The sequence below is a fragment of the Zosterops lateralis genome (assembly GCF_965231275.1).
Source record: "Zosterops lateralis genome assembly, chromosome: 16".
In the NCBI taxonomy this organism is placed as follows: Eukaryota; Metazoa; Chordata; class Aves; order Passeriformes; family Zosteropidae; genus Zosterops; species Zosterops lateralis.
Genome location: NC_139776.1, coordinates 14,797,829 through 14,860,059, shown reverse-complemented (window position 1 = coordinate 14,860,059; position 62,231 = coordinate 14,797,829). Strand labels below are relative to the sequence as shown.

The following is a 62,231-nucleotide window of genomic DNA, read 5'->3' as shown; positions in this document are numbered from 1 at the left end:
CAGCTTTTTGGTATTCTCTGCAGGGATGCTAACAACCTTTTAAATTTGACTCTCTAGAAAGCTGAGCTGCAGTAAACACAGAAGCTCTGAATCCACTTCAAGGAGCATTAAGGAAGTGATAATCTCATTTGAAGAATTTGTGAAATCCCTCACTTCCCAGCAGACAGGATGGTTTGCAAGTCTGGAATACAAGAGTCTAATTTCTGAGTTCAGGCTGCCCACAATGCTGTCCCCTTGCTGGCAGGCTTACCTGCAGAAGGAAGTTTACAAAGATAAAAACCTAAAGCCAACCACGTTTTCACAGCTACAACCCTCATCATCCCCTTGCTTGGTAGCTAATCCTTGGGTAAGATTAAGGGAGAAACAAACAAGCAAAGCTGGTGACTACCATGGGCCACCCAGCCAGGACCATGACACTAAATAACATCTGTTAATCAATCACCCTTGCCTTTGTCTGACTTCAACTTGCCAGATGTTAACAGGGAACACCACACAGCTGGTACAAACTAGTCCAAAAAATCACTAGAATACTTGGATAACAACTTAATGGTACAGGTACTAAGGGAGCCGACCAGGAAACGTGCCCTCCGTGATTTGTTGCTACCAGAGAGGGAATCTCTGGTAGGTGAGGGAAGTGGCAACTGGTGACCATCTTGGCCACAGTGATCGCAAAGCAATCAAGTTTAAAATTTCTGATGACAGGAGGAAAAGTGTAAGCAAAACTTCCACCCTGGCCATGAGGAGAGCAGACTTCAGGCCACTTAAGGCATTAAATAAGTAAAGTTCCCAAGGGAAATGCTTTTGAAGGTGCTGTGGCTCCTCTGTGCTGGTAACTTTTTAAGCACCATGCCCTAAGAGCACAGGAACAGGCAATTCCCATATACCAGAAGTCAAGAGGTGAGGCAGAAAGCCAGCTTGACCAAGCAGGGATCTTCCTCTGGAGCTAGGGAGAAAAAAAAAAGTCTGGTCAATGTGAGCAAGCTTGGTGACATGGGAGTGCTCTGTCAATTGGCAGGGGCGATTTGAAGAACACAGACACCAATGGAAAGAATGGTCTTATTTTACTATGAATATGTTGGGGGTTAAGTTTGCTCCTTTTACTTTAAATATTTTTTTCCCCATAAGTTACCAAGGAGATCAAGTGTTGGATACTTAAAGAGTACTTGACCAAAACCAAAGAAATGGCCAAAAGCTTGGTTAGGGGGATTTTTCCTTATCTGTTGTAACTCCAGAAGGGAGGTTGTAACTGCCTTCCCTGATAACAAGCCAGCTGTTAAAAACCGAGTGAGGTATTGTGCCTTATCTCTGCTCAGTCTCACTACCCCCATGGGAATATCTTCTGTTAACTCACCATCAAAGCTCACCAATGGCATGACACATTTCATCATCCTATTGTGAGATGCTCTACCAGAGAGCAGAAGGCAAACCATTTCTACCGAGATAAAGAAGAGCCATGGGTCATCAGGCACTCCGGTGTTCCCACGGGACTCCCAAAAGGAGACTGGACCCACTTTGGGACCCCTGACTCCACAGGACCATCTCTTCCAATAGGACCACATCTGCCACTCCACGAGGACTGACTTTGAACTGTTTCCAATACCCTGACTGTCCTGGGTTGCAGTGTAGGATGTACACAAAGTATTTATTCTATCACCATCTTCATGAACTGTTGAAACCAGGTGGGCTAGTGTTTTCCCAAGCCCCCTGCCTCTTCTGCTAATGGCCTTTGGGGTATCTTCTGCTAATGACCTTTGGGGTGTCTTCTGCTAATGGCCCATTAACGCCTGGCTGATGAGTCACAGGTAACTCCCTCCAGGGGTTATCTCTGTTTAATGGGCCATCAAAGACCCAATTCACACTTCTCATACTATTGTGAGTTGCTCTGCCCAGGGGGAGGAGCCATGCATTCTCACCTAGATATAAGCTGGTATGTGGGACAGTGCATGAGCACTCATCCACTGGATTCCCAGAGAAGCAGGGCTACCAGACCTTTCTACAGGATCACTGCTTCAGGAAGAGCACTTCACCTGGACTGCTTCCACCATCCTGCTCAGGTTGTATTCTGACTCTGTCAGTGATCTTTTGTGTTATTGCATTTATTTTATTTTACTTTTACCTTTTTACCTTTCTTCTTATTAAATTATATCTCTGACTTGGAGCCTCTCATTCATTTTGCTTTCAAACCACAACACCCAGCCATGAACACCAGGAAAGTGCTACAAGAAACTTGTAAATTGAAAAAATAAAAAGCCCTTACACAGGAATAATTCTTCTTCAGGCCGAATTTGTCTATGTACCTTTAGTTTTGTTTACCATTGCAGGGGGATTCATTGGCATAATTTTGGGTTTATGTGCCATGTTGCTGGAGCAGAGGTAACTGGGTTTCCTTTGTGTGCAGCAGCAAGCGGGGATGGGGAACCACTCAGTTCACCTCTATTGCGCACAAACAAGTCCAAAAATAACTTTTTCCTCCTTTCCTTTATTTCACGTGTTTTGTTTATGAAGGAATTTGTGCTACTCAGAACAACACCCAAGTGCAGTATTCTTTTTCTTTCCTGCTACCCAAGAGTGAAACTAGTAATCCCTATCCTCTTGCTGTCCCCTGTGTTCATATCATCTTACAAAATCAGGAGTTTTTTGATTGCGTCCAAAACTGATGTCCTGTTCTTTGAGGATAATCCTCCTTGCTGTTTTTTAGGCCACAAATGCAATGAGCTCCTTTAAAAAAAAAAAAAAGAAATTTATAAGCTCTCCAGATGTATTGGGCCTGTGGATAGGATGTGTGTCCTTAGACTTCTTCCTCTTCCCAAAAATCTTCTTTAGGTAGAGCTATATATAGATCAGTTTTTGACTCTGCTTAGAAGTTAAGAATGGACCGGTGTTCAATTATTCCTTAAAAGGCCAAGCACCAGTGACATTTGTGTGTCACTTGTGTAGGACAGAGGAAATGGAGCAGGTAGGACATTATTTTTTTATAGTTGCATTCCTTAATGGATCTTGTCTGGTTTTGCCTCCTCATGTTGCTTCCAAGAATAATGTTTCCTCTAAAAGGGTGGGACTCAGCCAGTTTCGTTTCAGTGCTGATGGATCAGCACTGAGATAGCCAGAGGGGGTGGAGAGAGACTCTCAGCCAAATGAAAATCAGACAGCAAACATTACATGTTCTTTACTAACAAAAGCCAAGAAGTGAGAAAACAGGATGTTTGCTTACAAGAGGAAATTACTGTAGCATGACAGTAGAGCATGTGAGCTTTGCCCCTCAGAAACAGAGACCTCAAGAAAATAAATAAAGAACTATTTATTATTATGATGATGGAAGGTTTTGCAGTATTCTTTTTCTCCCCTCTACACATCTGAAAGGGAGAAGGAAGTGGGGAGGAGGATGCAGCAACTCCAGACATGCATTGTGTTGGCTTGTGGCTGGCTGCCAGGTCACTCAGACATGCTCTCACCTTCTCTCCTCAGCAGAGTGGGGAGAAAATACCACAAAAGAGCTTTGAGATAGAGACAGGGACCTCACTCACCAGCCACCATCATGGGAAAAAGACAGGAACTAAGGAAAATAATTTGATTTCCAATTAAAAATAGAGTAAGATAATGAGACCCCATGATCAAAACCACCTTCTCCCCACTCAGACCTTTTTTACCTAGGCTCAACTTCATGCTTGACTATCCTACCTCCTCTCTCTGCAAGTGTTGCAGGGGGATGGGGAAGAAGGATGAGGTCAGTTTGTAATGCTCTGTCCCTGCTGCCCCTTCCACCTCACACTCTGCCCCTGCTCCAGCATGGGATCTCCCCACAGCTAAGTCCCTGCTGGGAGCCTGCTCCTGTGTGGGCTCTCCATGGGCCACAGCTTCCTCAAGGGACATGTTCAATTGCTCCCGTGTGGGGTCCTCCATGGGCTGCAGGGTGGATCTGTCTCATCATGGCCTGTACCATGGGCTGCAGGGGATTCTGGTGCCTGGAGCACCTCCTGCCCCTCATTCTTTCCTGGCCTTGGTGCCTGCAAGGCTGTGGCTCTCGCATCTTCTGGCTCCTCCCTCCCAGCGACAGCTGCGTCACAGTGGATTTGTCTTGAAGGCCCCTTGAGGCAGCTCTGCCCAGCATAGGAACAAATTCTGCTGTCGGTGCACAGAGGCCACCACTGCCCTCGTTTCCCAAACCTAGCCATGTAAACTGGGCACATGTATGGATACTGCTGAGGGATAAAGTGCAACCTTCCCCATGGGAGCCCATGCAGCATCGCAGTGAGCACAGCATGTGCTGGGCATCATACAACTGCTGGGTCACGCAGGGAGCTAGGTGGTGTACAGAAGTCTGGATCTCTGGGATCTCTGTTGGGGCTGGTGATGGCCATGGAGTGATAGGCTTTTCCCAAGGAGGAGTGCCTGGCACACCCTCAGTCCACGGGGTTGCTGAAAGCAGTGAGTGGGCTCTCCTAGAACCTGTGCTGGTGAGAGTATCTCGTCCACTGGGCACCATGTGCAGCCATCACATGTGGCAGACACAGCTCTGAGAAGGCTGTCGGGGTGGACCAAGGCAGCAGGGATTTTGCCAGCCTTGCTCTGTGGGGTCAAAGCCAAAGTTTTAGGCCCCTTCCGGGGCCTTTGAGGCACTCAGAGGCCTTGGGGCAACTGACCCGTTTTCATGGATATTGGGACATTACATGAGAACAAGATACGTAAAAATCAGCCCATGTGTCTCTGCCTGGGATGGCTATGGTGTCCATTACCATGGCTGGAAGCAACGGGGCACCGGGCAGCTGTGGTGAGGCTGCTTCCATGGCCCTTGATGTCTTGGGAATGAGATCTTGAACGAGTTCAAGATTTGGGTGCCTTCAGCAGTATTGTTTGACGGCAGCAATGCTGTGGCATTTTGGGAGCAGCACGCGGCAGCTGGTGTTTGTGATGATGGCTGGGATCTGGGATGACCAGGCAGTGCCGGTGCAGGGTTCCAGGTAGTCCACGTGAATCCCCTAGAGCAGGGCGCCGCCAACACACCGGGTCGCCGCGGCGAACATGCACCGTTGAGCCCCAGAGAGGACCCTGCCGCCCTGCGAGGTGAGGCGGGCTCCGCGGGCGGGCAGAGGCTCCTCCCGGGGCCGGGGCTCCCCGCTGACCCCTCAGCGCGGCCGGCCGCCATGCCGAAGGGCGGCCGAGGGCCCGCGAGGGGCGATGACGTCACTGTGCGCCGGACCCTCGAGCCGGTGGCGCCTGCGCGGTGGCGGTGCGGGATGGGGAGCCCGGCGGGCGCTCCCGCCAAGCGCGCGCGGTGCGACGGGCCCCGCGGACCCGGCAGCGACCACAGCGACCCGCGGCTGTGGGACACGGAGCGGCTCTGCCAGCACCTCTCCCGCTGCGGCGTGGGCGATCCCAGCCTGCTGCGCCGCTTCCGAGGTACGGCGGGCCGGGGCCGGGACCGGGGCCGTGCGGTCCCGCCTCTGGCACTGACGCTTCTCTTGCTCCCACAGAGAGCGGAGTCACCGGAAGGATGCTGCTGGACCTGCCGGCCTGCGCCCCCGAGCTCATCCGCGTCTGGTGAGGGCCGCCCGCGGGGAAACGGGAGCCGAGGCCCAGGAGCTGCGGCGGGTGGGCCATGCCCGCAGGGAGCGGCTGCACAGGCGCATGGCCGGGCTCAGCGCGGCTCTGGGCCGCGGCTGCCCCAAACACCTCGGGCAGAGCTGTGCAGGGGGGAACGGGCACCCTGGGGCTGATCCCCGACCCTCCGAGCACTTCCCGTTCCCTGCTGATCCCAGCACAACCACGGCGCGGGCGCTCGCTGCCCAAATAACCATGAGAAGCAAAAAAGTCGATCTTTTAGAAAAGGTTTAATGAAAATTAAACCTGCCATCCCTGGGTAGCACAATGAGCTTTGGAGTGTTGCTGGGAACACAAGAGTGAGCTCCAGGGGTTCTGACGGGAACTTATTTTTCTGCTTGAATTTGCTGCTGCTCCAACTCCAGGGATGACAGCGGTCCCGATGTTTGACAGAGTGGGAGGTATCGCTCAGGAGAGGCCAAGTGTCACCTGTCTCCCTGGGAGAAATCCAGGGTATTGACAGGTCAGCCTTGCAGCAGCTGCTGGGACTTGGCTCTCTGTTGTGTGTCCTAGCAGAATAGGGGCCTGTGGCTGAGTCCCCACCACCCTGAGCAGTCCAGAGCAGGCAGTCCGGCTGGTAGTGGTCACCTGCTGCGAACACAGGGACACTGGATGCTGTTCTAAAGTGTGTAAAGGATGTTTCCAGCAGTGAGGGAATGACTGGTCCCAAAACCCTTGTAATCTTTCTGATGGTGAACATGTTTTCTTGCTTTTTTGAAACAGCAGAGAGTATGAATCTGTCCTACTATTCTGTGTGTTGGCCCTTTCTTTGCCCCTTCTCTGCCCCACTGGGGATCCTCTCTTGCTCCCCTCTAGTGAGATGTGAGCCTGCTTACTCACCACATACTTCCTGGTGGTTTTTAATCTTGTAATGTCTTTTCTTTTCTTCTTTGTTAACCTTGTTTATACTATTTCCTTCAAATTTGTCTCAAAACCCACCTGCTGGCTCCAGCTGTTTGCTGATGTTGTGGTTGGTGGCCTTGAGGTAGGCTGGGGTGTGTAATCTGGCAGGTCCACACAAGTGCAGAGCTGTGCTTTCTGCTGGGGGTTAGAGCACTTTGGTGTTGGGTCCTTGCCTGAAAACTCATCAGAGCTCATATTGTGCTGGGGGTGAGGTCTCTTTCTTTTATTGAGACATCAGCATACAGAGGGAAAGTGGGAAAGGGCGGGTGTCTGGGCGTGTGTATTGGAAGAGAATAAAGAGCTGGTGTCACACAGTGGGACAAGGCAGAAGCACTGTGCTTTGGACAAGGTAAGACGTGCTGGAGTCATTAAGGTATTTTTGATTTCTCTTTTTGTGGAAGAGGGGTTTAACTGCAACTGTTTGAAGTATGCAGATGGAAATGCTGTGATGTCATGGAAGGCAGCTGAGGATTTTGTTTATTGCTGAAGTACCAGGTAATTGCCTGACTGAAATGACAAGCTGGTGTCTAGTTTTATTTAGGACTTGCCAGGAGGCTGGTTGCTTCTAGTAGGGAAGGAGTATCAGGTGTCCACGACACATTGGACATGTGCAGCCAGTCTGGGGAGTCAGAAACTGTCAGTGCTGAACATGGACAGCAGGATGGGATAGCCAGGAGTCCCTCAGTGTGGGTACATACAGGTGATGGTACAGGGCTGTGGAGAGCTGTCAGTTGATGTAGAGAGCAGATGGTGGTGGGTTTACAGGCTTGTGGGTTTTCTTTGTATAAGATATTGTTGACTTTGTATAAGTTCCTTCTGTGAGATCTGACATCTTGTTTCTATTAAGCTAAAAGTGTTGAAAGTTGGATGAGAAATTACTCAGGTGTTCTGCTTTTTGTAAACATCTCTGCTTTGCACTAAGAACAATTCTTTTGCTATCCATGACACACTGTCCTGCAGTAACTTTGATAATTTCTCTGTGACAGGCCACTAATTAATGCATGTCTTTAGTTCCTCCGCTTCCTGGATGTTCAGAGGTGAGAGCTTGGGCCAAAGGTGCCTGGAGGCACCACAGTGGGTTTCCCAGGTGTTCTCATGTTGCTGGCAGTAGATATTTCATGTGGTGTGCAGTGTGCTGCATGCTGAACACAGATGGTGAGGGAGGCTGTCTGGCTGACCTCTTCAGGCACAGGAAAGGGATTTTCTTGTATTTGTGGCGTGTGCCATGAAGGAGGATGTGGAGAAAGCAGGGAGGGGAGTGGATGAGGGAGTGCCAGTTGTCACCATTTCCAAGCAGCCAGCAGTAATGCTGCTTTAGCTGTTGGAGGAATTCTGCCTGCAGAGCTCTGGAAAACTATAGTTTCCTGTGTTAACAGGATTTCTCTTGCTTAGGGGGCTCTGACCTTGTAGACTTCAGGTGAAAAATGCGTTGCAGCTGTTTCCTATCTGAAGGAGCACCAAAAGCAGGGAAGGTGGGGCATCTAGACAATTGGTCATACCAGGATCCAGCATACAGGGTCTAACCTTTCCCCAGTTCTCCTCCCCATCCCACCAGAGCAGCGAGGCAGCTGTGTGGGACTGAGTTCCCCTTTGGGGTTAATCCACCACAATCCTTCTTGGTGCCCAGTTTGGGACACAAAGGTTGTGATTATGACAGATCTGAACAGAGATCTCAGGTTTGAGAAGAGTAATTCATATTAAAATACAATTAGTATGGCCAGCAGAACTAGGGAAGTGATTCTTCCCCTGTACTGGTTAGGCCACTGGTTGTGCCACACCCTGAGTGTTGTGTCCAGTTCTGGGTTCCCCAATTTAGGAAGGATGTTGAGATGCTGGATGTCCAGAGAAGGGCAGCAAAGCTGCTGAAGGGTCTGGAACTCAAGCCTTATGAGGAGTGGCTGAGGGAGCTGGGGTTATTTAGCCTGGAGAAGAGGAGGCTCAGGAGAGACCTTACCACTCTCTACAGCTCCCTGAAAGGAGGGTGCAGCCAGGTAGGGGGTTGGTCTCTTCTCTCAGGCAACAAGTGACAGGATAAGAGGACGCAATCTTAAGCTGTGCCAGGGTGAGTTTAGTCTAGACATTAGGAAAAAATCATTAACAAGGAGTGATTGGGCATTGGGATGGGCTGCCCAGGAGGGACGGGATGGAGTCATCATCCATGAAGGTGTATAAAAAAAGACTGAATATGTCAGTGCCATGGTTTAGTTGATTAGGTGATGTTAGGTCATAGGCTGGACTTGATGATCTCAAAGGTCTTTTCCAACCTGGCTAGTTCTGTGTGAAAAAATAAGTTGTTAGAAGCATTCATCATATTAGTTTAATAATTGCTGGTCATAATGTTGATTTCTTTGCTCTCAGAGTTGTATCACGGAACACATGCTGGTCTGGGTATCACCAAGGGTGCTTTTTATCTTAGAATTGTGGAATGGTTTGGGTTGGAAGAGACCTTAAATATCATCTCATTCAGACCCCAGCCATGCAAGGCAGGGACACCTTCCGCTATCCCAGGCTGCTACAAGCCATGTCCAACCTGGCCTTGAACGCTTCCAGGGATGGGGTGGCCACAGCTTCTCTGGGCAACCTATGCCAGGACCTCAGCACCTTCAACAGGGAATGTTTTTTTTCCTAATACCCTGTGACTGTGCCCTCTGCCAGTTTAAAACCATTGCCCCTTGTCCTGACAGTATCTGCTCTTATAAGAAGTCCCTTTCCCTCCTTTTTATAGGTCCCCTTAAGGTATTGGGAGGCTTCAGTGAGGTCTCCCTGCAGACTTCCCTTCTCCAGGCTAAACAGCCTCAGCTCTCTCCCAGCCTGTCTGCATAGGAGAGGGGCTCCCCAGCTCTGCCTTCTGACAGTCCAAGCAGCAGCTACAGCCCCGGAGCTCCCTGTTAGGGAAAGCAGTACCAAGTGGTTGAGAGAAACACTGCTGATCAACAGCTCAAACATCACATGCCTGTAATATTTTAGTGATTGTGAATTTTTAAATAATTTGGATGAGAATAAGTAGTGCATCAAGCAGTGCTTTTTCCTAATAGTTGACACTTTATAGTCTTGTTGTCTGTTAAATTTTATGTTGAAAGACTGATCTCAAACCAATCTTGGTGGTTAACTGCTGGAGAAGAAGTATTTTCTCGTGATAGTATTTGCTGTCGTAGTGAGACTGAAAACATTTAGCTCAAGGGCAAGGCTTGCAGACAGAGTTGGTAAAAGTAGGTGTGATAGAACATATTCTCTCTCTCTCTCTCTCTCGAGTTGTCTTGCGTGTGCTCTTAGACTGCTGTGGCTACAGCAGAGTACCTGCACTGGAAGTTTAGCTGTGTGTTGGGAAGGAGACCTTTAATCATTTATTAAAAATGACACCAAAAGTTCTTTGCAAAATAGAAGAATCAGTCTCAACAAAATCAGAACATGTTTTGTTCAACTCCACCAGCAAAACTGCAGTGGTTTGGCTGGTGGAATTGAAATTAATTTATGTAAAATTCAAGTTAATTTGACAAAATTAAACTAATACACAGTTGACTAACTGGAAGAAATTTGTATAAAAATCATTTGTTGTGACTGACATTTTAGTTTAAGGAAGTATTGCATCCTTAATAAATGTCAGTTATTCAGATACTGCATGTTGTCTTTCCCATAAGTTTCAAGGACTCCAGGTGCAGCTTACACAATTTTTTTTGTCAGTTTCATAGTGGTTTTATTTCTCAGTTCTGTGTAAGTGGGAGAAGTGCCGCAGCCCAGTGGGCCTTCAGGTGCTGTGGCAGTTCCTGACAGTAGCACCTTGTCTTGGTTTGGGAAGACAGGTATCTGCCAGCGAAAGCTGGAGTTTCCCTTGGAGTGGAGAGTGTAAACCACCCCCTTTTTTCCTATTATAAATTTGCAGTCAGAGGCTTTTAGGCAAAGATTTGGGGGGTAGGAATAGCAGTTCTTTACTAATATGTATAACAAAGCAAAAGCAACAACTACAGCATTGATAACAAAACAGTACCAAGAACCTTGAGGGCTTTGCTTCACAAAAACCCAGGGCAGTTTAGTCTCTGTGCCTCTGCAGGACTCTCAGAGCACCAGGGTGGAACAGTGGAGAGTCCTGGGCTGGTGGCTGGAATGGCAGGATGTCCCAGCAGGGCAGGGGGTGCAGGGTCACACTGTAGCAAAAAGAGCAGCGCTGAAGCCGCGATGGTGGGGCAGGGCTGGCCCAGCTCCAGCAGGGTGGCCGAGGAGCTCAGAATTCCAGGGCGAGCAGATGATGGTAGATTTCCCAGGACTGGACCCCCTGGGCGACAGTGAACTCCTCTCGCAGCAAGCAGCAACCCAGCCGTTCTTTCTCCCCAAACACCAAAGAAAAAAAAAGAGCATGAACCTGCCTCCAGCTCTGTCCTTTACCTGCCCCAGAACTCGCATTATCTCTCCCTCCGAGCTTTGGCCACCTCTTTGTTTTGGTCAAGTACTCTTAAGTGTCCAACATTTAATTTTCTTCGTAACTTACAGGGAAAAAATTCTTTAGAGTGAAAAAGGAACAAACCTAAACCCCAACACACCTTTATCAAGGCACTCTGTGTGCCAGGTGCACTGGCACTCTCAGGTTTGGGGAGAGTGATTCAGCTCTTGTGAAAGGCTGTCAAGGCAGCCTTGGTCCAGGGGGAGGTCAGGCAACACCAGGAAGCACCACGTGAGACAAGTTCGTCTTTTCCTAGGGTCTTCTTTATTCAGGAGCTCCTGGGGTCCAAAGAACCCAGATGCTCAGGGAAGCAGACTTTTATACATTTATCTGAGGACGGGGATAAGAATTTGGACCAATCAGGACATGGATTAGGAAAAGAACCAATCAATGAACAGATCCAAAATACACCGAAAGGAGAACAGAGAAACTAGGAACTGTCTGAATGACAAATCAGGGAGGAACAATGTGCATACTGCATACAGCAAAGATTCATGGAAGTGTTTCAGTTACCTCACCATGACTCACAGGGAAGTCAGTTAGAAAGATCACCCAGAGGGCAAGGCCTGCCGCCTCAGAAACATCTTATGTGCTGGACACGCTCCAAGGGAGAAGTAATCCCCTTTGTGACGGCCTGGGGGGCTGCCACAGAGAAGCATTTATGCTGCTCTACAGACGTGTTGTGTAGCTATTTGTTTCCTTCCTTCCATGTTTTGTTTTAGAAGGATAAATGCTTTCAATATTTTTCTGAAAAAGTTGCAGTTGTAGTCTTCTTCTGTCAGGGAATATTAAAGTAATGTGAACTCACATAACTAATTCCAAATGTACTGCAAGTTGTAAAGAGAAGTGCATTGCAGACTTTGCTCTCAGTGTCTCTTTTTCCTTTCTAGCTGTCCAGCTGAGCGACTGGAAGTGCTGGCGTGCCTGACACAGCTGCAACAGCAGCACATGGAGTTGATGAAGGTAACCCATGCTATGGGGACACCATGGCCAGGTCCTGCCCCAAGCCCTCCATAGGGCTCTGCTCCTCCTTTCTGCCTCCCCTCTCTTGGCTAGATGCTACCAGCTGGTGCCTTTCTTTTGCACAGCAGCAAACTCTGGGCCCTTGGTAGTGGTGGTCTGTGAAAAACCACTTTAATAGAAGAAATACTAGAATCATTATGTGTAAGCTTTCAGTGGGCACCTGCAGGTTGTGAGGGATTAAATGTGCAGAAGAGCTGTTTGACATGCGTTGGAGAAATTCCCCTTTCACATCCATCTGTGTAGAGCCTCCCTTTGGTTTATTTTATTAGTTTTTCTCCAGGTTTATTTTATTAGCTTTTCCTCAGGCTTGGGTTAACAGACTCCTCCTCACTTTCACTGTTTCCTGTGTCCACCTGTTTTTCCCAGTGGTCTGTGTTGGTTTACTGGGGCCAGGACTGCACATTCTGTAGTAGTCTGCATATCTGCTACAGCTTTCCCAGCTCAGTGACCAAAGGTAGAGAGCACAGAAAAACCTTATTTGCCTCAGTGTTTTACAAAGATGTGTGTGTGTGGTGGAATGGTTTTGCCTGCAGTTTGACAGCAAAGATTAAAGATTAAATGTGTTTATCTTCTCTACTGAGTCCCTGTAGTTACTGAGATGTCTCTAAAAGTATGAGCTTATCAGGAAATACTTCTTTCATATTTTAGTCATCTTGGGGATTTGCACTTTGTTTTAAGAAAAAAGTAAGTCATAATTTCCACTCAGCAAAATTGCATTTGATTTTAAAAACTTGAATAATATCAGATCAAACACTTGATATCTCAGACATGCATTGGAGTATCCTGCTTTAATTGGAATAGCAGATTAATAAAGACAGCAGTTTTTGCATGTTAAGTTTTGGAATTGCACAGATGGAGATAACATTTTTTAGGCATTTTGACCTTCCCTTGCTATGTGAAATAGGCAGTTTTATTATTTTGGTGTAAAGGTTTAGTAATTCTCCAAGATAAGTTTGGTTGCGCAGAGAGGTTGAGGATTCCCCGTGCCTGGAAGTGTTCATGGTCAGATTGGACAGAGCTTGGAGCAACCTGGTCTAGTGGAATGTGTCCCTGCCTGTGGTAGTATGCTGGAACAGGATCTTTAAGGTCCCTTCCAACCTCAACCATCCTATGATTCTGTGATAGATCTTGATATAGGGTTGGCAGGATATGTCTGTTTTACAGAAGATGAACAGTCTCTCCCACCAAATACTTGACCATTCTTGATACCTTTTACCTTGGTGCCTGTTTATTTTCTGAGTCAAATTTTAAATTTGTTGTTGTTGTTTGTTTTTTCTCCCATAGGTTTTTAATGATCCTATTCATGGGCACATTGAATTGCATCCCCTGCTTGTTCGGATCATCGACACCCCTCAATTCCAGCGCCTCCGGTACATCAAGCAGTTGGGTGGCACCTACTTTGTTTTTCCGGGAGCCTCTCACAACCGCTTTGAACACTCCCTAGGGTAAGGTGGTGGTTCTGGTACACACATCTCTGACATATCCCTGAAATTGTTTCTGCTGCTGTGGAGTGCCAGCCAGGGGGCATTGCTGTCTGAGCGTTGGTGAAAACTGCTGGGGGAGCATTCTGATCTCAAATGTTCCTGGATGTCCTGTGTGATTGTGAGCTATTCCCTTGAACATCTTTTAATAAAGACAGATAAACAAACTTACAAAATTAATCAATATTAGATTTCTTTCCCCACCCTTTATTATTCTAAGAATAATGTTAGCTAAAAACTGTAAGTGCTTTATGTTCCCCCAGTCAAAATACAAGTTTTAAAGCATAAACTTACATTAGTAAGTGTACCACTTAAGTGTACATAAGCTACTCTTATGATCTGCCAGACAGTTGTAATCCCCACTCATCATCTAGCACAGGAAAATCCATTTGATCTGTAATGTTTGCCTTTGTAGGCAGATGTGCTTCTTGCAATCATTGGCAGGTTATCAGGCTGATAGCTGTAATTCCGTTAAGCAGAAACATGATGGATGCAAGGATTCATAGAGCGTTGCTCAGTCATTCATACTCCTCAGGAAAGCTGGTGAATGACAAATTTGAGCTTGTTTAAAGGGTATATCTCAAGGGACAGTGAAATTAAACCAGCAAGTGGTTTTTATTCAGGTGATCTGGCCAGCCTAAAGTTGCTTTTGTTGGTGCTGAAATTTTTTGGATTAGTTCTGGGTTACTTAAAACGAGATTCAAATGGCTGCTTGCAAAAGGGTCAGATGAATGAGGCAGCCTCAACTGATTGTATTTGGTAGGCCAAAAAGACAGAAACGTGGTTGAATATAAACGTTTTCGCAACAGAAGTCTGAAAACTCAAGTTGTATCAGCAACTTTTCTTTTGAACAGTTCCACTGATCTATCAAGTTAAATTTAGGACAGTTGTTCTCAGAAAAAGTGAGTTTTGTGTGCTTATTGGTCTAGTAAAAAGCCATCTAACAGTGAAATTTAGACTAATGAAACATATTACCTTGTCATAGAAAGCCTTGTCTTGCTTTAAGCTGTTCTGAAAGGGGAACTGTTGAGTCAAGTGCTGCAGAGGTTATAAACAGTTTACAGGAGTATGTGCCATATATTTGCTCCTGCTGGTTTTATGTCATGAGAAGAGAGGGTCCTGTTTAAAAAATGGGACTAAATCAAATCTCATATCTAAAATAAATGAGAAGAAGAGAAATAATTGTCATGAGCTATTATTAAAGCAGCAGAAAGTAATTTTTGAAAAAAAGTACCAAATGCTTTGGTGACTGTTGTGGAACTTTGTAGTTTTCCCTGTCTGGAATTCAAGGATTCAGTGTGAGCTGAGGTGCTTCAAGATTCTCTCTGTCAGTGGTGCAGTGCTGTTCTCATACACAGCTACTGTGGAGTTATTTGTTATGAAATACTGCAGGATGCTGTAGAGTCCCTGTGTTTTGGGCATGGTATCCCATTTGGGCATGGTATCCCATGCTTTTTTGCTTTCAGAGGACTAAAACTCTACTACAGGAAGAAGTTTGTGATTCTCTCGCAGGTCAGGATTTGGGTATTCCTTGTATGCTGCCTTTCAGACAAGAGCTGTGACTTGATGAAGCAGAATAGAATAGGAAAACTTCTCTTTTTCTGTTCATCCTAAACCACTGCTATATTTGTTTCTTTTCCCTCTGCAACAGGGTTGGCTACCTTGCAGGATGTCTGGTTCGTACACTGAAGGAGAGACAACCAGAACTGGATATAACCCAGCGAGACATCCTCTGTGTAGAAATTGCTGGGCTTTGTCATGATTTGGGTAAGGAACACCTAAGATGGGTTGTTGCTTTTGGAAAGCTAACCAGGATGAAAATCTGTGAGGTCAAAACACGTGAGCTGTTTTGGGCTGCTCAGTGCATGGTCATATTCCAAGACAGGTTTTATCTGTTTGGTTTGGTCTAGAGTACATGTGTGGAGACAGTTCCACTTGAATCTGTAGCCACTCTTACACAGTGTTTTGTCCTGTTTCCAAATGGCGCTTAGAGTTCTGCCCTCAGTGGCTGAAGTGTCCTCTTTATTCTGTAATTTCTGCAGGTCTCTTAAAACACTTCAGAATGAAGATTAGTGTTCCTTTCAAAAATTGTAACATTTATTTAATAATTATTTATTTTCTTCAGAGCTCACACAGAGTAATTAATATTCTCAGTGTTGCTGCAGTACTTGCCTGTGGTGTAGGTCCTGGAACTGGCTGTTAAGTGCAGTAGTACTTAAAGTATCTTAGGAAAGTGTAGTTATTATACCTGAGTCTTCATCATAAATGATGAATAAGGAATTATCCGATGGTTGCACTCAGGGGCTTGTGGTTACAGGCTCGATGTCCAGGTGGAACCCAGTGATGAGTTGCCCCTACTCATGTAGGGCCTGTGCTGTTGGATTTCTCTGTCAGTTATGGGGACAGTGGAATCGATGCACCTTGGGCAATTTGCCAACAACACCAAGCTGTGTGGTGTTGATCACATGCTGGAGAGAAGAGATGGGGCATCCAGAAAGACCTGGACAGGCTGAAGGGGCAGAGGGTAGATGGAGAAGGATAGCCCTCAGAAGAACTTGGGGGTGTCGGTGAGTAAGAGGCTGGGCAGGACCAGAGGCAGCCCAGAACCCGCCATGTGCTGGGCTGATCCCCAGCATGGGCAGAGGTAAAGGAGGCATTCTGCCCTCTGCCTTGCTCAGGTGAGACTTCACCTGCAGAGCTGCCACCAGCCCTGGGCCCCAGCGTAAGGATGGGGTGCTGCTGGAGTGAGGCCTTGGAGATGCACCAAGAGCTGAAGCCCCTCTGCTCTGGAGCCAGGCTGGGAGGGCTGGGAGTGTTCAGCCTGGAGGAGGGAAGGCTCCAGAGAGGCTTTAGACCACATAAAAGGAGTTCCAGGAAAGCTCAGAGGGACTTTGGACAAGGGCTTGGAGTGAAAGGGCAAAGAGGAATGGCTTCCCACTGGCAGAGAGCAGGGTTAGGTGGGATATTGGGAAGAAATTCTTCCCTGTGGGAATGGGGAGGCCCTGGCATAGGTTGCCCAGAGAAGCTGTGGCTGACCCACCCTAGAAGTGTCCAAGGCCAAGTTGGACAGGGCTTGGAGCAGCCTGGGATAGTGGAAAGTGTCCCTGCCTTGCATGGCAGGAGTCTGAATGAAATGATCTTTTATGTCTGTTCCAACCCAAATCAGACTAAGACTCTGTGATATGTCAAGAAAAGCCAAATAAATACAGGAGAATTCAGATCCTAAGCTTGCTCAAGAAATTTTTTGCTGTCTATGTCTCAGACTAAACCTGTGTAATCTTTATATTTAAGGTCATGGGCCATTTTCACACATGTTTGATGGAAGATTTATTCCACTCACTCGTCCAGATTTGAAGTGGAAGGTAGGCTTTTCATTATTAAAATAAAAATACAAACCTGAAATTTTTAGAGGCTCAATAATTAATTTTTAAAGAGTTCCAGTGCTTGTAAGGCTGTAATGGTCATCTGGCCTTACCTTATTGCATCATTTTGATGGCTTAATTGAAAACCAGAATGTTGTTTCCTCATCTTGTGATGATATCCTTGTTACTGCTGCACTGATCATTTCTGGCCAGCATTTCTGGCCAGCATTAAAATGCATATTGAGAGCTTTCTGCAGAGTATATTTTATGTTTGCAAAATACCAACTGACAGCTTCCTTTCCATTATAATGTTTTAGTCCAAGGCCAGGATATTCAATAGTCTTTAGAATTCAAACCTTCCATTTTTGGAAAAATTTTAACAGAGTTTCAACAGTTGTTTACTGTGCAATACAATCCTTTTCGGCCTCTCTCTGTTTGTAATTTCTTAGCAAAATCAGATGAACAAACTGGTTAATCTTTTACACAGAAAAATTGATTATTTTGTCTTTTAGCATTGTAACTGCCTTGCTGCTGTTTTTCAACTCACAGAATTAATAGCTTTCTGCTGAAGAGTGTGTTTCTTGACTCTGTAGACCAGATGATTTCTTGTTCTGTTTAATGGAAAATAACTAGGAAAGCACCCAGGTGCTGCACTTCACACTGTCCATGTGCCCTGCTAGGCAGTGCTGATGACTTGGAGTAAAGCTGTGACTCTGCAGGAAAGATGCTTAAACTATGTAATACAATATTTGGATGGGGTTTTTTTGCAGCATGAAACTGCTTCTGTTCAAATGTTTGAGCATTTGATCACTTCCAATAAACTTGAAGAAGTCATGAAGTTCTATGGTCTTGTTCTGGAGGAAGATATGTTCTTCATCAAGGAACAAATAGGAGGGCCTATAGATGAAACTGCCTGTGTGAAATCGGTGAGTCAGTGTGCTGCTCCTGTGGTTATCCCAAGAAATGTCTTTATTTCACTGAAAGAACAGATAATTTTGATTTCTGCTATATGTTACTTCTAGCTCCATGAAGTTCTCAGAATTTTGTCACAATGCTGGAGGAGTGTCGTGTTTATTTCTTGCAGTGATGGCAGATGTGTTAATGCACTTACAGCTCCCTGAGCTTACCCAAAAGCCTCCAGGTCAGAGGAAGGCTGTAGAAAGTTACTTGTATTTAGGGAACCTAACTAGTGACTGGGATCCACTCAAGGATACTGAAAGAGTTGGAAGAAGTGTTCACCAAGGTATTTCCCATCATTTACCTGCAGTCCTGGGTGGTCCCAGTTGACTGGAATTCAGCAAATGTGACTCCATGTACAAGGGTCAGAAAGATGATCCAGGCAACTACAGAGCTGTAAGCCTGACCTTGGTGCTAGGGAAGGTCATGGAGCAGATCATCCAGAGTGCCATCATGCGGCATGTACAGGACAACCAGGGAATCAGGCCCAGCCAGCCTGGGTTAGGAAATGCAGGTCATGCTCAACTGAAGGGCAGGAAAGCTTTACAGAGGGATCTGGACAGGTTGGATCAATGTGTCCAGGCCAATTGTGTGAGGTTCCACAATGCCAGAAGTTGGGTCCTGGTACAGGTTGGGGAGAGGGCAACTGGAAAGTGGCTAGGCAAAAAAGAGGTGGTTTGGTTGACAGTGGCTGAAAATGAGCCTGACATGCCCAGGTGGGCAAGAGGCCAGTGACACATGGCCTGTACCAGCCATAGCATGGCCAGCAGGACCAGGACAGTGACAGTGCCCATGTGCTAGGCACTGCTGAGGCCACAACACAAATTCTGGGATCAGTTTTGGGCCCCTCACTTGAAGAAAGACACTGAGGTGCAATGGAGAAGGGCAGCAGCGCTGGGGAAGTGTCTAGAGCACAAGTATGATGAGGATCAGCTGAGGGAGCTAGCAGGGCCTGGAGTAAGGGAGGCCTCCCCCAGTCTGGATAACAAAACTGGGCACTGGCAGCAATGAGGCAGTGAGCAATCCAAGCCTGGCCCAAGTGCCAGAGCCACAACAGCTTTGATGACAGCAGCAAAATGCTTGGATTTATTGCAGTAGCAAACATAGAGGCAGCGATAAGACTTGAAGAAATTGAGTTCCCTCAAGAGGCAAGTGAGAAGAGATGGTGGTTGTTAATCACTGCAACTCTGTGAAAGACTTAAGTCCTTTTCCCTTGTTTTACACTTCACGGCTTTTGTCATCTCTTCAAGTATACTCATTCAGTTGCCACCAGAGTAAAGAACTGGTAGCAGCTGAAGTCAGTGGGAGATCTGCCGGGACAATCTGGTCTGAATCAGAATTTACATGTAGTCCCAAACAAGTAACCCACAAGTGTTCACTCTTGCCTATTATTTTCTGCTGTGGGAGTGGATAGCAATCTCACGGCAAATACAAGGAACTTGGCATAGTGAAATTGAGTCTGAGATCCTATAGGAAAAGGATGTTCATTTACAAAATCTGCAAGCTGATTTTTATCCCACTGGGCTTATTTGCACACAAATCTTGGTGCCTGCCACTAGCATTGATCTTGTGCCAGGTTCTTTCTCCATGTCTGGTTTGCCTTGTTCAGATTCTATGCCTATTTTCCAGCAGGATACCAGGAAGAGGAGTGCCACACACGATACATGGGAGCACCCTTCTGGTGTTAGGCAGCAGATTGCAGTGGCAGGCTGTGCACTGTGGTGCAGGCCTCTGTCATGACACGGACAATGGGTTTTCAGGCACCAGACATAAAGTGTCCTGAACATGTTGCAGTACCAGAGGTCGATCATGATATTTTTATCCATGATGTGCTTTTTTCCTGCTGCTTGCACGTGTTTCCATTGCTATTCACGTCAGTTTTAGTATTTCTGTATTGCAGATAGCATGGAACCCATGTTTGCATACAACGTTTTCCACTTTCAGAATTTTAAGGCCACTTTATGGCATTTTTTTAGGTGAAAGATCTTTAAATTTTCAAGAAATTGTATACCTTTTATTATTTTGGTGTTCATTTCCTGTTTGCCTTATCGCTGAATTGTCCCTTGTGAGGTAGGAGTTTAAGTAGCTGACTGTCAAACAATTTTTGCTTAAAACATCTAAGTATGTGTTTTTAAACTGTTCTATAAAGTTGTAGATTGCAAAGATTGCAGGACAGTGACATGTTTGCGTATCTAATTCCCTGAGAAATAAATAATTCTAAAATTTCTCCTCTTTGTTGATATGCTCTTTTTTTTTTTTTTTTTTTTTTTTTTTCATTTCAAAGCTGCAGGCTTTCTTTTAGTAGAATGATGGGCAATTAATATTTGTGTACATGAGTTTTATTCTTCCTGAGATTTAGAGAAGACAGCTGCTTAGGCCCTGTTTTGGATTACTAATGCCTGATAGCTTCTGGAAGTTCTTTTCTTGTTCTTCACTACCTCAGTGTTGGATGTTTATCACAAACAAAGTCAAAGTGTATTCCCACTGTCTTTAAAAAGCTGTTTGACATTGTTGGTGCACGTTAATTTCTTGTTATTTCTGATGTTTTTCTTCCTGGCTTCCTCCCCTGTCAGTGGCCCTACCGTGGTCGACCAAAGGAGAAAAGTTTCCTCTATGAGATTGTAGCTAATAAAAAAAATGGCATTGATGTTGACAAGTGGGATTATTTTGCAAGGTACAAATCTTACATTTTATTATGAATTCCTATTGACAAAATGCTGCTGTATGTACAGAAATGATCATATCACTAAACACTCTGTGGAATATTTCTAGGGATTGCCATCATCTTGGAATCCCAAATAATTTTGACTATAAGCGATTGCTTATCTTCACTCGGGTCTGTGAAGTGGAAAACCAGAAGCACATCTGTACCCGTGACAAGGTGAGCAGCATGTGGAGCATGGGGGGGTTAGAGCACCTGGGGGCACACAGGGGAGCTGCACCCCATGGCTGGGGGTCCTAGGGGTCCTGCTCCATGCTCCCTTAACCCAAGAGGAAGAGAAGTAGTTGCTGCTCTGAAAGTTTTTCTCGGAAGCTGCTGTTTAGGGGAGAGGCAGAGCAAACTAATGTTTGAAAGGATTTGTGACAGATCCTGTCAGGAGAGACTCTACACACCCGTCAGATCTGCATGATCCTGCGCCAGGTCTGCTGTCAGCAAGTCTGCTGGGCAGGAAGTGAATGTGGCTGTGGTGAGGGGTTGCTAAAGGGATGAGGAGTCCCCTTCACTGCCAGGCTGCCCGGGCTCACTGTCAGCACTTTGCTCTCTTATGGTGGCCTGAGCCAGTTTTAAAATTTGGAAATTGTGAATAATAATCATTCTGCTTTATGCTCTGAATGGGAGGAGGCAACTAATTTGGTTAATTGATTGATTGTTTTAATCTTCGCAGTAAGACAGTGACAAAAGTAAATGCTGATAGGGTTTTTTTGATTCAGGAAGTTGGAAATTTGTACGAGATGTTCCACACCCGGAATTGTCTGCACCGGAGAGCATACCAGCATAAGACTGGCAACATCATTGAAATAATGCAAGTATATTTTCCTTTCCTTCCTGTTCAATTTATTTTTAAATTCTTGAAACAATCCATGTCCATTTGGAATATTCAGAAAATCAATAAGATGTGACAGAGTAAAAGCCACTTCTGATTCTTGTGAAAAGACTTAATACTTAGACTGTGGTTAACAAAGCAAACAAAAACAGAGAGGAGGACAAAAACGTCCTTCTATGTAAAATTAAATTAGAGGAAAATTACTAAATGGCTGAAGAAGCACAAAACCAGAGTGTGCTTAAACCATTTAAACTGCTGACTGCTGAAGTCTGACCTTTATCTGCAAGTTAGAGACCATTTAGCTTGAACTGCCTGGTTACTAGAGCAAGGTTACTAACAGAGTGAAGTCATGAATGGGCTCACGTAGCTCAGCTGAGGCTTGGCTTTGTGTTTGTAAAGCAAGATTTGTTCAAGACCGACTTAGCTGCCTACCTGCTGTTTTACCTCTCTTGTTGATGTCTGTAGAATTTTCCCCATAACATTATTCTTTTTACTTTTCTTAAGAATCAGAAATGCTTGTATCCCCAAATATTTTTTCCTTAGGGTCACGTCTGCTGGTTAACTGTCTGTTGAGTTTGGTAAAAAGGGATGCTAAGGATTACACAGTACAAGAGTGATTTGGATTGCTTTCATTTCATAAACTTCAGCTCCTGATTTAGGGATCCTCTAAAACTCAGACTAAAAATGCTCAGGTTTGACAAGTACATATGACAAGTAAAACACATTTTTTAGTTTAGAAAAACTCTGTTCTTGTCTTCCTATAATTATAGCAGCCTTTCCAACAGAGTGTCCAAGCTGGAAATGACAGCAAGGTATATGGAGATCTGGAAGAACTTCATCTTTAGAACATCATGTTTTCCCATCTGAAAATACTACATATTTGTGATGTTTTGATGTTTTCCCTTTACAATGCTTTGTACCCTCTCAGCTAACTCAGGAAGCAAGGAGTCTGTAAAAGGGTGTGGTCGTCTATGAGGAAGCCTTGCTGCAGCTGAGGGACCATGTCACTGTTTTGCAGGGTTCTGCAATTGTCTCAGCGGTGCTAAACACAGTCTGAAGCAGAACAAAGTGAATTTGCTCAATCATCTAAAGGTTACATTCTGTTCTGAACCTGTCTTCCGTAAATCTCTGTTGGAATGTGCAGTGACTGCATGGAGACAAGATGTTGCAGTGATCAGTGTCTGCTGTGTGCCAGGGATACAGTTTCATCTATTGTCTTCTGTTTATAACATACTAATTTGTTTCATTTTGCCTGTTGACCAGTGAGGTGTTTCAAAACTATATTATCCTAAAGTTGTAATTTTGTCTCAAATTAGGATAACAGAAGCCTTTCAAAAAGCAGACAAATTTTTTGAAATAAGAGGCTCTGGAGAAAACGTGTATCGGATTTCTACAGCAATGGAGGACATGGAAGCCTACACTAAACTAACTGGTATGAGGTCTCAGAATTATTTAAGTAAAAGACCATGAGTACCTGTTAAAATGCTGTTTTTACTGCTTTTATGCACAGAAGCTGGGGCAGGCCTGGCCTGTCTAATGCATGTGCTCTCAAATCTTGCTGGGAGAGAAAGACCTTCTAATTTAAAACACTTCTCTGTTGAACGAGAGAGAGCAAGAAGCACCAACTTTATGTTCCATCTGTGTTCAGATTCAGCAGTGTTAGAAGGTCCCACCTGTGCCCTGAGTTTGTTGCACTTGTCATAAGTGGGATGTAAGAGAACTCTAAGTGATACTACAGGTGGCTCTGTCAGGTGAAGTACTGAATGTGTGTTGTGCTGTGAAGCTATTCCCAAAGCAGGTTCCAAACAGCCTTCATGGGGTCTCAGCGTTGCTGCCCTGCTTGCCTGCCTCTCCTGGTCCCAGTGGGGTCCCAGTGTTTCCCTGGTTGTGTTCAGAGCTGCAGTGTGGGCCAGGCAACCCCACTGCTCCAGGGCTCTGTGATTGGCTCTGTGCATGCAGGGCAGGGGTGCTGCAGGCCCTGCTCAGGGCTGCTCCTGATTACTGGCAGCTCTTGCAGCACCTGTCAGCTACAGCTCACCAGGACTTCCAAGCCAACTCTCCTGAGTTTCCATCATCAAGCCTTAGCTGGCCAACAGAGAGACTAAAGAATTTCTATTTTTGGTCCATGTATGAAGTGACAGGGCCTGAGGGCACTGTTGCAGAGAATCCTGTGTGCCTTAGCTTTTATTATGCTAAAGGTCTTCTGCTGGCAGTCCTTCTTATGCCACGGCCATCTGCAGTCTGACCACACACCTGCTGCTGTGGTGAGGAGCTGTGTGTCCCCTCTGTCATTGTATGCCTCTGCTCAGGGCAGGACAAGGGAGGCTGGCTTTGAGGGCCAGTAATTGTCGGGGAACATGAATTGCTTTGCTGAGCAATGGAAGGCTGGGCGGAAAGGAAAGAACTGAGGTGAAGTTGTTCCTGGCCCGGGCCTATTCCTGGGGGTTGTCTGGCCTGGCAGGTCCTGCTGTAGCTACCTACTTACCTTTGGTACATGGTGAGGAGCACAGCTCAGGGCAAGGACAGCAGGGCTGTGCCCAGCCTCTCACAGTCTGCCAGAGCAAGGAGCTGCTTGCTGGGACCATCTGTTCAGCAAAGAGGGCTGAACAGCAGGGAGAGTGATGTGAGGAATGTACCAGCATCAGATGTACAGTGGAGCATAAAGGACGAGTATATTCTCTTAAATCTACTTCCTGCCTCTAGTGCTATAGAAGATAGGATTTTTCTTTTTTTTTTCTTTTCGCTCAGGGAATTTTCTCCCATTTGTTGCCTAAGAGATGGGAACATAGTTAAGAGAGACAAAAGATGTAGCCAAGGAGGAGGGGGAAGGGTGCAATTTGCTACCATCTATGAGCTGAGAGGCTTTCTCTTGGGAAGTGCAGAGGTACTGGGAGATTATGGCTGGGGGGGAGGGGCTGGGCTCAGCTCCTTGCTCATTCTTGCCCTCCAGATCAGAGGTGAGATGGGCAGGCTGCTGCTGTGGGAGAATTTGCTGGCGCCACAGAGTTCTGTCCTGCACTGCTTTCTGCTTACCATGGGTGAGCTTCTGCTCGCAAGAGCAGCTGTTGAAGTGGGACCTTTCAACACCTGACCTCACTGGGAAGGGCACCCCAGCCCCCTCCCCCTGCCCGGGGGGAGTGTCTCTGGCGGCTTGTGGGAGCTGCTGGTGGGAGCCCACCTGCCTCTGCCCAGCCCCACTGCTCCCTGCCACTGCTGTGGGCTTTTTGGTACACTTTACCTGACACCCCGTGCCTGCTGGGAGCCCCTACTGCTTCTGCCACTGCTTGGGGCTTAGTGCTACACTTTGATTCAATGCCTCCAGTGGTCTGCTTGCCTCTGCCATTCCAGCCTGCGGCTTCTGCTCCAGCTACTTTCATTATCCAGAGGGGCACCAGGAGCGGCTGCTTCCTGTGAGTTTCCAAAGGAAGCCCCTTCTCCATCCCTCCCGCCAGCCTGCCCGCCATTCCCGTGTGGAGAGAGGCCGCTGAGCTCGCGCCACAGCGCCCCCTGCAGCCGCGGGGGAATCATCGCACCCGCCCTGCCCGGCCAGGAGCCACCAGCGCCCCTGCCGGCTGTGCCCGGAACTGCACCAAAGGGGAAGGTGCCTGCGGCCAGGAGAAGGCTGGGACTGGGTCTCTGCTCTGTTGTTACTGCCGGGGTTGTTGTTTGTTTGCCTTGTTACACACATACACACACACACACACACACACACACACACACACGTGAAGAACTGCTATTCCTTTTCTCATATCTTTGCCTGAAAATCCCTTAATTTCAAAGATATAATAATTTGGAGGGAAGGGGGTCATATTTTCCATTCCAAAGGAGGTTCATATTTTCTTTGGCAGCCACCTGTCCTTTAGACTAGGACAAGTGCTTGCAACCTGGACACTCCTGAGGCTTGTTTCAGCAGTCCCTCGTGAGTGATGCTTCTGTGAAATTGTCCAGTTATGGACCTCTACAAATGATGAACCTCTGAGAGGTTCTGCAGGAGAAGGTTCCCTGGCTTTCTTCCATGGTGGGTGAAAAACCACAGTTGTTTTTTAATGTGTTGCCTCCTGATTTAGCAGCAAATCCTAGTTCTAGTAGAGGCTGAGACAGCAAAGCATTCCTTGTCACTGCTGCTTTTGCACAGGGAAGATGTTAATGGGCTTCTTATTTCCCCTGAATTATCTGTTCTTTGTCTGAAGAGACTTGGTCTGTGATTCCTCATGGAGCAGTTCCTGGCTTTGGTTGACCTTGTCCATTAAACCACTTGAAATGGTTTTGGTATATGGCTCAGAAGTTGTTCTGAAACATGTTGGGAGCTCCTCAGGTCACTTACAGCTCTAGGTAGACTCTTGCAGGGCTGTGTTTGCAGTATGTGTCAAAGCTGCCCAGGTGTTCCTGGCCAGGGAATGCAGTCGTGGGGTGTAGATCAGGCCAGCAGCATCCTGGCAACAGCAGTCTGTAGCACAGCCAAAAAATAACCTTTCTGCTCTGAAGCCACATCAAAAGAAACCTCTGTCTCGCTCCGACTGATTTTGTAAATCTCACTGCATGTGTCACTGTCATGTGGAGATGGGAGGGAGGATTTTGATGCTGGCATCCAAAGTCTGAGAAAACCTGAAGGCTTAATGGCCATTCTTTTTTTTTTTTTACAAGACAGAGACAGAGTACTCACGTCCTGAGCTAGTTAGTGATGGAGTTCAAGATAATCTGCTAAACTAGACTGGCTGAATAAGAGGAGAAAGTAACTTCTAGTGAAATAACAAAGTATGTTGCCAGGGTGAGAATTGAGATAGTTTTTCTGCCAACGACCATTGTGAATCTAATGATAATTAAGATAATATTGTGACTTCTCATTGTCAGACTTAGTTCCATCATTCCCTGAAAGTGTCTTTTCTGAACCAGCAGTTTTTCTGGTTGCTTTAACCTTTTGCCCTCTTGGTGCATTTTACTGTGACACTGGGTTGTGACATACATAACAAAAATCAATGCAACTTTGGCAGACTGTATCTACCTGGAAATTCTGCACTCAAGTCATCCAGAACTGGAGGAGGCACGAGAAATTTTGCGTAAAGTAGAACGACGTGAATTATACAAGTTTTTAGGGGAGACTCGACCTGAATCAAAGAAGGAAATTGTAAAGGTAATGTCCTTTAGTGGAAGGTTCTGAATTCTGTCCCCATAAAAATGTTCTTGAGGTTGCTGACCATCCATTTCTCTATCTCCATGTGGGCTTTGTTTAGTTTGATGAGGAGTTTTTTTTGTTATTTGCTATTGGAAAAATAGGGTGAAAAGTTTTCCTCCAATCTTTAAGTAGCTGAGCCATGAAACATATGAAATTGGGAAAAGTTTTATCCGCAAACAGTCAAAAGAATGGCAACAGGTAGAAATTCAGAAGCTGATTATTGCAGAAGTATTTTCAGGAAAAAACTTTTCTGAAAAATACAAAATTTTATGAAAGACTCTTACAGTCCAGTGATTGAGAAGGTTGTTACATCATTTGATGTTCATGAAAATTTCAAAATAATAAGGAACATATTTGCTTTCAATCGTAATTTGCGTGCTTTGCTTTGAGAATAAATATCAAACTGAATAATAGCTGCTGAATTTCTTGGTGTTAATCTATACGAAGCATGAGCATGTATGTACTTTTTCCAGTCTTTTTCATGAGTGCTTTTCAAAGCAGATAGCAGTGTAATTCCTGTTGTCTTATTTCAAAATAACAGTATATGAGAGCTCACTTCAGCTGGCTCAGCTCTTTTAATGTGCTACACTGTGTTTCCATATTATTAGTTACTTACCCCAAACTTCAGCCATAATGGTGAAAATTTTCTATTCCTGATTTCCAGAAGTGGATGTCTGTATTTAGAAAGACTTCATAAAAATAATTCAGCTCTTCTAAAAAATAAGGTTAGAAAAGGAATACTGGATGTTGCTGTTCATCTTTTTGTTTGAAGAGAAGGTTTGTTTGTGTTCTTTGTCTAAGAAAAAGTAGTGTTAAAAGATTCTGTATTACAAAAGCAGGAGGAAATAGAGGAAAGCAAACATGAAATGGTTGTACATGGATTATCAAGTTTCTGCCCTTCTGAGGAGAAGGTTGGGATAGGTGGCCCAACAAATAAGGAGACAGGTGTGCGAACAAATGTTATGAGTTCCACCATTAAACGGTTCTTTTTAGAAGCTTGATTAGTGAAAGGAAAAACTAATTTTGAAAGTCCAGCCAGAGTCATTGAATCTTGCAGTATCCAGAGTGTTGTTTTGAAGGGAGACTGGATCACTGTTGGTACCATAATTATATCCAGCCAGTGCTTTGCAGCTCAGGGTACACAGCTGAGGGGTTGAGGGAGGATGTTTCCTTCTGTGGTGCCTGTGACAGGAATGTCAGAGGCTCAGCCTCCTCCCTGTGCTGGTGGGGAGCAGTGGCTGCACAAGACAGAGCTGTGTCTCCTTTGCTCCTTCATGCACCACAGGGTTATGTTTAGAATCACAGAATGGTTTGGGTTGGAAAGGACCTTTAAAGGCCATCCAGTCCAACCTCCTGCCATGGACAGGGACAACTTCAACTAGACCAGGTTGCTCCAGCCCCGTTCAGTTTCGTGATCCTCAAACTGGCCAGAGCCAGGGGAAAATCCCAAACAGCTTCAGAGTTTTTAAATTCAGGCTGAGTTTCCTGTTAATGCAAACCAGAGATAGTTTCAAAAGGATGCAAGCAAAGGTAGGAAGTAAGTTAACACATTCTGTTAATACATTCTGTTACAGAGTAGAAATAGTTAAAACAGGCTGCCTCAAGCCAGTTCCCTCCTGGCAAGGTTTTCCTCCAAGCGTGCTCTCAGTCTAAATAAACCTTTCCTTGGTTTCTTGAGTCACTACAAACCACACACATGCCTCAGCTTGGCAATGTGTACGATTTTCTGCTTCTCAGTCTCCCCATCTCTGCAATGAACAAATCAGCAGAAAAAAAACCCCAAAACAACCCAACTGCTCCTAGCTGAATTCCTTCCCTCCTGGACAGTCTCCTGACTGCTCTGGGCTGCACTCCCATGAGCCTCAGTTGCTCCCAGGAAATCTTGCTACTTCAAATGTTGCATCTTCCCCAGAGCACAGCAGTCTTGAATAAAGGCCACAGCCTTTGAATGAGGACTCACACATTTCAGTGGACAGCTGTTCTCCATCTAAGCATGCCCCTCTGCTTTGCATTAGTCTTAAGTGTCAGCAGGGAATATTCCCTTGGGCCCAAGACCAAACAAAACCTCTTTGTGGGTTTCAGCTTTTGTGGAGTGCTTTAGTGGAGTACTTTTTGTGGGAGGCTTTTTTTGTGGTTGTCTGTCTCTTGTGGTTTTTTAATGTTTTATTGCATATATATATATGAAAGCTTTATTAGAGGGTAAGAATCTGCAGCCCTTCATTTAAAAAGTTCAATGAAAATGTCTAGTATTCAGCTTTGGGGAACTTAATTGCAACACATTTATATTGGTAAAACGGTTGAAGGTACTTATTTTCTGCTTTCATGCTTCAGCCTTCTGGATGGCACATTCCTGCTCTCCCCGTGCCCCATCCTCAGGTATAAAACTCCTCCTCCACAGACTGGCAGATTTTGGGTCTTCTTAATTGCACAAACTTGGTTTGTTTCTAAAAACTGGGTTTTGTACTAATAGCTATGATGTACAGTAATTCAAACAACCAGACTGCTGCAAGAATCTTGTTAAGCTGCGAAGAATTGAAAGCTTTGGTTTAAAAACATACTGTGTCACATGTTGTGTTGCCTTGACCTAGACATGAGAGTGCATGAAAGTAATCTGAGTTACTGAGTTAATCTTTTGGTTTGGTTTCTTTCAGAGTAATAGCCTGGCAGAAAGCATTGCCAATTCCAAGCCAGAGAAGGACCCTCCAGATGTGGAGCTAAAGGCTGAGAATTTCATAGTTGATGTAAACACCTCTCAGAGCGGGTTCAAGTAAAAACTTCTCAATCGCAGAGGGCCTTGTGTGAAAGAACAAACCCACAGGATGTCTGTAGCTGCAGACCTGGTTCAGTTTGGGAGTCTGAGGGCAATAAGCTTCCCATGGGAGGTTTTCTGTGGTGGGAGGGTCTGGGGCAGGCAGTGGGCAGCCTCACTGGGCTGTCTCTCTACACTGCTCCTGGTGACAGATGGGCTCTCCTGTCACTGTCCTCACTCCAACAAAGACCAGGGGGGAGACTCCTGGAGTTTGGTACGTGGGTGCCAATGGCAGCAGCCCGGGGACCACTGGATGGGTCAGGAAGGCAGGAAACCTGTGGGGCCAGTGGAAGGAAAAGAGGCACCGTGACCTCCAGGCCCCTGGTGTTGCACCTGATGCCTAGCAGGCACTTCTGGGGTTTGTCTGCTGTACAAAATAGCTGCTGCCACGGCTTGTCTGCAGCCAGCAGTGGTGGGAGGGAGGGAGCTGGGGCAGTCTGCAGTATCTCAAAGCTTAATCCCTGTTCTCAGTTCATTATGGGAAGAGCAAGTGGCTTTCCATAGAGAGCATCACCAGCTGCTCCTAAAGCACCCTTGCAGTGAAGGTTCATTTCACTCGGCAAGACTGTAGCAGTTCACTGAGCTTTAAAGAATTTGCCTGGGCTTTTCCCATCCCACAAACCGAAATCATAGGGAAGTGAGTGCCTGCTGACCACAGAAATGTTGGTGTACCAGGTCAATGTGAATAATGTTGTCTAAACTTCATGTTTATAATTTTAAGGTCTGCTGCAGCCTCTGTGGGGTGTGTGTTTTGGGGAGGTCCAGGCTGGCAAGGGACCAGTCCACTTCCAGTGCTGGAAACTGTAATGTTTCAGAGCACAACTGGGAGCTGGTGACTGTAAATGTGAATATCCACCTGGCAGCATCAGAACAAGAGAGGGTGGGAGAAAAGATGCAAAATACAAATACCAGATTTTAAAAAAGTAATATTTTGTTAATTACTGTTTCATTTGATTACTGTAATTTTCAGGAGTGGAGTGTGTGTATTTATTGTGAGATCACGAAAGACAAAGATTAACAAATGCTATTTTCTTTATTTTATATATGCAAGGTTATCAGCATGGATTATGGAATGAAGGAACAAAATCCAATTGATAAAGTTCACTTCTATTGCAAGGCTGATCCTTCCAAGGCGGTCAAAATCAGTAAAGAACAGGTAGTTTTTACTTTCCTTCTGAAAAGCATTTTCATCATCTGTGATGGAAGTGATCACAGTCCTGTGTGGTTGTTCGTGCTGGATTTGTGGAGAGGTGGTGGGATCCGTGGCCTTGCAGGTCTTCAGAGTGTGTTGTACTATGACAATCTAGAACCCTGACAGCCTTTGCATATGAACTGTATTTAATTGGAATACACTGGGAGATCAAATATCACAATTGCTTTGGATAAAACTCATGGATTATAGTGAGGCTTACTGCTTTCCTTTGGTATTCTAAGAAATACTGAAGTTTTTTTCTGTTTTATTTCAAAGGTTTCAAAGCTTTTACCCATAATATTTATGGAGCAGGTTGTCCGAGTTTATTACAAAAGTCAGAATCCACATATCATTTCAGCTGCAAAACAGTATTTTGTTCAATGGTGTATGGAGAACGATTTCACCAAACCACAGGTAACAAATTCACTTACTGCGTTTCTTGTTTAGAGCTCATCATCTTCATCCATAAGCTTGCCTTTTCATTAAAAGGTTTGGCATTCAGGCCTTGCCTTCATGGCTGAGGCACTCACTCACTCACCTAACCCCTGGTTTTATCACAGCTCCCATCTGTGCCTGCTTTGGTTTCACTGAAGTAGTGCTGGAGACACCTGAAAGTACCATAGGATCACAGAATCATGGAATGGTTTGGGTTGGAAGGGGATGTTGAAGATCACCTTCTTCCAAACCCCTGCCATGGGCAGAGACACCTTCCACTAGACCCGGTTGGGGAAAGAGCTACATCCTCAAATACGAGAGGCCACCCAGGAGATAAGTGTTCCTAGGTGAGGATGCAGGAATGGAAAACTGTGTAAAGTCCATTCTTAGGTCATCTTCTGGCATCTGTCTTTTATAGCAGTTAGTTTTAGAAGGGCTTTTTACAAATGGATCAAGCTACAGCTCTCCCTGGTTGTAGAGTGTGGTTGTGTCCTGTAAGTACATGGTTCAGGTTCAGGCACATCCACCCTGCAGGCCCTGGTGTGCTGCAGAGCACAGCAATGTGCACCTCACCAGCTGATTTCTGAGCTTAGGCAGCTGATCATCTTTTTTGGCAATGCCTGAGCACAGATTAACATCTGTATCTGATTGGGATGAGCCCCACTGCCTCAGCTGCTGTACCAATCTTGCTTGTTTCAAACAGTGCAAGGCACATCCCAGCACCAAGGGTAGGTCGATTGCAGCAGGGTTAAAGAGGTACTGTGGTGAAGTCAGAGGAAACACTAATGATTCTGTTTGTAGATCAGGATACAGCCAGTTGACCTTCCAGATTTTCTGGTAATAATTTAGGAAAAACTGGACTGCTGTCGCTCTGATTCTTTAGCCTTCTGATTGTTTACATTGTTGAACTGGAGTTTCTCAAAACAATGTAGGTTGTTTTCATATTTCTCTGTGATGGACTTCTGAATTGACCACTGGGGTCAGAAAGGTGTTCCTCCTGTCCTCCAAGCCTTGATCAAATTCCAAATCCTATTTAAACCCCAAATCATAATAAACTGCCCTTTCCTCACTTCAACCTGACCGGTGAGTGTGTGGTTCTTTTGTGCCTCTAACAGTGACACACTGCCAATGGTGATGCCTTCTCAGGCAGGGCACTTTGTCTCCCCACCACTCACTGCAGCAGTTTCCACCCCTGGGATGCACAGTCACCACTGTTTATTGATTTACAAAGATTCTGGGACCTTGGATTGATTTTTTTCTATTAGACTTGAGACTGAGCTGGTTTTCCTCTGCTTTAGAATGGAAAGGAAAGGTGAATTAATGTTTCCTGAATTTTAATACTAGGATGGTGATGTTGTTGCTCCTCATCTAACTCCAATGAAGAAAACTTGGAATAACATGATAGATGATGAACACAGGAGAGCCTCAGAACCTAGCTGCAAACAAAGGCTTCCTTTTGATGAGTAACAGGTTTCTTTTTGGCACTATTCTGTCTGCTTCCTCAGAAGATGAGTAAATTTGAGCATCAACACTTCCTAAAAGATGGTTGGATGGACTGGAAGAATCCACAGAACAATGCAGAATGCATTTTAGAGTACAGAATGTTTTAATGTAGATACTTAAAGTGCATATTCCAGATGGACTTCTAAAAATCAACTTATTACAACAGAGTAAACTCAGTTTTCATTTATTTTTGAATGTATTGGCACTGTGTAGCAAGAGTAACTTTAAAATTTGCAATTCATTGTTATTACAAGATTTTACTACTCTGTCTAGTCCTGATTCCTTCCTTAGCTGTGCTATTGCATGACTTAGCAGAAAAAATCCCAACCCAGGTTTAATGGGGCTTTTTGGGGGTTGGGGTTTTTTTGGTGTCTGAGGAAGAGAGGGATGAGGATGCTTCTGAAAATACAGTGGGGTTAAAGAGGAAATTAGCAAGGGTGGTATCTTCAAAATCAGCAAAATTATTTCATGAAAAAAAAGGGAGAAGGGAATGTTTTGATAATTAAAGACTATTTTTCTGTATTCAAAAAGCTGGTGCAGGCCTCTTGCTACAAGTGACCACAATTTTTATTGAAGTAACAATGCATTGCAGTGCCATGCAGCCTTTTATTGTTTTATTGTCTACTTTTGATACATGGAATGTTACATTTTTACTGTCTGTCCTGCAAAGACTGCTCACAGGTCCAGTGGTGTGAGTGGTTGCAGGAAGGCCGAGCTGCCCAGGTGTTTGCCAGGGCTCAGGTGTGTAGAGAGGGCAGTGGCAGCAGGGTTCTTCCCTGCTCTGCCCGTCCTGCACCAAGTGCACCTCGGCTTTGCTTTATGCTGTACTGGGCAGACAGGCTCATCAGGAGTCCCTCCATTCTTGTATCCCTGCCCTGTTCTCCTGGATCACAGGGCCATCCCTGTGTGATTTTTCTGTGTCTTGTAGATCTGTGAGGGTTCTTGAAGTTTTCCTGTACTGGCAGTACTGGTGTGACTGTTCTGAATGTCTGTGCTGTAAGTGACTGAGGAAGATCATTTTCCTCTCATCTTTTACTCAGGTCTAAGAGGAAGGCTGCTTTCATTAAATAAAACCTCAAAGATTAAAAAAGTCTGACCACAGAACTAAAAACACAAAGTAAAATGTTCAGTAATGCTCAGGAATTGGAGCGATCTGTGGCCTTTATTATCTGGAATGGGGACAAAGGTCTTGAGCATCTGGCTCAGGCAGTCAGGTGTGGGTGGCCAGAGTAGGTCCTGAAAAACAATCCAGTGGGAAGGTGCTGTGAGAGAACTCCTGTCATGGCTCTTTTGCCCTTTTTATCCTGGGAACTGATGCTGTTAGAGGGAGGGAAAATGAGTATCCATATACTTCTGCTGCTTTTATATCTGTGCTTATGTGTCTGAAGGTGTAAACTCTGGTGTTCCTGCCTAACAGGATTTCAGACCTGCAGGTGAACGAGGTAACTGGTTAGAAGGGCTTGTGACCTCTTTAAAAGCTTTTAAAAGACTTACTATTCCTCAAGAAACAATATCTTAGAGTGAAGGCATTTATCACCGTTGTTTGCATAAGATCAAGTATCGTTTTGATATAATTTTGTTCTTGTTGATTGGATTTGTTTTTAATTTGTTACTAACTGTGCACTTTATACTTGGGAAAGATCTTTTGCAAAAGTTTATACTTAATGTTAAGTTCTGAGAGCATTTCTTTTCTCAACGTTCATCTGAGCCTCTCTGAAGAATAAATTCATAAATTATGATTTTACTATTCTTTTAAAGAATTGCAGTGTGTGGACTTTATTAAAATGGTCTTACTGCACCATTCCAAATAGCCAAGATATTCCTACCTGCTGTCTGTGGAAGAACTTCCCTCTGGAAGAGGTTCTTGGTTCACATCTCCTCACAGGCAATGGGGCCAGCACTCGGGGAGGATCCCACTGCTCCTCTTGCACAGTGCAGCCACCTGGCCCTGCCACACCCTGGACAGTGGCCACTTCCAGGGGCCAGCACAGCTTTAGATGCTGCTCCAGCTGTTGGAGAAGGGAAGGTGAAGTCACGCCTGACCAGCTTGGTCACCGTCTGTGCTGAGATGAATTTGCCAGGGGCTGAGGGGAGAGCAGTGGTGGTGTCAGCTTTAGTGAGCTGCCAAATGACATTTGGGTGAGCAGGCAGGGCTGAACCAAAGCCTGGCTGGAGGACTGGGTTCAGAGTGTGGGTTATCAGTGGTACAAGTTTTGTGCCAGGGGTGGTGCTGGGTCCAGTTCCAGAGACCCATTACTGGTGGACAGGGTCACTGCTCAGCACATTTGCAGATGGGGAGATCCAGAGATGTGCTGCAACCAGAGGGATCTTACCAGGCTGCAGAAAGGGTCTGACAAGAACCTCCTGAAGATCACCAAGAGGAAGTGCAATGTCCTGCATCTGGGAAGGGTCTATTCCTTCACCAGGATGTATTGAGGCCACCCACCCATGAGGCAGTGTAGAGGAAAGGATCCAGGAGTTCACCATGAACCAACAAATGTGCAACATCTCTCAGCCAAGTGTCCTGGTGTCCTGGGCTGCCTTAGGCTGAGTGTCAGCAGGTACAGAACTCTTCCCCTCTGCTCCACACCAGAGAGGCCAGCCCTGCTATGAGGAGAGGCTGAGAGAGCTGGGACTGCCCAGCCTGGAGCAGAGTAGGCTCAGAGCATCTCATCCCTGGGGATAAATACCCGGGGGGAGGCTGCAGAGGGACAGGGCCAGGGACAGCCCCAGGCACAAAGTGACACACAGGAGGGGCCCTTCAAGCTCAGGAGACACTTCTGCACTGGGAGGGGGCTGAGCACTGATGCAGGTGCCCAGGGAGGTGGTGGAGTCTTCATCCCTGGAGGGACTCAAAAGCCACCTGGACACATCCTGGGCAGCTGGCTCTGGGTGGCTCTGATGGAGCAGGGGCTGGGCAAGGTGACCTCCAGAGGTGCCACCCAGATGGAGATCCTACCCCAGTGCTACTGGCAGAAGCGTGAAATGGGCCTGAAGTCAGGGGCTCCGTGTCGGCGAGGGGTGAGGCAGTGCTGGGAATAGGAAAGGGTCCTGATGGACATGAGGGTGAGGTCCGAAGGGGGATGGTGCTGTGCAGCCACTTTCAGCAGGGAGCACTGGGTGGCACCAGGGCACAGAGGCCAAGTGCCCTGAGTTGGGTGCCCTGATGGGCTGCTGGCAGCTCTAGGCATGTGTCACTGGGGGTCTGGGACAGTGGAGGGGGTCAGTGGCACTCTGCAGGTGGAGGAGGAGAGAGAATAAAAGGGTAGAGAGAAAAGGGGTATGAGAGGGTAGTGTTGAAAATAAGGCTGGTCTGCCTGAGCCCTGCACCATTCTGTCTGTCCTCTTAAATCCATTCCCACCTATTTCTCTGTGAATCTCCCGGCCTGTGTGGATGTGTGCTGCAAGGATTAAGTGCCAGCTGTGGGAGAGATGGCACAGGTTGGCCATGGGAGATGGAATCATCAGGGAAATAACTGGTGATGTTCAGCACAGGTACTCAAGGGCTGGGAGGGTGGATAGGTCTAAAGCACTGAGGGCTGGGGCTCCATGGGATCCAGGCCTCACAAAATTGCGGATCTAGGGAGAGGAGCTGATGTAAGGTGAGGTCATGGGGCAATACTTCAGCTGGATGTCCAGCTGTGCTCCCACAATAAATACATTGGACGTGGTCAAACCAGACAGGCCCTTGCCCTCCCATGGGACCCCATGAACCAGTCCTGCCTGGAATCCCTCTGTGGGGCTGGTTCTGCTGCTTGGACAGGGGTGGTGGATGAGGAGGAGGAGATCTGGCTAAGCGTCTATGAATAAGAGGCTAAACCCTGTCAGCCAGGCAAGAGGCAACAGGTTGTGGAGCTCTGGGTGGGAAGGGCTCTTGTCATCCTCTCCTGATGAGGAAGCCCTGGTCCTCACACGGTGACAGATAGAGGGTGTGGATGTGCCAGAGGGGGATGGGTCCCTGAAGTAGTGCTCCGGGCTGACCCCCACTCTTGCTGTGGCCACACAGCCTGGGCTGGGACAGGACATGGCTGTCACAGCTCTCAACCTGCTCCTCACCAGGGGTCCTGTACATCTTCACAGAGCCATTCAACACTTCCGGGGCAAGGATGAGGCTGGGAGGAGTTTATTGAGGGATGGTGACTGCTGTCTCCAGCACTGCCAGATCCAGCCCTGGGGGCAGAGGCTGCCTGGGCTTGCTCAGTCCTACAGGCATCACTGCTCTTGAAGCTTCCTTCTCCGTGTGGGGCCCTGCTGTGTCCAGTTCTGCCATGTTCCCTCTTCTTGGGGCAGTTCTGCCTCATCCCAGCCATGTGGATTGGGCTTGGGGTCGAGACTAGGGTTAGAGTTAAGTTTAGGTTTACTTGGCCTGTGCCACTGTGGGCCCATGCACACACTTTGGGCTCTCCAGACACATGGCAGCAACACTGCAGGCCTGAGATCCGATTGCTGTTTTTTTCCAATCACGCTGCCCCCACCAGCTGTTCTTTCCCCATAAAATCGGGATATTATAGGGAGCAGGTGAAAGGAGGAGGGGGTGGGGCTGGCAGCATCCCGCAGGCTCTGAGGGTACTGTCAGGGAGCAGCTGTGCTCACGACATCAGTCCAAATCATCCCCTCTCTAGCACCTTTTTCCTTGGATGTCTTTAGTGGGGTCAGGCCAGACCCCACATTTCCAGATCCTGGATGCAGAACTCCTCCCGGTGTGAGAGGGTCTCGTTGTCGAAAGTCTCGCAGGGCTGGCTGCCCCCGTGGTGTAGATCCCCGTCCAGCCACAGCCCAAACCTACCGCTACGAATGTGCCGAGAACACGATCAGCTGCGACCTGCCTCCTTCATGGATGGAGACCTCCCATGCCACCTCCTCGGCGACCAGCCACCCCCTGTTCTCACTCTCTGTTCCCCAAGATGGCCATGAGACGGGACAAGCAGCTGGACCAGGTCTGCTACCAGGTGCCCACAGGCGCGGAGCGGGCTGGGAGCGGCAGGAAGCGGGCTGGGAGCGAGTAGGGAGCGAATAGGGAGCGGGCTGGGAGCAACAGGGAACGGGCATGGAGCGGGCTGGGAGCGTCAGGGAGCGGGCTAGGAGCGGGCTGGGAGCGGGCTGGGAGCGGGCAGCCCTTCCCGCCCGCGGTAGGGTTAGGGAGTGAAAGGCCCAGTGCTGCTGGACAACCGGTGCCAGTGTTTTGGGGTCCAAACCAGGTGTCTGGACCCACCTCCCCAGAGCAGCCTGGGTTCCCGTGATGGCTCTGATGGCCATCGGAGACGGTGGCACTCTGAACGGCTGAAGTTGCCGGCGCAGTTCCTACCTGCCCCCACCGACCATCAGCAGATTCACATCCCCTTTCACGAAGAAGTCGTTCTTGCCCGTCCACCTGAACACCTGCATGGGGACAGGACGCAGTGGGGACCGTGGACTGGAGCAGTGTCCCCATTCCCATTCCTGTCCTGTCCTGTCCTCAGCTGGGCGCTGCTGAGCCAAACTGGTTCTGCTCGGGCACCTCCTTGTTCCACGTCTCCAGAAGACCTGGCGGAGCCTGTGGTTCTGATCCATCCCTGCCAACAGCCCCGTGGGCCCTGCCAGGGGACAGCTGCCACCACTAACGCCCCGTCACACACACAGCTCCCCAGCGGTGCCAGGGCATGTGGCTGCCTCCTCATTCTGCCAGCCCAGAGCTGGGCTGCGACCGCCCGGCCATGTGGAGGAAACCTGGTGACACCCAGCTGGGCAGGGCCCCTTATCTGAGACTCCCTCCCTGCACACTGCCTGGAATTCACCTTCTACCACCAGCCCTGGACAAACCTGGGGCGCTGCTGCCCACACGTCTGGCCAAGGGCACCCCCTTCACCCCAGATCCCCCCCAGCACCGCGGGGACCCCCAGGCGTGGCCCCGTACTCGGGACACGACCAGCACCTGCAACCGCACCTTCAGCTCGGGGCAGAAGGAGAAGAGGAAGGTCTCCCCCGTGCCGTAGAAGCCGCTGCTGCTGCGAATGGCGCTGGCGGAGAAGGCACCGAAGGCCTGGGGAGGCAGAAGGGGGAGAATCACGGCGCGGTGTCCAGAGGGACTTCCAGCGCCGGGACGTGTCCCTGATCGGCAAACGGAGCGAGGAGGTGCCCAGGCCCCGTGTGACACCGGCAGCCCGGCTGGGGAGGGCACGGCCGTACTTGCGCTTCCGTGTCCCTGATGAGCAGCAGGGCCGGGGAATCCGGCCGGGCCCCGCTCCGGTACAGCGTCTGCAGGCTGAAGCCGTCCCGCCCGGTGGAGTAGAGCAGGTGCCAGGGCTGCTGCGTCAGGCGCGGGGGCAGCTGGGGGCCCAGCTGGGGCACAGGGGCCTTAGACGGTGCTGACTGGCTAAACATCCTCCCCTGCCCCAGCACAAACCTGAGAGATCTCGAGAAGTGGCCCCACACATTATCCCTCCAAGCAGCCTCGCAAGACACGTGAGCATCCATCCGAGAGATGGTCCCAGGCGCCCTCCCCTTCAACACGTTCCCAAAGGAGTCTCCTCAAGGCCCCGGCCGTCCCAGCAGCGTCCTGGGATACTTCCCTCAAGCTTCCTCCCCCTGCAAACCCTTCTGAGATGGCTCCCCAAACATCCTTCCCGCCAGGAGGTGACTGAGGTGACTGTCCCCAGGCACAGGGGAATGTCACCCATCTGGCCTCACACTGGACCATTCCACTGTCAAGGCTGTGGGTAGGGGGCAGGTGAGCCGGAGGGTGGGAGTCCCTGTGCAGGCTGGAGGGTGCCTCACCTCCTCGATCTCCCTGTCCTGTAGGATGCTGCTGGGCGTGCTCAGCATCAGCCTGCAGGGCTCCTCCTCAGCTCTTGCTGGGGCTTCTTCCCAGCCCCGCTGTCCCTCTCCAGCTGGGTCCTCGCATCCCATGGGCAGGTCCTCATCCTGGTCGGGCTGGGAGTGGCGGATGGTGAGCATCCCTGTGGGCCTGAGGAGGAGCAGGTCCCGAAACCGCCCGGCTTGTGGTGTCTCTCATCCTCTGTCCAGAGGCTGGGAGAAGGGGCCCGAAGTCCACGGGAATCGGCACCAGGCTGAGCCTACAGCCCAGCTCCCGGCTGCCTGCTGCTCCCGACAGCCCAGGTTTCATGCCATGCCGTGCCAAGCGGTGCCATGCCGTGCCATGCCTGGCACCCCGCCAGGCCGTGCCACCGCTGCACACGGAATTTCAAGGGCGTATGGCCACCCGACAGGGAAGAAGGGGTGGAGAAGAAGGAGGAAAAGAAGACAGGGAAGGCTTCTACAGCTGCAGCCCCCGCAGAAGCGGTGAAAGCCTTGTCTTTCCCCTGTTTGCCCATGACCAGGCTGACCCCGCAGTGTGGAAGGGGGTCGGGGATATGCCGCGGTCCTGGTGGCCGCTAATGAAAAGTGTCTCAGCCAGCCACGTGCTCAGGATGGCTGTGGGTGCAAGCCAAGGGCAGGTGGACAGCAATTCCTTGCCCGCTACCCTGAGGAGCCAAGAGGAGTGAGTGAGTGCAGCCCCGGGCCGCAGGAGATCTGCCCCCGGAGTGTCTCGACCGTCGGGAGGCAGTGGGCTGCAGGGGCACGTTCCACGTGTGCCCAGCACCCCCTGCACCCCTCCAGCCCCCAACTCTCCACAGGGGAGCCCCCCCTCTGTCTGTCCAGCCTGGCTGGTGCCTCCCGGCATGGCCCCAGAGCTCATTCCTCGCTGCCATGTGGGACCCTGTCACGATGGACTTACCAGGAGCTGGTAGCGGACTCGGAGCCCCCTCATTGCAGGTGTTTCTGGGGTGCTGGGAGTGCGCCTCCAGGGAGCCCTGGACGCCGCCCCGGGGTTAATGTTCAGCCGCGCCGGCCCCTCCCTGGCCATCGGTGCGTGACAGGGCGGGTGTGGATGCCAGCAGCCTGTCCCGGCTCGTGGGGGTCCGGAATGTGCATGGAACTGGGATGCGTGGGCAGACATCCCCCTCCAGCCAGGTGCTTGGTGGCCGGTGGTTGTCACCTCTTCTGCACCCTGGCTGTCGTCTGGAACCAAGCAGGGAGCCCCAGGGCCAGAGGCTGCCCTTGTTTTGGCATCACCGGGGCAGGTTGTGCCGAGTTGCTCTTTGCAACATAACTGTTGCAATGGTTGTAGCAACTGCCAACACCTGAGTGGTGGGATGACCCTGGCTGGACACCAGGCACCTGCCAAAGCTTCTCTCACTGCCTCTCTCACCGCCCTCCTGCTGGGCAGGGCAGAGAAAATACAGCAAAAGGTTCATTAGTTAAGGACCGAGTGAGATCCCTCATCATATATTTTCAGGGCAAAACAAACTTGAATTAGAGATATATTAACTGAATTTATTACTAACAAAATCCCAGCAGGATAATGAGATGTAAAATAAGACCTTAAAAACGCCTTCCCCACACCTCCCTCCTTCCCAGCTCTGACTCCTCCCCTCCAGCAGTGCAGGGAGATGTGGAATAGGGGTTATGATGAGGTCATCAATACCCGTTTATTCTGCTGCTACTCTGGGAGATTTGGAGTCCTTCCCCTGCTCTGGCGTGGGCTCCTCCAGGGGCTGCAGGTGGATCTCTGCACCCCCAGGCTCTCCATGGACTGAAGGGTACAGCTACCTCCCCATGGGCTTCTCCACAGAATCCTAGGGGAATCTCAGGTCCAGCTCCTGAAGCAGCTCCAGCCCCTCCTCCTGCCCTGCCCTGGGTATGTGCAGGACTGTTCCTCTCACATATTCTCACTCTGCTCTTCTCTGGGTGCAATTACATCTGCACAATAACTTCTCTCTTTTCTTCTACCTAAATCCCTGATCCCCGAGGCATCACCACCACCTGTTCTGGGCTGTGCCTTGGCCAGCAGTGGGTCCATCCTGGAGCCATCTGGAGTTGGCTCTGCCAAACACAGGGGAAGTTTCTGGCAGCTTCTCACAGAAGCCACTTCTCTAGCCACTCCACTACCAAAACCCAGACACATAAGCACAGTACAGGAGGCCCAGGTGGCACATGACCCTCACTCTGAGGGAGCCAGCTTGGGACTGGCAGCTGAGGGAGGGAATCGCTGGCAGAAGGACCTGCCAGCCTCAGGTGCCTCTGGAGAAGTCCCTGCAGACCAGGGAAGAGGTGCAGTGCTCTGATGTGGCCCCTTCTCACTCATGTCACCCCCAAACCACTCAGCCTGGCTGTGAGCCTGTGGGTCCAAGTGCAAGAACACTCCATTTATGGCAATCCAAGACTTCCTGTGTGCCTTGCATGGTGGCACAATGGCCTTGGTGCCTAGCCCAGGCCCTGGGCCCACTGCAGGCATTTTTGGGTTGTTCCTCATCTGCACAGCAGGTCCTCTGCAGCCCTGCTGGGTGTCTGCTCTGTTGTGCCCACCAGCCTCCAACATCAGTGGGAGTTTGGAGGTTCCTGGTGCCTGTCATTTGGTGACTGGCAATACTTGGTGGTGACCAGGCAGTTCTGGAGCACCCAAAAACTTCCTCTGGGATGCTGGGCAGGAGCCAGGACAGGGCTCCCAGTCCCTGCCTGAGCTGCCTTAGCATGGCAATCCCTATCCCTTCTCCTGGCCCCACCCATCCATACCCCTGACCCTGATTCCGTCCCTGTCCTTGACACCATGCCTGCCCCCGCCCTATCCCTTTACCCCTTCATTCTCCCTGGCCTTGCCCCTCTGCATACCTCTGCCTTTTCCCTGCCCTCGACCATGCTCCTGTCCCCTCGCCCCCAGCAGTGCTCATGTCTCTGCCCTTGCTCCTCCCCTGCCCCAGTGCTCACCTCATGACCTTCCTCAGGACTGCTTGAGTTCAAATTTGGGACTTGCTCCTTCAGGATACCCAGACCGATCCAGCCCAGGGGGCTGGGTGTGGGCACAGATCCAGGAACAAATCCAGGACAGGGACAGCACCTGCAGCTCTCAGCTCAGTCCTGCTGCCTCTCAGTCCCGTCACCATCTCCTTCCTCATGGCTAATTATTGTTGGCTTTGCAGAAAGAGGGGCTGTAACGTGAACACCCTCCCATAGCTCCCTCCAGTTAGTCATTCTCTCCATTTCTCTTACACCACTGGTTACTGCCTGGTTACCCGTACATACCCGGCCTTCCATAAAGTCAGGGGGTGTTTCAGCCTGCCCCAAAGACCTGTTTCCTTTTTTGTCACTTGTTTGCCACTCCCAACCCATGTTTGATTTCAAATCGCCTCCCAGCCTCCTCCATGTGACTCTCGGTCCCTCCCACACCTCCCTCACCATGCAGCCCCCACAGCCATAGAGCACATGAGGTGTTCAAAACTTGCACAGTTTATTTTGCTCCTTGCCATGGCCCCGCCGAGGGCGGCCGGAGGCTCCCCCCGGGCCCGCCCCAGGCCGGGGCTGGCTGGGAGTGGCTCCAGCCCCCAAAGCGCTGACAGCAGTGCAGTAAGGCAAAAGTTTGAATTGTCCGGAAAGAAAGATCTGTTTACACACCTGCCTGGGCACATCTGTCTCTCAGTTGCTCGGTACCAGGTGCAGTTTGGTTTCCATGTCACATTCCCAACCCTCTGGATGCCCCTGGGAGCAGTGGTGATGCTGGAGGCAGCTGTCACGCTCTGGTCACCACATCTCAGTTGCCACCACACAGCCAGCAGAGCTGGCGGCTTCACCTCAGAGTGCCACATTCACGGGGCAGCAGCAGCAGCTGCGAGGTGAGGTGGTCTGAGCACAGAGAGGAGTGGGGGGACCAGGGGAGCTGATTTAAAGAAGCCCCTGTGCACAGCCATGAGCCCAGCACTGACTGGCACAGGGGTGACACAGGCAAATGCACATCCAGTAGTGATAAGCAGCTGCAGAACAACTCCATAACAGCAGTGGCTGAGTCCTGCATTCGCTCTGGGGCCTTACAGGGAGATTGTGACAGTCTCTCTTGGTTCTGGCTGCTGCCCCAGGTGATCGCAGCAGCACAGTGTGAGCCCAGCACTGCCAGGCTTTGTCACCCAATAGAAACTGGGAGCAGTCAAGAGTCCGTCTCAGTAGTATTCCTTCTGAGACCTCCAATGCCTCTGTGCAGCTCCTGGCACGGCTGTGTTGCTCCAATAGGACAGAGCAGTTAGTTACCTGGCACCCACCCTGCTCCTGGATCCCATCTCAGTTCTGGTTCCTACTTGTGTTTGAGTGCTGAGGTTACCAGGTGTGGCAGCATCTCCAGCCTTCCTGCAAGGTCACTCAACCCTTGGTCACCTGACCCTTTCACAGCACCCACTGTGACTGAGCACATAGGATTCTTCCAGATCCCTCAACAGCAGAACCACCAAAAAATGGAATCTGCAGCCAGGGCTGGGGCACCAGCTACAGAGAGTGCCTTGTGCCAAGCATGAGTGTTACTGGTCAAAGCAGTGGAGGGGAAGATCCCTGGAGAAGCAAACATCTCCAAGAAGCAGTGGTGGAAAACAGTTCATGGTCTGAGCTCCAGCCCTGGGTTTAGCTCAGACACTCATTCCTGCTGGATTTCCCAGAGCTGATGGCTGAGGTCGGAGTGAAAAGCACAGCTGAGGGGGGAGACACTGCAGCTCTGACAGTCTGTGCTGAGCCTGCAGCTCAGGAGGGTATTCCCAGAACCATGACCCTTTCTTTCATTTGTACATATCATTCCCAAAGTCAGACCTCATTCAGGGAACCCTCCCCACCCACCCCATGTACCGCAAGCTTTGCACATTCCTCAGAGTGGTCCATGTCCCAGGAAATGGTGGTATAATCCTTATTTCAAAACCAGCATGGCCTCTGTCCCATCCTGCCTTGTCAAGTGGAGTCCATGAGTGAGGTAGTATTCCCGCCGGAGGAAGGCATAGAAATAATCCGAGATGAGCAAGATCTGTGGAGTAAGATGTTCAGACACATCAGTGGTGCTTCAGAGCAAGGAATACAGAGGGACGTGTGTTGGTGACACTCTGTCAGGGGTTAAGCAGCTCCTGGGATGTTCAGCACATGGTGCTGGAGGAGCCGCTGTGATCTTGGGAACACCTTGTCCATCCCCTTGCCATGTTAAGCCAAGGGAGACTTGGCTTAACAGTAGCTCCATAATCTGGCCAAAATGTATGACAATGGCAGGTCCAGCTGTGCCACAGCTGCACAGACATCTCAGCTGAACCCACAGGACTCCTTCTAACCAAGGGCTGCCCCAGAATCACAGGGTCATTTTAGCTGGAAAAGACCTCTAAGATCAACAAGTCCCACTTTTGACTGATCCCCCACTATGTCACCCAGCCCAGAGCACAGTGCCACATCCAGGCATTCTTTGGACAACTCCAGAGTCTGACTGAGTCCCAGGGACTTCACCAGCTACCTGAGTAGCCCCTTCCAATGCCTAACCATGTTTTCTGTGAAGAAATCCCTCCTAAGGTTCAACCCGAACCTTCCCTGACACAGCTTGAGGCTGTTTCCTCTCATCCTGTCCCTGTTCCCCAGGAGCAGAGTCTGATCCCCCCAGCTGCACCCTCCTGTCAGGGAGTTGCAGAAGGTCCCCACTGAGCCTCCTTTTCTCTAGGCTGAGCCCCTCCAGCTCCCTCAGCTGCTCCTGGGGCTCAGTTCCCTTCTCTGGACATGTTCCAGCCCTGGTATGTCTTTCCTGAATGGAGGCGCCCAAAAATGGACACAACACTTGAGGTGCCTCACCAGTGCTCAGCACAAGGGACAATCACTGCCCTGGTCCTGCTGCCACACCGTGGCTGGTACAGGTCAGGTGCCCTTGGCCTCTTGCCCACCTGGGTACACCAGGCTCTTGGTCAGTTGCTGTTGATCAGCACCCCCAGGGCCTTTCCTACTGGGCACTTTCCAGCCACTCTGCCCTAAGACAGGACACCTTTGGCTGTACTGAGGCACACGGTGGGACTGTTCACATGCCTGGGGGCCTTGAGATTGCAGGAATAGGTGACAGTGGATTCTCTAAAGTTGCCACCTTGGGAAACTGCGACTACTGGGGCAGACTGGGCTGTGGTAGTGACCTGCTGACTCAGTAGTGCCATTTGTCACTTAACCTCTTGCAGAGTGACCTTCCCGCAGGACTGCTGCCCTCCATTTGGAAACAGAAGCAGGTAACTACAGTGGAAAAACCTTCTCAGTGCCAGCCTGAGCTGGTCATGTCCTAGTGTGCAGATGCCACTTAAAGCATCCCTTTGGCACTATGTCACCTGAAGTACGTGGCACTGCTAAGGGCACAGAGTGAGGGACAGTCAGAGCCTGCCTGGGTTACTGTGCAATACAGCACAGAAAAACAGAGCAGCTGCTGCAGAGGCTCAATGGCAGGACAGGAGGGGATGGAGGACCAGGTGGAGAGCAAGGGAAAGAGAAAGAGGGCTGCAGACTGCTGAGGTCAGGGGAGAAAGTGTGAAGAAGAGATGCAGGGACGGGGAAACAGCCATGATGTGCCTGCTTTGCTGAATTGTTGACAGGCTCTGTCAGGGCAGGTGATTTTAACTTTAACTAAGGTTCTCTCCAGATATCTAAATGGGAAAAGAGCTGAGGTGAGTGGGGATGTGGGCTAGGTCTTTCTCACAAGGAAATCAGACAAGAAACTTTTGCTGTCTGCATTTACACAGAGCACAAGACCTTGCAGGATCTATTGCTATGACTCTCTCAGGTAGGAAATAAAATCCTCTTAGAATATCAACACCTGCTATTTCTAATTAAAGTTTTATTATTCCTTTCATTCCATAGCAGGACATGTAATGAACCACTCCCAGTTTCCTGTAAGCCCCTCTTAGCCGAATCTCTATTCTCCCTCTCACCCTGTGCGGTCTCTTTTGGTTTTACCAAATGAGTGTTTTCCCCATTAATCAAGGGTAAGAGTAGGTAATTTTCTGCCCCTGGCCAAAGTGTTTCCCTGGCTTTAGGAGAAGCAGACAAGCATAAATGGCTGAGGCACATTCAAAATAAAGGCAACTTTAACATGAAAGGAACGTTCTGCTCACCCATACGTCAAACTGCCCCAGGGCTCAGGCATATGACAAGTAGCACAGAGAAGAGGAAGGACTTAAAAAAAAAAAGTTGTAGCACTGGTGTACACTGAGTTCCACTCTTCAAGGGTGCTAAGCTCTGCTTCCCTAAGGCCAGTGGAAGTCACATATCCAGAATGGCCTCAAGAAACGCAGGGATGGCAAGTCCTGGCATCACTGGGACCCTGCATGTGCTGCCATGTCTCAGAAAAACTGGTGCCATGTCCCTGTGTATGTTTTCTGGTGCTACTGCCCTGAGGCTTTCCCATTTCCCCTCTTAGCTCCCCTTCTCCATTCACTTGTGTTTGGTCCTGCCATACTGAGATGCTTTTCCTTGGCTATCAGCAACAGAGCACGGAACCTGCAGTCAGCTGGGTTGGATTGTTAAGCCACAGCTCAAATTCCACAAGAACTCTTTCCCATTAGAGTGCCAGGGCTTGAGGAACAGGCGGAATCCAGAAGGAGAGTCGGGAAGCTGCTATGCAGGACCACACTGGATGCAGAGAGCCAGCCCCATCCTGCAGAATTCACTGTTGCTGACAGGCCACCCAGCTGCCCACAATGCAGCTTCACTTGCCTCACTCTACTGACCTGCCCTATGTTGAAAGTCAACGTGATGGCATAATAAAAATTGGAGTTGGCACTTCCTGCATAAATCCATAGATGCCACAGAACAGGGAACAGGAAGGAGCAGAAAATGAGCACACATGACAGGATGAAGATGTTCCGGAGGACTGTAAAAGAAAACCAGCTGTTAAAATGATGTATTACTGAGCAGTCATGGTCACATAACCAGCAATGGTATTTAGGGTGTGTGCAGGGGGTGAGAGGCACTTGCCAAGACATACTTCCCTCTAATAATCTTCCACAGGTTGCTTTAGTAACTTCCCGGATAGCAGTTGTAAGAAATCCACTATTATTTCCCTTCAAAATAAATACTTTTCCCTTTGTTGCAGTGTGAAATTCCCTGTAGCCCTTTCCTTCTAGGTCCTGCTTCCAAATACTCTTTCTTGGATGACTTTGGCTTTTTGGTATCTACACTACAGTAACCAGCAGCTTAGAAAGGGGTCTTGCCAGCAGCATCCCAATTTGGAGTGCAGAGCACTTTAATCCCTTGCCTCATCAAGTTAACGACAAAGGAAAGACTGAATCTGTGGGTTATAGGAAAAGATACTTTCTCGGGAGGTGGCAAGGAAATGAAAGCACCATAAAAGGAAGAAACTCATACAGGCCAAATGCACTGACAGACACATGACATCGGGAGGTGCAAGAATCCAGCAGTCTGCCTGAGTATGTGTCAGGTTGACAAAAAACCAAGCACAACTTTGTCTAAAAGAACTACCAGGCCAGGAGAGGTTTGGTTCTTCTGTGAAGTGCTTATGCCTGTCCTCTGGCAGCAGTGCTGTAATCCATTCTGACACTTGTGCTGCTGTGCTCAGCCCATGCCCATCACTCTGCAGTTGAGGACAGATGATGTTTTGAGAGCATTGTCACATCCAAGCCTCTTCCCACCTATTTTAAACTTCTTGTTCAGTATGTCTGTTCACACACTGCACGGTGGAAGCATGTGACAGATGACTATCCCTCTCACTGCGTGCTTGGAATGTGGAACTGTACTATACTGAGCAAGGACTTTCAGAAGTTCATCTGCTACAGCTGTGATGTGTTCATGGCCAGCCTGGGGATTCCTGTCCTGTTTGACCACAGCTGCTTTGGCCTCAGCTCTCCTGAGTCTGAAACCCATAGAGCAGATGGATTCCAGGTCTCCTGACTCCTGATTATGTCTCCTACAACATGCAGGTGAGCTGTCCATGCACACACTTGGCCTGGCTTGGACAAAGCTGCAGTGAAAGGCCTGGACAACCTGGCAGGGTTGGTCAAAGTGGTTGGTTTAAGGAAGAAATGCCAGGAAAAATACAACACTTCCAAATCTCCCCATGGAAACAGGTTCGACACACTGAGCCTGATGATCCACAGGAAGCTCTCTGATGATTTTGAGAGCTCAAGAGGGTCTTTTTGAAGCATTTTGGTAAGACTGGACAGTTGCTTGGAGTAATTCAGTTACTTTCACTCTAAGCAAACAGGCAGATGCAAAACAAAGCATGACTGCAAGATCCAGCATTTTCTGGCTGGGGAACTCAACAATTGCAGGAGCGTTGTTCAAATTACACAGCCTTAAACAGGAGTGAAGCATCTGGAGGATGCAGGACTGCAAAAAGTTCTTATAAAAAAGATAATCCTCAGAACAGGTTGGAGAGAGGAGGAAGATAAGGTACAAGTGAAAATTCCCTCTTTGACCAATTTCAACCCAAGTCCTAAAGACATGTTAGACCAGAAGGAAAAACGTCTAAAATCCAGCCTCCTTCTAGACACCCCATGGAGGCCATGAGAGCCTATGAACTTGAGTCTGGTTTGGTTTAGTGGTGACCCTTTAATTTAATTATTTGGCAGGCCCTTTTCTATTCCAGATAAATAATAATCAAGCACAAAGAACTTACATCTGTAAAGGTGGCTCCAGACTGGAAGGAAGGCCATGTACAGTGCAACATCTCCCAAGGTGGGATAGGACTTGAAGATAGAAATGATGGCAAGCTGGACAAACATGAAGAACATAGGGTGTTCCCTGGAAGGGAAAACAAACAAAGGCTAAGAGGATGCAGTAGGGCCTCTGGAAACTGCAAATAAGTATCAGCAAGAGCACAGATGCACTGCAGAATGGGCTCAAAGAGCCTCCTGCAGATCTGTTCTCTCCAGACTAGGCTCTGAATGCTGGGTGGGGTGGATGGAGCAGAGCAGCAGGGTCAGGGGAGGCACATCTGCCACAGCTCTCACCCAGCAACCTTGGGCCTCCCTCAGCACACATTTACCACCAGCACATTGGTCACCTGCACTGTGCTTCCCCAGCTCTGCCCTATTCACCAGAAGCAATTAGCACCTGCCCTCTGATGGTAATTTGGAGAAGCCTAAAGCCCACAGTTATCCCTCTGTACACCTGATCTATCCAGTGCAAGCCAAAGGACAAGCTCATTGAGAATCCAGGTGTGTTAACGGGTGCTTTTATCAGAAAGAAGTCAATGAAGTCATATAGGAAAGTCCTCAAGTTTCCACTTTTTTTCTGACAATGAAGAGCTGGAAGTTCCAGCCAGTTCTTGCTTTCTGACTACAGTGCCTTATGCTGGCACTTCTACAGCCTCCATTTCTGCATCCGTTGATGCTTGCAATACAGAGTTCCACTGCAGAGCCCAAGTAACTCTATTGAAGAGGAACAGAGCTGAAACTATGGGAAATGAAGAGGATAGGCACTGTTAAAAATCTTTTTCAGGCTTTTAGATCAAGACATCCAACTTCAGCCTTAGAAGCTTCCACTGGATAACTTAAGAGTAAAATAGTAGCAGAGAAACACAATTGTACTTACTTTAACTTTATTGCCAAGGGAATGGTGTAGAAGAACACATTGATTTGAAATACACATACGAAGAAAAGACTAAAGTGTTCAAACATCTCTGCAAAGAAGTACCAGAAAAGGCCAATATTGGGTGTCAGGTCTGGAACAGAAAGGCTGAAATTTGAAAAGAAAGTAATGATAAATTTCTTAATGGTTGTTCTTTGCTGCTCTGCTTATATTGCATTAATCAGTCATTGTGTGCTACTGGATGTAGGATCTAAATTGTAAATCCATGAAAGAGAAATCAAACGGATGAAAACATGGAGAGCAGGTTGAAATCCTGCTGAGGAATCCTTCCTGATGTCACAGCAGGATTTAAACCATTCTCAAGCAGATATTTTTCCAGAGAGCAATATTTCACAGCCATGGTAGCTCAACAATCAAATCCATTTCCAATCACTCAGTGTAAAACAGCTCCTGTCATTAATTTTTGCTATTATTCATTTAACAGAAGTTGGAGTTGGCTAATTGCAGCTGTCCTCCACATATTCTTTCTTTTCTTGCATTTCCAGTAAATCACAGACCCCACACTTCCTGGGTCAAGCATACACCCGTGAGTGATGGGCAAGAAACAACCGGGGTGAGGAGGATGAGGCCAGACGGAAAACCATCAGAAAGAATCCTTATTACTTACATAAACCCATAAACAGATGGGATAAAATCCCAGGAGTTGAGCAGGAAGAAGGAGAGGCAGATGATCACCACCAGGCTGCACAGGTACAGGGATGCATACTGCATGGTGTAGAACCAGAAACTTTTGCTTTTCAGTTTGATAGGTATGAATTGACGCTGAAAGAAAAATAGAAGCACCTCATCAGGTGAGGAGCCACAGGAGAGTGTTCAGAACATCATTTTAAATTGGTGAAAGAAAGCATCAAACATCAGCACTATGGTACTTGAAGGAGCAGCTTTCAAGCACAAGTTGCTTGTTGTTCTTCACTCTGGCCAATTAAGTCACGCACATTGCATGTATTCCCTGAACTGTATTTGAAAATACAGTAGCAAAGCTGGTCATTTCTGCTTGCACCGAGTCCGTCGTGTGAGCACATACATAAGTGTAAGATTTTCACACCTCTCCTCATAGCTGCACTGGTAACTCAGACGTTTGCAATATTGCACTGGTGCCTGCCTTCTTGTGCATAACCCCACTGTATGGGGTGACTGAAAGCCCTGTTCCAGAATCCACACCCTGTGGTACCATCACTTGGCCTGGCATCCCTGCTCTGCTGAAATCAGGGCAAGAGGACATCCACAGAGTTCCTAAGCACAAAGGAGCCCCTCTGAAAGCTGGATTCCTCAGACAATGTCCTGCCACTGCCACAAATCCCTGTGACAAATCAACATCAGGGATATCTCACTGCATCAGGTCCCCTGACTGCCTGTGTGCAGACACACATACACAGGGGCCAACACCTTTTGGAATCGCTCAGCATTCTGCAGCTCAGGTCATTGATGTGGCTTTTCCATCTGGCCCTGGGGCTTGCAGTGGCAGATGTGCAGAGAACCTGCCCTGACTGCTGTGGGCTCTTTGTAAAGCTCACTGGGTTTTCTCAGTTGGAGTGGGTTTAATGTCACTTGCTGAGACAATGTAAGCAACATTACCAAAAATTTTGGCAGGACAGATTGAAAAGAGCAAGAGAAAAGTGATTTAATTTTGTAAAAAGAATGCAGGGAAGTTAAATTACAAATTTAGATAAAAGGACACATACTGGCAGGACTGCCTTTAAAAGTTGCAAATTGGGCAATCACATATCAAAGCACATATTGTTTTTGAATTCAAAATACAATGCTCCCACTTCACTCCCAATTTACTTTGACTAAAGTTAAAAGAGAACAAATGAGACCAAAATATTAAAGATATAAATTCTCCTAAAAATCATCAAACTGAAAAAGCAACACTGACTCTGCAGTTCTTCTCTTGCAAAGACTAATAATAATAAAATTCCTGAAAAAAAGAGACATTAATGCCAGATAGAGAAGGAAAATTAATTAGAACTGACTCCCATTCTGTCTGGAAGCTCAGAGATTTGAGAACAGGCTAGTTAAGTGAAGATAAACTATAAAAATCACCATCAGAAGCAACGAAAGCAGACTGGTGAAATGCACAGCAGCAGCACTTCAGAATTAAAATAATTTCAAATATTAAATGTTATCACAAAATGATCTGTGATGTGAGCTGAGCTTCTGCTGGCATCACAGCCTCATCTTGCTGCCACAGCAAGATAAAATTTGCAAGGGCAGCCCTGGGGGGATTCAGGGTCTTGTTAACCGAGAGGGAGAAAGGACAACCAGCCTCTTTCCAGAACATGCTTTCTGCCCTTAAACCCCAACCAGCATTTTCAAACTTCTCTGGGTCTGAGCCCCTCACTGTTGCTCACATGACAACAGCACTTATTTTGGGAAAGTGAAACCCTACTCAGTTCTGTAGGAGAGTTCCTGCTCCCCTCTCCAAACATAGGCATTCCCATTCAGGGTTCAAACTTGCCATGGCTTGAGGAGTTACTTTTTCTGAAACTCTGCACTTGTCTGACTCCTCCCCAGGACTGTCCCTGCACAGCTACAAGAAGACAACAGGTACCAAGAGTTAGAAACCACCTACCTGTAGAAGGTAAAGCAGTGCTGGAGCAAACAGTGTGAGAGGGTAGAGTGACTGGTATGTTGCTAAGGCCAGGAAGACAGCACTTAGGAAGGCACTACCTGCAAAGAAAAAAAAAAAAAAAAAAAAAAAAAAAAAAAAAAAAAAAAAAAAAAGAGTTTATAAGGAACTTTTAGCATAAACAGCCATACAGACAAGAAGTCCAAACGGGAAGAAACTCTAACCCTCTGCAGGGCATTCACAAATATCAGGACATCACTTAAAGGAGTTTTTAGCAGCATGTATCCTGCAGGGTGTCCTCTTGTTAACAACATTTTGAATGGAGAATGACTTATCCCATAATGAAGAACCACTGGCTGGTTTATATCTCCTGTCATTCACACACAGAAAGAGATTCACATAATTCAGTCTATATAAAGCCAAGGCTGGCTGCTGTTAATGCAGGGGAATGCATCCACTTAAGTCATATCTGTATGTAAGAACTGCCACACTGGGCTTGCTGGATAACCTCATCACCAGAATGTGTTACAGCCTCAGCAAAGCCGTGTGCAAGAGAGCAAACAAAGTCTGCAGCTGAAACATTAGCTCTGCTTCACTGATACCAAAACTGAGCCATAGAAAGGATTTGTACACCTTTTCCAAGTGATCTTATAAATATGAATGTCTTTATTGAGGCAGCTTTATTTGAGGTGTCCCAGTGTTGAGCACTTAACATTTCTCAACTACGAGTAACAGAAATAATGTCCAAAAGATCTCGGGTTAAACAATAAAAATACAAGCACCCAGTGCAGTAGTCTGGTTATAGGTACAGACTTGATGGAAGTCTTCTGTAAAAAGAGAGCTCAGACAGCAAGAGCCCTGACTCAGTGCATTGAACCAGCTGTCACCCTGCTGACAGTAAACACTCAGAGAACTCCTCTCTGCTTCCTCCTTTGAAAGGGAAAATGCAGGGTTATTTGGTGATGAACCTCTCCCCTCTCCCACTACACTCTCCTGACAGAAACTTTCCTATCCTGTATTTTATCCAGAGTTCAGTTCTGCACAGATCTAAAGAAGCAATTCCCAAAAATTCACAGTAGTAACCTGATATCTTCTTTGCCCACTTAAACCCTAGACTGCCACACTGCCAGTCAGGGACAAACCACGAGACAGCAACTACAGTTTTGTCTATGACCCAACTTTTGGTCTCAGGATATTGGTGAACAGTTAAAAATCAGTTTAACTAAACAGACCCTGTTGTTTGCTATTGCAAATGCTTTTAAACTAAAGCATCTCCTGACTCAATTAGCCAATATTTATAGGAAAACTTCTTTTGAAAACACTGATAAAAAAAACTATCTATGTCAGCTTTTTTTTTTTTTTTTTTGCAGTGCCTGGGTCTGGGCCCTGCTGGAGACAAAGATCAGACTGACCTTTCCTCTGATCCAGCAGAGAACTCCTTAAAACTTAGGTGACTATTACAAATCATATAGGCTAAAAGATCTGAGCACTGGGGAGTCATAAAAGAAACAGAAAGCTGGAATTATGCACAAAATTAATGAGACAGTGATTCTGACAATCTACTCCACTGGGTTTGGGTGTTTGGTTACTGCTTTTGCTTCCCCAAAGCTCAATTAGTTAATTTCAAACCATGTTTATAACCATGAGTGAAAGCCAAATAATAGATGAAGGCAAATGCTTACTTTTGAATAAAAGTTCAGGAATAAGCTTTGAAAATAAATTGTGTATGACACTTAAGTGCTTACTCACATACAAAAGAAGAGCTCTTATGTTCTGCAACACACAGATGCGTTTCTTCCTGAACAGGAAACTATTTGAAGCCAACCAGGAAAAGGAGTCAGTTTTTGAAGTAAACTCTTGGGTACACCGAGATGAAAGTAAGTTTTCACTTGACTATAAAGTCTCTTGATCTCACAAATTCATGCAGAACTTTGACCTTGTTCCAGTCCTGTTTGTGCCATGTTTCAGTGAGATCTTTATAGAAATCTGTAAAGTTCCCCTGGATTTATTTTTTGTTACATTTCTAATCTTTCTAAAATGTCATAAAGAACCCTTTTTTCTTCACTGCATTACCTTTTATTGTAGCTAAAATGAAGAATGCAATGACAGAGTTGTTGATGGCACAGGTGGACTTTGCCACACAAGACATCACAGTGTAGGGGTTTAACAGGTAGCTGAAAAAGAGCAAAGCTCAGGTTACATTCAAAGGAGCATCTAATTTAAGAGATGTTAAAAAAAAAATGCACTTTGGCTTTTCTTTTTGCTTATTTATATTTGATAGGATCATCTCATCAGCAAATTAATTCAGCTGAACAGGTTCTTCAATCTGAAGCAAAAACCAGACCTCTGGATTGCAGACTTGGACACAGGGACCACAGGGAGCCTGCTACAGAAATGAGACATCGGGAAGATGTCCAAACTGCAAGTTCTGTACTAAAAAATGACTACCAAAAATATTTATTGCTTTGCAGAAGCATTTGTACATTTATTGAGTCAGATCTAGATTTATTGGGTCCAAAGGAAACTTCTTCTGCTAGTAACACCTACTACTACTGAAGAATAAGAAGAAAACATGATGGAAACAAATCTGAGACATAAGTGGAGTTTCCCACAACCCAACCAGGATCCTGCTGTGGCAGAGCAAGCCTTTACGTTCACCACGGCACAATCTGAGCACAAAACCAGCCAGCTGTGCAAGACTGGCATATTTTAATTGGAATTATAGAAAAACTCTTAATGACTTTACATTCCAGAATTCATATCCTTAGTTAGCAAGGATAGCAGCTCCTTTTGGAAATAAGAATTACAATAATCTCATTTAAATAGGTTCAGAGCAAAGAAAAAGGTTTGGAGGACTTACCAATACAGTAAGTATGATAATGTACTGATCAGCCTTGCCAACAACTAAATCACTCATCAGAGTCAGTAGACAGGGCTGATGATTCCCTAATTCTCTCTTTATATTTTCCTATGTCTCTGAGTCCCAGTCTGTTTTTGTCAATTTAATGTCAACTTTGCTGTGGCAATGTGCAAAACAGTCTGCAATTTACGCACTTCACCCTTCTGGCCACAGGGAACATGCCATTTAAAAAAAATAATATGAAAACAAGAAAAAAAAAGGCAATTTATCTAAAGGAGAACTCTCTCTGATACAGAACATTTTGGATAATTTCTTTGTGTCAAAATATCAATTAAAAAAAATCTGTAACAGTAGGCACCTTGCTTGTATATTAGTTTAGTTGAAACCTTCTGAAATAAAAAAAAAAAATGTTTAGTATACAGAAGAACACCAAGACATGAAACTAATAAAACGACAACATGAAAACATCTTTTAACTGTTATAAGCAATTTGGGATATTCAAGTTGTGATACTCAGCACACATTCAGATATTGTGTCCAGCTGCTGAAAAATTCTCCTAACTTTTCTGAAAAGACATCATTTGGAAGGCATAGGATCAATTTTGATAACATTACTAGACAGGCAAAATAAATGGGAAAGTGATCTGTGCTGACACAACATTCTTGTTACCCAGATGATGACCTTATGCTGCTGAGCCCATCTCAAAGGGCCTGAGTGAATTAATTTGTCGCAAACAAGCACATATAAATGCATCTGCTTCCCACTTTCCAACTGGGATTCAGCGTTAATAGGAAATTCAGAATTTCTGCAGGAAAGAAACCAAACTTGACAGTTTTTGAAGGCCCAAATGAGACAAACAAACCCCAAAAGCAGCTGAGGAACCAAAGCAGCCCACTGCAGCCTACAAGGGCAATACTTACAATAGTGCTACCTTGAGGGGGATGTAGTGCATCTCCATGGGTGTCTGGATGAGTTCAGCCACATCTGGTGCATATTTATCCAGTTCTATTAGGAGCTTCTGCTTTTTGAACTGAACAAGGGAGAATGATCAAAGATCGGCAAAAGAGGAGAGGCGTTATTCTGTACTACTTGTGTAATTTTATTTCATACTACTCAGACAGTTACCTGGGGTTTCTATTCCTGTGAAGTATATTCAACTCCCTGGTGTGAGCTAAAATGTATGTTATGTGAGGAGTTTTAGAGAACAAAAAAACCCTATCTTTTCCTAAATACTTAACAACTGAAGTGAGAGTCAGGAGGAAGCAGAAAATTTCTATTTGTTCAAACTTCCTTAATTACCTGTCTTGACACAGCTACCAGTGAATTCACCACACTAGAATCCAATATTCAATCTTCCTAACACTTCTCCAGATCTCTAATGAAAAGCTAACTTTATCCATTCACTGTTCAACACACAAGCTCCTGAAAACCCAAACCCCATACATATGCGGTCGTTGTTGTTTTAAAGATGGATGCTCCTATGACAAATCTCTCTTCAATCTCTTTTATTTTACTAGGCTCTCTATGGAGATAAAAGAGAAATCTGAAATATGAACTGACTGAATTATGTTATGGTGAGACAGAAGGACAGAGATGCTAGCAGTAAATTCTCAACAATCAAAGTAACTCACATATGGAATTCTTCCATGCCTGCAGTTCTATCCTTAACCTCAAAGTCAGAGAATAAGGAACAAGCACATAGCTGGGTGGGAGACCACAGAGACGCTGTAGAAAATGTAGTCTCCCTGCTGATGTTGATACGCTCCTCTGGAATTGCAAAGAGCACAGCACTATTCTTTGAGAGCTGGGAGAAATCACTCACCTCCAAATACACATCCTTATAATTTGAAGGGAACAAGTAGTATTTGATGTCAGACTTTCACCATGCTCACAAGAATGATCTGTCTCACATCAGAACTGCTGGAAGGTTTCACTCCTTCCTTTACACATTTCTAGTCTGTGTATTCACACACATTTCATGCTGTGTGCAAAGAAACCCTCTCCAAGGTGTAACACCCAGGCTGTAGAAGATTGTACACTGCTGTGATCACCCCTCAGTGTGCAGCTACAGACATTGTAATAGTACCACAAAAAATTTAAAATGCCTCAGTTCTCTACCACATTCAGTCCTGTTTATCATTAAAATATGACCAGATTTACTGCAACAAGGACTTGACACCACATCCTCTGGCACATCTTTTCTCTGGCCCAAGATAATTTTATTTCCTGGGAGAAGAGGACCAGCAACACTGGGAAGTCAGCTTACCACAACTTTGTTGAAGTCCTGGATTGCCAAGTAAAGGGCAACAGCAGTTAGCACATCAGTTATCTAAAAAAAGGGACAGACTGATTGTGAACAAAATAAACAAATGGAGAAAAATATACTGGTCACCATTTAACAGGACCTCTGATCTGACTCAGCTCAGGGGAACAAAACACAAGCTTTAAAAATTCTGAAAGGCCATACAGTGCTCTCACACACCACCACTTCACCTTGAAGGCATCAGCTGTATCAAAAATACTTATATTCAAAAAACAAGAGAATAGGGAATTAAGAGGAAAGAAATTGTTCATGGAGAGCAGCACATGAGGGTAATAGAGAGCATCACTGGTGTAGCGAGAGCACAGCAACACCATGGCAGTGCCCAGCTGGTTAAACCCACCTGCAGCATGACAGTGCCGTGAACTGCCTCAGACTGCCCAGCTAGCAGTACAGGGCACACGGGGCTGTTGGCTCTGCATAAGCCCTACCTGGCAGGGACCTGGGCACAGAGACTCCACTGGGTGCTACCTGCAGCCAGCTACAGGACTTCTGTCCTTCTGAATTGTGAAGAAGAACTTGGAGAACAATTTACAAGAGACATATGGAGGATGAACCCATTTGTGCTCCTTGTAGGTCTGGGGTTTGGCAGACAGAAACAGCAATGTAGGGATTAGGCTGGGGGGACAAAGTACTTTCTTACCTATAAAGGATAACATTTGAAATTTGAAATAAAATTACACTTTCCTATCCCTGTGTGGGGTAGTTATCTAAGCAAGAACTCACAAAAAAAAGGAATACGTACAAGAAGCGAAAAGCCTGAATGTGGGTTTGTGCAGGCAAAGCTGCCTTTCTAATTAACTGTGAGCTCAGCAGGAATTTGAGCTACAGGGAGGCTGAAGCACTGAAAAGAGAGATACACTCAGCGTTTCCCTGAATGGGACCTTTCAGGAGAAGCTTTCCATGAGCACTTACCATGAACACCAGTTCAGCATATTCAATCAGGAAGTGAAAGAGATAGATTATCAGCGGGGTCTGAAAGAGAGCAAAAGGGAAATTGATATCAAATACTGTCCAGATAAAATACTGGTGATTTGATGAGACAAACTACAAGAGTTAAGCAGTTCTACAAGTTACTGCCAAAGGTAATTTTCTTTGGCCTATTCTCCAACACTGGTATTTCAGAGCAAAGTGATTAATCAAAGAACACAAAGGTCTTCTCCCTTACAAAGTCCTCAATGCACTTTATAAAAGACACTATCAACCCCAAACTGCAACTGCAACTTTTCAATTCTACTACAATGGTGGTAGACTTACAATAGAAAGCATAAAAAGACCAGCTTTAGAAGGCATTTTTTTTCTAGAAAATCTATTTTTCAGGTTGTCTGTAGGTACTTTTGAAATATTTCCTACATAGCTGTTTCCCCTGCTGTTTAGATGTGTCTTTTATAATGCAAAAGAAGAAAGCATGTTAAAACCACAAAGCAGTAGGGTTACAATCCTATCATCCTGTTACTCCTAGAGTTTTTCCCTTCTAAGGTAAGAAGGAAAGCATCTTTCTGAATTATTCTCATCACACAAAAGTTTAGCCTGGAAGGACTATATTTACATGCTGCAAATTCAGTCTTCACTGTGAGAAAATAATTTTCTTTTTTAAAACTTTAAAAATAGCGTAATGGTCTAAATAAGCATGGGGAAATATTTCACAGCCTGGGAGAAATTCTGTCTAAAGAAGTAGAACTATTGAAAAAAAATCAGTTTTCAGAGGATACCAAGTACCTGCTTCATCCTAGGCAACACTATATATGAGTGTCCCTTCGTATCAGTAAGGCCACTCGAGGGCACAAAGCCCCGCAGGTGCTTAAGTCTTTTGTAGGAACGAGGTGTTTTCAAGATGAGGAATAAATAAACTGCATGCTTGTGCTAGTATTAGAATTTCTCCAAAAGCAGAGACTCTAGGTGCTGATACCTAGTAAATCCTATCAGGGTCTCAGTGATACCATCCCTGCTCCAGCTTGTGCTGACAGAAACAGCTGATGTGAACAGAGCATTTGACTTATTACAGAGTTCCCTCGATTCAAGAGTTTCTTTTTGCAGTAACAAATATGACACTGCCTGCCCCTGCACAGGGAATTCACTGGGATTACCTGGATTTCCTTATACTGGCCACTGCATAGCCACTGCAAACCACACAACTTCAGGTTCTCTGCAGTCTTTGGGACGAAACAGGCTCCCAGCCTTCTCCAGCCTCTGAGCAGCTAAACTAAGACCCCTGCCACTGGAATATCACATTTAAAACCAAGCATGCAAACCAACCTCATGAAAAATGGCTCCAGAGTATGGCGAGACTCCTAAATCCAGCAGAGCTAATCCTTCGACCACTGAAACAGACAAAACACCTGCATTACAACCCTCTAATGTGTGAAGTGAGAGATGTCATGATGATAAAACTGCAGTTTTTAAAATACTGACACTCTAAGAATCTCACATAGAATGAGTGACACTATACCTCCCAGAGCCAGCCAGCCAGCCAGCCAGAACTGATTCACCCCCAGCTCTGCCATGCACGTTCCTGCATGGGCACTCATCACCTATTTATTTGTTTCAGGTAAAAATGTTCTAGATGAAATCTTTTGCACTTAACTCTATATAAATCACATGCATGGTATCTCCTCCTTTTGAGTCACCTATTAAGTGATATATGGCCTCTAAGCTGGAGAAATACTTAATTCCAAGAGGAAAACCACAACATAATACAGAATTTGAACTGTTTTGCCTTATTAGATGTAGAGAGGCCTCAAATGTCCAAAATCACAAGGGAAGAACAGAAATGAGCACATATTGCCAGGCAAAGCAAAAAGCTTTATCACTTGTTGAAACTTTCTGACGTTTTACAGCCTTAATTCAAGTCCTTTGTGCTCATGGAGCTACAGCCTGCCCTGTAATGCATGTGTGTGCTTTTCCATGGAATCTCCACCCTCCTGAGCACAGAGGTTCTCTGGGACTGAGCGGTATGCAGTGAAAGGACCTAAGGGAAATGGGCCCATTTGTTCAGAGGGAAACAGGCAGCACAGTGCAGGAAGACACAAGAGGTGCCCAGTTCACTGACATGCTGCAGAAATAGATTATGGCTGCCACCAACTTCCTGTATCGTAACAACCCAGAGTTTTCAAGATGATTCCACTTTTTCCCTTTACTATCTATATACTTACCTTGATGCTCTAAGGTGCTATTTAGAAAGATTCAATAGCACAGGAAGCATGAAGTGCTACAAACTGGAGAACAGAGGCCTCAGGTCATCAAATGCAGTTGTACATTTGGCCTTTATTACTTCAGGCCACTCTTTTCCACCCCAAAACTACAAATAATTTAACCTACATAGTAACTGGATACCAAAGGGACGTCTTTAAAATAAATGACGGTTCCAAACAGGCCCAGATGATACACAGATGAACGACACTCAAAAGCCTCAGTTACCCTGTAGCTCACTCAGTCTTCAAAAGAGAATTTGAATCGCTGGTAACGTGTGGGGACACCAACTGACCAAGGGAAGTGAACTGGGGGCCGTGCAGGGGTATTCTCACCATGGACACGGTGCCTGTACAGGGACAGCAGAACGGGCCCGGTCGAGGCCGATGGAGCCACACGCTCTGTGCTGGGTGAGAGACGCACCCGTTCGTGTGACATTACCAGTGTCCCCGCCAGCTGTGAACCGCGACGTCCTGGTTCCAGCCCCGTCCTCTGCCTCCAGCCCCACGGCCCTCCCGCCCCCCAGAGTCGCCGAGCACCGGCCCTCACGGGCTCCTCCCGGGCACAGCTGCCCAGGGCCCTTTCGTGCAGCTCTGGTTCGGGCCCGGACGAGCACAGCCCGGCCCGGCCCGGGGCGCAGCCGGGCGCTTTCCCCGCGAGGCCGCTTCCAGCCCGGCGCCCGGCGCCCGGCCGGGATCACGCCCTGCCGCCCGGCTCGAGAGGTCCTGCCGCCTTGGCTCCTCTGCGCCGCCCCCACGGGCCTCACCTCGCTTCCAAGCGTTTAGCGGGGACGCCACCTCGACCCGCTCGGCGATGAAGACGGCGAGGCTGGAGCGGTAGAGCGCGGCGCGCACCGTCACCGCCGCGAGCACCACCAGCACCAAGGGGGCCGCCATCCCAGCGCGCGTTCCGCCGCTGCCGCCGGCTGTAGTTCCCGGGCGGCGCCGGGGAACACGCCGCCAATGCACCGGCCCGCCCCGGCAGACTACATATCCCAGCGGGTCTCGCGCCGCCGCCTCCCGGCACACCTCGGAACTACGGCGGCCGCGGGGGGTGAGGAGGCCAAGTAAGCAGGAGCGCGCTTGGAGCGGCCAGGCGGGGGCCCCGCTCCCCTCCCCCGGGCTGTCCCTATCGGGTCGCCCTTGCCCAGGGTGGCCACACGGGGCAGCCTCTCCTCAGCCGGAGGACAAGGATGGGTCTGTCCTCGAGTGGCATCGCGCTCCCCGCGGCCCCGTGGATCCGAGGTGCCTGTGGATGGCAGCTCTGCCCAACCGGGGCAAGGCCTGGCAGGCCGGGCCCAGCTCGCACGAGGAGTGTCGGTGGCTTCTGAACTGCTTGGAAATCCCCTCAGACAGTTCTTTATTTTTCAGGTATTTTCACAGACCCCGTGGAATCTGCCTGCGTGTTTGCTGTGGCTGTAGTGAGAGCCACGTCTGTTGTGAGGGTGAGGCATTGAAGACTGTAGTCAAAATAGATA

The 62,231-nt window shown here is 47.4% G+C and overlaps 3 protein-coding genes across 5 annotated transcripts; 1 reads left to right on the top strand and 2 right to left on the bottom strand.

Moving 5' to 3' along the window:
- Window positions 1–5,234: 5,234 nt before the first annotated feature.
- Window positions 5,235–34,134, top strand: SAMHD1 (SAM and HD domain containing deoxynucleoside triphosphate triphosphohydrolase 1; the record flags this gene model as incomplete). 2 transcript variants are annotated; one of them, XM_083873036.1, is made up of 16 exons in its annotated part: window positions 5,235–5,397; window positions 5,472–5,538; window positions 11,827–11,899; window positions 13,244–13,404; window positions 15,092–15,207; window positions 16,732–16,802; window positions 17,573–17,728; window positions 20,333–20,433; window positions 20,532–20,640; window positions 21,192–21,283; window positions 22,621–22,736; window positions 26,296–26,435; window positions 29,129–29,218; window positions 30,338–30,442; window positions 30,755–30,892; window positions 32,258–34,134. In XM_083873036.1, 16 exons carry the CDS (start codon window positions 5,235–5,237, stop codon window positions 32,378–32,380), a joined length of 1,821 nt encoding a protein of 606 aa, XP_083729162.1. In that variant the 3' UTR covers window positions 32,381–34,134. The 2 variants fall into 2 exon arrangements, with proteins under 2 accessions (XP_083729162.1, XP_083729163.1); XM_083873037.1 differs by lacking the exon at window positions 32,258–34,134 and adding an exon at window positions 31,039–32,251.
- Window positions 34,135–36,531: 2,397 nt separating this feature from the next.
- TLDC2 (TBC/LysM-associated domain containing 2) lies at window positions 36,532–40,206 on the bottom strand. The gene is made up of 6 exons (XM_083873458.1): window positions 40,131–40,206; window positions 39,170–39,325; window positions 38,582–38,734; window positions 38,340–38,435; window positions 37,722–37,795; window positions 36,532–37,204 (listed from the first exon to the last, which is right to left on the bottom strand). The coding sequence occupies exons 1-6, from the start codon at window positions 40,161–40,163 to the stop codon at window positions 37,069–37,071; spliced, it is 648 nt and encodes a 215-aa protein (XP_083729584.1). The 5' UTR covers window positions 40,164–40,206; the 3' UTR covers window positions 36,532–37,068.
- Window positions 40,207–42,758: 2,552 nt separating this feature from the next.
- Window positions 42,759–61,662, bottom strand: PIGU (phosphatidylinositol glycan anchor biosynthesis class U). Of its 2 annotated transcripts, none has more exons than XM_083873384.1 (12): window positions 61,521–61,662; window positions 59,822–59,886; window positions 58,481–58,540; window positions 57,512–57,574; window positions 56,166–56,275; window positions 54,459–54,559; window positions 52,389–52,486; window positions 50,424–50,599; window positions 49,760–49,903; window positions 48,843–48,967; window positions 46,936–47,078; window positions 42,759–44,225 (listed from the first exon to the last, which is right to left on the bottom strand). In XM_083873384.1, the coding sequence occupies exons 1-12, from the start codon at window positions 61,648–61,650 to the stop codon at window positions 44,112–44,114; spliced, it is 1,329 nt and encodes a 442-aa protein (XP_083729510.1). In that variant the 5' UTR covers window positions 61,651–61,662; the 3' UTR covers window positions 42,759–44,111. The 2 variants fall into 2 exon arrangements, with proteins under 2 accessions (XP_083729510.1, XP_083729511.1); XM_083873385.1 differs by having other exon boundaries at window positions 50,424–50,578.
- Between the last annotated feature and the right edge of the window lie 569 nt (window positions 61,663–62,231).

Coding starts and splice junctions, on each gene's coding strand:
- TLDC2 (XM_083873458.1), bottom strand. CDS start 40,163: ATGAGGGGGCTCCGAGTCCGCTACCAGCTCCTG. Junction 39,326..40,130: donor GAGTCCGCTACCAGCTCCTG/GTAAGTCCATCG, acceptor CGCCACTCCCAG/CCCGACCAGGATGAGGACCT. Junction 37,205..37,721: donor CTGATGGTCGGTGGGGGCAG/GTAGGAACTGCG, acceptor GCACATTCGTAG/CGGTAGGTTTGGGCTGTGGC.
- PIGU (XM_083873384.1), bottom strand. CDS start 61,650: ATGGCGGCCCCCTTGGTGCTGGTGGTGCTCGCGGCGGTGACGGTGCGC. Junction 58,541..59,821: donor CTGGAGCCATTTTTCATGAG/GTTGGTTTGCAT, acceptor GCTCTCTTTCAG/ACCCCGCTGATAATCTATCT. Junction 56,276..57,511: donor AGGACTTCAACAAAGTTGTG/GTAAGCTGACTT, acceptor TCCCTTGTTCAG/TTCAAAAAGCAGAAGCTCCT.